Source organism: Rhamphochromis longiceps, linkage group LG16 (genome assembly GCF_057381845.1).
Source record: "Rhamphochromis longiceps isolate RC_006_pf linkage group LG16, R_longiceps_female_GT1.1, whole genome shotgun sequence".
In the NCBI taxonomy this organism is placed as follows: Eukaryota; Metazoa; Chordata; class Actinopteri; order Cichliformes; family Cichlidae; genus Rhamphochromis; species Rhamphochromis longiceps.
The window spans coordinates 35795312-35867400 of record NC_140572.1 but is presented as its reverse complement, the minus strand read 5'-3'; positions in this window follow the sequence as shown (position 1 = coordinate 35867400).

Genomic DNA, 72089 nt, shown 5'->3' with positions numbered 1-72089 from the left:
CTTTATCTTATTCTTCCCAGTTAAATTTACCCTTCATTCTAATTTGTGTTGTACAGTTATTTCATTTTTAACCTTAATTTATATTTTATTCCTTCCTAGTTAAATTTACCCTTTTTCATTTTGCATATTTATTTCCTATCTTATTCATAGCCTTTCCTTTTTTTGTTTTCTTTAGGTCACGAGCAGTTGTCCAAGCATTTCACTACATATCGTACTGTGTATGACTGTGTACGTGACAAATAAAATTTGAATTTGAATTTGAATTTGAGCGATTTACAGCTCAGTCAGTGTGGATTAAAAATAGAGTGGCTGCTTTGCTACTGGAGAAAACTGGTGATTGTAATGATTTCTTTTTGCATTTGGTAATCAGTTGGAAGTAATTTAGGTAATTTTTGAATGGATTCTGAATGTAATTAATTAACGTCAAATTCTCTTAAATTTCTGTAATTCTAATAAAATAATGTAAAAAACTTTATTTGCTTCTTTTTTTCTTCTTTTTTTTTTTTAACCAAATTTTGAAAATGTATTGTACATCACTATTTTTTAAGGAATTTCTGTTTCCACTTAAAGTCCTGGCTGTATTCCTAGTTTGTGTTGTTAATGTGAACTTCTGTGAAGATGGCAGTAGTAGATTTGTAGTTTTCTCTGATTTGCAAATTTAACATTATTATCAAATAAAGATTGCATGCACAGTGATGTGAAAAATGATTTGCCCTTTCCTGATGTAGACTTGCTACACTTATATTTTATTATTAGATAAACATAACCCAAGTAAATCCAGAATACAGATCTTAAATGATTATTTCATTTAATTTAAAGGTAAAAAGCTATAGAAACACGCCTGTTCTTATCTAAGGTTGGTCGTTTTTTTAGGTTATGATTGAACAATAAGAAAGACACTGGGAAAAAATGTCATTTCTGGGAGAATTCCAAAAAGATCACATTTGCCAAAAAACAATTCGATTATCCCCAAGACTTTTGGGAAAATATTCTGTGGACTGATGAGACAAAAGTTGTCTGTTACATCTGACATAAAGATAACACAGCATTGCTATGATGCTTCATGGACGACTTACTGTCAATGATGAAGCCATGAATTCCACTCTCCACCAGAAAATCCCAAAAGGGAATATCCAACCATCAAGTTGTATCCTGAAGCTCAAGTGTACTTAGGTTATGCAGCAGGACTATGATCCAAAACTAAATCCAGAAATAAAATGAGAAGCATTTTGTATTTATTTTTATTTACGTAATATATCCTTTATTTAAAACTGTTTGATGTGTGACAAATACTCAAACAAACTAAAAAAATCAAGAAAAGTACAAATATTTTTCTTTGAACTACCAGCTTGTCACCATTCAATTACAAACTTCAGTCTGGCTCAATTTTAGTTTTGTAGATGCCAAACGACCACAAGCAGTCACAGACATTGTGTCTGTCTTTGAAGAAACCCGTTTAAAGGCAATAAGATGACAACTTCATTACAGTGGCAAGATTTTGTTTGATATTTTCCCTACATGTAGTGTGACTTGAGCATTATTTGGTTTATTTTATAAGTGAAATTACTTTTCTTTGCCTGGATTTGTTTCTATACTACCAATTGTTTAAAATCACAAGTGTTAAATATAAAGTACAGTTGAACTAGAAGAACATTTTACCAGAATAACCCGGAAATACCCCCCCCACCAAATTTCAAATTATGAATAAAAAAAAATTAATTTATTCTGAATGGTGATGGCTTTATTAGGACATCCACCTTGAAATAAAAATGAGACCTTGGACCAACAATGGCAGAGAAAAGAGGACAGATTGCGGTAGGGATAGGTGGAGGGGGGTCGAAGCATGCTTCCGGAGAAGAGAGACTGAAACAGATGAGGAGAGACTTACATGAGTAGAATAACAAACAGCCTGCAGGGAGAAAAGATGTAGAATGTGAAGGGCACAGTGAATTAGTGTTAAGATAAAGACATCAGGGACCTGTTTTGCGACCCTGAAACTGTTTTCTCTTTGTCAGTGCAAGAGGACAGTGTAAAGAAGCCTATACAGTACATAAATAAAAACAGCACATTACCTGTCAGGCTTTTTGTGACAGCTGATGAGCGGATTAGCTCGTGTTACCTGTCTCTTTTTTGCTAAACCCTCTAAATTACCGTTTAGAATTGCTAAATAAAATGAAAAATTAGCTGCTCTGCACCAGCGTGCTGAATATTTAGTTTGATCACAGCATCTTCATGTGAGTTTAACAGCCCATGAATCATTTTGACAGTTTTTTTTCAGAGCTGTGATAGCGGCTCAGAAATGAGGGAGCCAAGTCATCAGATGTTGACATTTAAGGAGGGATTTTGGTCCTTTCCAATCAGCGATGCAGAAGCCATGACCCAAGAATGCAAATGAATATGTTGAAGCCAGTGACACAGCTTTGACATTCAGTCCTCTGAGGAATTTTATGAAGGCCACTGAAAAGTCACATATTACAGGGATTTACTCATAGTTGTAAATAGGAAATGGACGAATTAGCTTTTATTTTGAAGGTCTTCTGTTTTTACATTATTTTTTTTTGAGCACAACTTTATTTGCTGAAGTTTATACCATAAGTTATATAGGTATGGATGGTTGTCTGTTTTATGTGTTAGCTCTGTGATAAACTGGCGACCAGGTGTACTCTGCCTCTCGCCCTATGGTAGCTGCGATAGGCTCCAGGCCCCCTACGACCCTGAACTGAATAAACTAAAGAGAATGCATGGATGAGCTTTAAATTTCTCAAAGTAGCCCTGTTTGAGCTTGATGACAGATTTGCACACTGTTTGTATTATCTTAGCTTCAGGAAGTTGTCACTCAGGATACTTTTCAGTGAACATCTGAGTCTTGTGTAAAGTTAAGATCTATTGCTAAGCTCTCCGCTGTCATGTCTGGGTCCCTTGGCATTTCAGCTATTCTTGCTGTTCCTTTTATTTGTGTCGTCTTCACACTGTCAAAGTCAATTCTGTCTTCATCAGTTTGTTCCAGCATTATTCTGTGATTATGACTTACACCACCCACCTCCTCACAATCTCTACCCTATCCTCGTTATTCAGAGAACTTTAGCCTCCATCATCAAGTCCATGGATCTTACGTACTTCCAACCAGTGTTTCAGAAACCACTTTATGATGTTTCAATGTAGCCCAGTCACCACAAGCTCAGTACATAAACTAATAATACATTTGAATTGATCATTCCTTATTGAACTAAGGCATTGTTGTAGTGTTTTGGAAGAAAAGTGCATGAATCAGAAAGACATCACCAGTGCCACAAGCTTTGGCCAAGGAGCAATGAAACCACACACTTTGGTCTGATGAGTCCAATTTTGGTTCCAAATGGTGTGTTTTTCTGAGATGCAGGTAAGCTAAACTGGTCAAACCTACATGTGTGGTTGGTTCCCACCATGAAGCACAGAGAAGAGGTGCGATGTAGTGTGGGGGCTTTGATGGTGAAAGTGACGCTCATTTACGGAGTTCAGCCAGCATATGCCACACATAACACTGAAATTATAAGCCATACTGTCTGCTTAGCGGAATCTGATTTGTTATTTAACGGGGGGGACTTAGTGAAAGTGGACTCCGGCCATTAAGCAGAAACTGATGTCTAGATTAAAGGAAAAGTGGTGAACTAGTGCTGATTGTATGTAGGAACACTTTAGGCACTCCAGGCGAACGCCTTAATAAAGAGAAATGAACACAAAGGATCAGAAAACTTCAAGATGAAGCTAATAATGACACTAAATTACATTTAAATACATTCAAATTATAATTATGGCTCATGGCATTTTCTTCTGCATGCTGCTGCGTTTAGAACAGCAGCATGCAGAAGTCAAGTCAAATCAAGCCATACATGCTTTGCTAAAAAAGCCTTTCTCTTTGAAATTCTAACACTTACGTTAAATGAAGGAAAACTTTGAAAACTGCCAGTGCTTTTCGACAGTTGTTATTTTCACTTAAAAATGTTCCGGCAAGTGTCCAAATGCCTCCTGTTGGTTTCAGAAAGTAGTAAAATGTTTGATGTCACTTAAAAGTTGTAAAGAACTCTTCATCAGAAGGATGCATCAATCTTGCAAAGCCACTCAACAATAGCAGGACAGCTTGGAACATCAGGGATAAATGAGAAGCTGACAGACATAAAGTGTTACTCACTATATCTTATCCTAAAGAGTGTGTACGTTTTCTCCAAAATTGAAATGTCAATCATGTGATAGAAATTCAGAGACAGTCTTCCAAACTGATTGATCACACAGGTATGACAGGTATGACACAACGGGAACAAATCCTTTACTGTCAAACTGCAGTGACTCTTTTGGACGTGTTTTGGATCTGAACCAAAGCCCTTAACAGCTACTAACAAGTGAAGTGTTTCAAGGACCGCCTGTGGCTGCAACTTTCTTGAATTCATCACTGTGATTAAGGCTGCCAAGTGTTAGAGACACAGGGAAACTAATCTTATTTTGTCTCGCAAACTTAATAGCACCTTGTTGGCAAACTAATCAGGCATCTGTTGAATTTCATTGATCTCTGAAAACAATTGACTACTTCTTGGCTGGGAAAGAATACAGAGCGCTCTGATACCTCCATCTTCTCCATCATATCAGTCATCTGCCTGATAAAACTCAAATATATCAAGACATTTTTTTTAAATGCAGAGCATGAGCGCACAGACTAATTAAAGGCAAAAACAGAAACAGAAAACAATGAATCCATTGTAGTTAATCATATGGTAAAGTGCCATGTGATAAAAACAAATGTGTCAAATACCAAATCGCGTAATCAGTTAAAGTATGCTATTTTATAATGTAAAGAAAGACAAGGACTAATAGCACTGCACTGCATCAGGGTATTAGTTCTTTTAATTAGCGCACTTAACGATTAAACTTTAACAAACAACTAGAGGTCTTCATTACAAAAAGCTAATTTCTCTTCTTCACCATTCCATTATAAACAACTATTAAAGTCTTCCTAATCAATTAAAAGTATCAGTGGCAGTATATTGTGAGTGCTCAACCTTTCTTTGAATGGGGGTGAACTACAGTTGTCGCTTCTGCAATTCCCCTGGCACTATTTAACAGTGTGTGTTTTAACAGCACTCTGAATAAAAACTGCTCATGCTTATACGACAGCACTCCTTGTGTTGTTCTGGTCCCTTAAAGTGACCTTAAGAGTATGCGCTCCTTATTCTCGCCACTGAAAGGTTTTCATTATCTGAACTGTTACTTGAAACTGAAGGACGGCACTTTCTTCTGATTGTTTCTCTATTTCTGTCAGTGTGTGGACCTTGATAGTCTCTGTATGTGTCCAAAAAATATTTTGCTTTTGCTTTCCAAATAATAATTCTTGGATGCAATTTCCTCACCCACAGCAATGATAAATCGGGTGCACTACATATTTATTTTAAACGTCCATTTCCAGCTACCTTAAAATCAATTTTTATTTTTTTGTCTTTGCATACTGTATCTTTTCAACACACGAACATTTCCCATGACCTTTCTCAAATGCCCCCATGACGTGTAGCAAATGAAATGTGTCATATATATATATATATATATATATATATATATATATATATATATATATATATATATATATATATATATATATATATATATAAATTAAGGAATAATCTGGTAAAATTTTTTCAACGCTTGCCTGTAAGGCAAAACAAGACTCTCTTCTGCTGCCTTGGTTATGCTTACCAGGCTAGCCAGAAAGCCAGACGGCTGTGAAATTAGTTTCCCTAATGATGAGTCACTTAGTTTGCTTACCATTGCTAGCAAAGCATAGTGTGTGGCACTTTATGGAAACACACTTTTTAAATCCTGTCATATAAAGAGCAAATTGAACCAATCACAGCTCAGGTTTCCAATGATTGGTCATTTAATTTAGAACTGGAAATAAGTCCATATCAGATTTATGTCACACAAGGTTTTCAAAATATTACTGCCTTCATCAGCATTCTGGAGTATAGAGACAACAACCTTGTTGTTAAAGATGGATGGATAAAGATAGCTAATGTTAGCAAACTTTTTAAGTAATGCAACCTGGTTAAAATGAGCATTTGAATGTAAAAGTTTTGCTCGATTGCTGAAGCCAGCATGCTTCAAAAGGAATAACTCTGAAGGTTGAATGTTCCCCTTTTCATATTCTTCAAAGCTTTATGAAGAATACAAAATACGAAACAGCTAAGCAACGCTTTGCGAGTTGCTGATTTAAAGAAAAATCTGTGTATTCAGCACAAACTACAGGCAACAATGGCAATCTGTTAGTGACAAAAGCAATCACATGAAGGGTTTTGGTGCAGAGGTTATATATATTTAAGACCAATTTCACCTAATGAGAGCACACAACCTCCTGTAGTCAGTCACCGGTATCAGTTTTCCCTACTGACCGATGGTTACCAGGGAGTCATTGACTGGTCCCTGGGCTTGCATGACTGGGGTGTCAGCAGTCAATACACTGGTCACTGCCAGTAAAAACATGCGACTGACCGGGGAGGTCACCAAGCAGTTTCTAGGGATTTGTGACTGACACTTTTGTGAACCAATCTAATGGTGTTTTCCATGGTAGTCACGTGACTTAAAACTGTGATTTAGCTCACCGACTGATAAATAGAAGTATGCATCAGCACAGGCAATGACTTTTAGTCAAGGCTACAAATATTGCACTTGTTTAGTTGCTTGTGTGTCCATGTGTTGGAGGGATGACAACAGACAGGTTTTTCCCCCACGTCACACAGAGGCATGTTTTTCACATGAATGATTATGATTTCTTCTTAAGTCACGTTAAAGGCCCACACGTGATTTATTCTTCAAAATCTTACAAGTGCATTACTAGAAAAAAAACTTTAATTAAATTAACAAATTAATTTAAATTAACAGTGTTTTCGATCAGCATCTGTAAATTGGTCCTTCATTTACCTATAAACCTGCACATTTGGCACGTGTTGAACGTTAATTTAACAGACAAGGTAATGAATTCAATTAGCACACTTTATCAAAGATGGTACAATCTCTTTCTTGCCAGTCTGAGTCATAGTAAAGACATTAAGATAGATGGGGACTCAAGAGAAGCTGAAAGAAGATGAAAGATTCTGGTTACCAGTGTGGGATTAAATAAAAATCTAGCTCACATGCCTCAGTGTGCTCCTCTTAAGACACTAGTTATGAATGTTAATGTCTGTGTGAGAGAACAAAATATTGCTAGTCTGTGAGGATTACTGAAAGAGGTGAATTTTTTATGAAAACACTTTCAGATTGCTCTAGAGACAAAAGTGACGTGATCTGCAATCAATAAAACCACCACACTTACTTCTACAGTGCACCCTTTTTAGGCATTTTGGAGTGTCATTGAAACTTGACAACTATTGAAGTGTTATGAATAGGCCTAAGGGAAACTTTGGTTTAACATGGAAAAAAGACTCCCCTGTTCCCATCTACCATGAATTATAAGAAACAGATTTTATGCCCTTTAAATCATTAGTTTCAAAATTAATTCATTTTTTTTTTACATACTGGACAAAGGATGTTTAAGATGGACCTGCCAGGCTGGAGGAAATGAGGAAGACCATGGGAAAGATTCATGGATGTAGTAAAGAAGGACATATAGAGGATTGACGGGACAGAGGAGGATTCAATGGATAGTGAAAGGTTGAGGCAGATGATCTGCTGTGGTGGCTGTAGCTCAGGTGGCAGAGCAGGTCAGCCACTAGTCAGAAGGTCGGTGGTTCGATCCCAGGCTGCCTCCTGGCTGCATGCCAAATATCCTTGGGCAAGATACTAACCCCATGTTTGCCTACTGGTGGTGGTCAGAGGGCCCGGTGGCGCCTGTGTCCGGCAGCCTCGCCTCTGTCAGTGCGCCCCAGGGCAGCTGTGGCTACAATGTAGCTTGCCAGTGTGTGAATGTGTGCGTGAATGGGTGAATGACTGAATGTAGTGTAAAACGCTTTGGGGTCCTATGGACTAGAAAAGTGCTATACAAATGCAGGCCATTTAAAGGGAAAATTTCTCATAAATTTTTATTTATTTTGTTTTATTTATCTTCTGTTTGACCAGAGGCTTTCATTATGAAGCAGGATTTTGGCTTATCCAGGTATCCTTCAGGGATAACCCTGGGTTTTCTGTACTGCAAAGGGGGTTCAATTATTTTTGGGGTTTCTCGCCATGGTAACTTTAAGAAGTGAACTCTGGAACAGGTAAGGATCCAGATTAGAGATCACCAGGTATGAATTCACCATTTACAATTCTCCAAAAAATAGTGTCATCATTCTTGGAAGATCAGTCAGACCTCTGTGGGGAGTGCAGGCGTGTTTTTCATTAGCATCTAATGTCAGTGTTTTGACTGAGTGGACTCCTCTCATGGCCGAAATAACTTAAGGAGGCGACCAGGAAGCATTCTATTCAGAAGGTGAAACTCCTCAGCTGGCTCCTTTTGATGTTTATGAGTACTGAACAGTTCTCTCTTTAAGGCTGATTCCCTTTGAAGGAAGCTTATTTTCTCTGCTTGTTTCCAAGTTTTTATTCTTTTGGTCATTACCCAGAGCTCATGGTTGTAGGTGAGGGCAGGAACATAGATCAACCTGTAAATTGACAGCTTTGCTTTCATGCTTAGCTCTCTCTTCAATACAGTGGATTGGTACTGTATCCCAATCTCCCACTCCCAAGATATTAAACTCCTCCACTCCTCCACAACAACTTTTTCCCAACATGAGGTGGTGCTCCACCTTTTTCAGAAAGAGAGAAAACTGCCCTAATTTAAGCTGGGCCATTGTTTGCATTACCCAAAATAAGTCAGACTCATTCCCAGAGCTCTTACTGTGTTTCTACTGGGTCCATGCACAACTAAAATCAAACTACACGCAGTTTACAATTTGCCTCATGCTTTGTTTAGAGCATGCTCACTCATCACAGATGGAGCAGAAAGTTGCTCAACTTAGGGCAAAAGATTTTTGATTAGATTTTCCTGCTCGCTGTTGGAAACTAACATCAGCAGGTGAAACCGACCTCACTCTTAGTAGGGCAGTTGCAGCTTGCATTGGGCCTTGCAATTTCAGTATTAGTATTAGGGTCCCCTGGGACCTGAAAACATTTGTATTTTTAACTCTAAACAAAACAGATGGAAAATAATGATGTGAATTCATTCGGAAATAATTGATTGACAACGTCAGAAACAACTGTAATGATGAAAAAAAAACGTATACGATATGTCAAAATAACTTGGGTGTCTGTGTGGACTCCAGTCAGTAGGATAAGAGTTAAAGAAAAAACTGTAGCGCTTTAAGCACCCTTATGTTTCCCAGACGTTTCACCTGAAGCAGCTCCATCATTGTATGTGATGCTTTTTTAATACTGAAAGGGTACCACTTCTGACACACTCACCAAACGATCATAAATGCACTTCAGAGCACGTTGCCCACTACAAAACAATCACATGACTGAGGAAAGTAGAAAGTAGTCCTTGTAAGCTAATCACATGACCAATTCAAGATGACAAAGCAACAAGGTGATATGTACCAGTTTTTAAATTGTGTTGATAGGCCACGTAAAACCAGAGTCATGATAAACAATATACACGCGGCGTTTTTATCTCAATAGTTTTGTCATGTTTACTGTCTAAGGACAGCGCTAGCAAGCACTCGCTGCTTATGAGCAAAATGAAAAAAACAAAACAAAATAAAAAAAAACACCCCTTTTATGTTGGTGGAAAAATGTACCATGTCAACCAATCAAAAAATGATATGGCAAAATGACATTTGGTTGTTTAGGAAGAGGGGGATGTTTTAGGAGTGACCGAGAGAGAAAAAAAGAAAGACAGCAGAAAAAGAGAGAGAGCGAGTTTTGAGATGTGAGAGATTTGTGACGTTTAGCGTGTTTGGAGTGTGTAGTTAATGTGTTGTCTTGTGTAGTTAGTGTGTAGTGTTGTGGATAGTTTTGTGTTGTGTGTCAGAACAATGAGGCGACTGCTGTCTCCAGGTAGAAACAGGAGTGATACACCTGCTGCTGTCAGACCTGCAGGTATCAGGCTGTGATGTTCTCCTTTATAGTGGACAAAAATATTTGGAGTGGCACAAATAATTTGTAATAATTTTAAAAATGGCCAATTATACCCTATAACATTTTCTTTAAAGTAACACAATAGTTACTTTTTAAGGAATTAATTACTTTTAGAATCTTGTAACTCAGTTACTAACTCAGTTACTTTTTTGTAACTACTAACTATAATTAACTACTTTTTCAAAGTAACTTGCCCAACACTGCTGGTTGGCTAGCTGGTTGACGGTGAAAAGAAGGTAGTCTGGGAGGGCTGTTGTATTTTAAACTGCATGCCTTGTGACTGAACTCAATCAGCCCCCTGATGTTAGAGCAGACACCAAATATCAGCACATAATATGTTCTCACAACCTCAGGGTCCAAATAGAAGATATTTCTTCTTCTCATAAATGAACATTAAAAAATACATAACCACAACCTGTTTTAATTCAATTTTGTTTAATTCTGCTGTTATTTCTGTCAGTAAAACACATAAATATTACTTAAAACAGACAAACAGGTATGATTCAATGTCAAGAACTCTAATAAAAAAAAACATTACTAGTGAATTGGGAAAACTTTTTGCATACAACATAGTACATATTGGATAGTAGGGAAGCCTGTCCATTTCTATGCTGCTCTACTGGAAAGCTTTTTGCTCAACCATCAACAACACCTTCACCACATCTGGAGAAAGAGTGGAGAGGACCTTGACAGGCAGGAGTTTATAATGGCCATCACCTGTTCACTGATGACAAGTCACAGTGACCCTTTCTCTACTCTTGCAGGTCAGTAATAGACAGCCAGACTGGACCGACATGCATATGATTCAGCACACAGTTAATATTCTATTTTTGTTCTGAAAGGATTTGTTTGTAATCTCCTCAAAAGTTTACAGCTGAATTAATTTAAATTCTGTTGACCTAGTTACAGCATGGTACAGTAGTATACTTCCAACAAGCTTTGTGATACAGTTCTCAAATGGATTTGCTAACTGTTCTTGTTTAGACCATACATCAGCAAAATTCAGTTTATCTCACAGCGGGGATATATTACCATTATTTGAATATTAATTTAGTGTAACGCTTTCAAACCTGGCAAATCATTTGTTTATGTGTGGAAGGCAGCTATGCCTGACATGAAGACAAATAGGTTTATATATTTAAAAAAGGTAACTTTGTGTTCTCTGATGCTTGTTCTGTTATAGAACAAATGGATGTAAACCATGAAAACCGCCTGCTGTGATTCTGTTTTCTTTAGGAAATGCTGATAATGACATGCTACACGAATGACACAGCAGGAAGTGGGGAATAGCAACCTAACAGGGGAAGCATCTGACCTGAGTTCATTTTTCTAATCAAAAGGGTACATTTGATATAAGTTGAAGGGAAGATTATGCCATGAAAGTGGAGCAGTGGGCTTATGCTGATTGCCTAATGTAGCTTGCAGGCATGTGCTTGATGTATTTATTTATTTCATTCCCCCAGCCACTGTGTTTCCCTACAGTACCTGGCAACCCCTAACGTTTTTCTTTACAGCATATGCCTGCCTCTGGCTGTGCATTGCAATCTCATCAGTTGCTGCTACAGTGTTAATTGATTAGCGCTTTGCTGCTTGAACAATCTGGAGTGACATTAAAAGTAGGAATTAACAAAAATGATGGGAAACACAGAGCTCACATGGATCTTGTTTAGTACCAACAGCAATGTTTACAGGATTAATAGAGCCAGTCTTACAATTTCTTGAGAAAACTATTCAATTCAATTCAATTTCTTTATTGTCCCACAAGGGGAAATTAGTTTAGCAGCAGGATAAAAATAGACAGAACAATACTATAAAATAATAATGACATTAATAGTGATAGAAATAGTGCAGACAAGCCAAGCAGTTCAAAGTCCAGCTAAAGGCAAATATGCTGGTCAGCTATGGAAATCTAAATCACTCATTCAAATGACAAACCCAGTTTTCAGATTTCAAGTATAATATCCCAACCTGCTGTTTCCATTGCCATTTCAAACACAGTAGTTTTATTCCTTTACTAATGACACATTTTTCTCCCTCTAGTAAGATATTATAACAGTTTAAAAAATATATAAAACTATTCGAGCCTTTGCTGACTCTATGAACTCTCTCCTCATTTAGCTGAACTTTAACTCAACTCTGCATCATCTTGTGCAATGATAACATGACCATCCACTCTTGAATTCTTTATCCTACTAAAGACACTCGAGTTTATTGTAATTCTTTCCTAATAGAGTCAGCCCAGCTGGTACACGGTCCTTCATAGCTTCCATAACTCAGGCTCAAATACCAGCCAAATAGGAAGATCAAGCACTGTATTCTCCCAATCTTAAATCTCAATGCTCAGTCTCCAGATGCTTCAGGCAGGCCTGTGCTCTTCAAAGAGATTCTGAATCAGCAGTCATGTCTGATGACACAAGTAAGACGGAGCTCACTACTGGCAAACTGTATTTAGGAGTGCAGGAAATTGTCTTTAACCATTTAGCCTTAGAATTGTCTGACGTAATTCTAATTTCAAATGACCTTGCAGCATTTAATGAATTCATGCCCCCCTTTTTTCCCCTCACTAGTGTCACTGTTGTTATGCACTGCACAATGTGTATTTGGAGGTGAGCTTGTGCACAGACAATTTAAGCCCTTAATGGCTGAGTGAAGCATTGCAATTCCAGGCACATGGCTCAGCATGAAACAATGCTCAGATCAACTTAAAGACCTGTCACAGGCACTGTCAGATACACTCTGCACACAAATAGAAATCTAACTAAGAGAATTCAAATGGTAAGTTATTGTCTGCTTTTCACATTTCTTTTTAAAAGCCTATTGTAATACCTTTGTATAACCAGAAGTTCAAAGAACTCTGACCCGTGTTGCCTTTGTGAATTAATTTTGCTTTCAAGGCAGAGTATAAAATGCAAAGGATGAATATATTATATACTGGAAATGTAAATTTTTTGGCCATCTGCATCAATGCACTGTATGGGCACATATACTGCACAACTCTGTTGCTTGTGAAGCTCGCACACAAGAATTTCACTCACATGTGCTGTACCAATGTACCTGCACATGTGATGTGACAATAAAAGTGATTTGATTTGATTTGATATACTTGCTAAGTATTACTAACAGAAACCTGTAAAATCCAGTAGAATTTCTGTATGTGTAATTAAAACACACTAAAGAATAAGATACATGCAGTATTTATAATTGTAGCTTGATTTTTTGAAACTAAACTGTCCTTGAATAAAATCTTGACCAGAATATGATAACTTTCAAAGATTATATAATTAGGACATCACCTGAACCCTTGATGGTTTCTTATCTTATCTAACCCCATAAATTAACAAGAGGCACGACACTGAAAGTATCCAGAAATCTGTGGCAGATTGTGACAGAACAGCAAAGGTGGTTTAAGAAACATAGCTTTCAGACTCATCCACCTAAAGATGAAAACGCTTATTTTGGGGGAAATTTCACATTGACAAACATATTCCTGATTATTATCTTTAACAAAATACACACACCAGATACATCATTAGTTACACCTTTGTACATTTGCTTCTCATTTAGATCCCATTCCGTCACATCCCAAAGGAACCCTACTGAACTGAAATCAAGAGTCCAGTTTAAGGTGACTTTGAGCTTAGTGATGTGATGCATTATCCTATAGTAAGATGGGTACACTGTGGTTGTAAAGAGATGGTCAGCATGAATACTTATGTAGGGTCTAAACTATGCTCCTTTGATACTGAGGGCCCCAAAGTATGCCTAGAAAGAATTGCCCAAACCATTACAACGCCAGTAACATAAACCACTGATAAAAGGCAGGATGGTCTCTACCTTTTCATGGTGTTTACACAAAATTCTGACTTGGCCATCTGAATGGCAAAGGCAATGTTTTTTCCAATCTTCTATTGTCCAGTTTTGGTAAGACAGAGCAGACTCTTAAATTAGTTTATTGTTCTTAACAGGAGTGACAAAGATGGTAGAGATGGTTGTAGAAATCCTAGTAGATCAGTATTACCTGAAATACTCAGACCTGCCCATTTGGACCCAACAAAAATGCCAGGATCCAAGTCATCTAAATCACCTTTGTTCTAAATTGTGATGCGTAGTTTGATCTTCATCCAGACATCTTGACCATGTCTGCATGCCTGAATACACAGTGTTGGGGAGGTTACTTTTAAAATGTATTCCACTACAGATTACAGAATACATGCACCAAAATGTATTTTGTAACGTATTCCGTTACGTTACTCAATGAGAGCAGTTTGGATTACTTAATATATTATCAAGCTTTTTGCAACTACATGCATGTACTATTGCTGTGTGATTTATTACTATTACAGATAGTCGCCATACTAATACCAACTACATTTTAAAATCTTAATATAATGAGTAACAGTAGGTGGACATTAGGTAAGGCTGCACTTTTTGTGATCTTGTATAGAAAACTATTCTGCACGTATATAAAACAGGTCCGCGGCTCTGAACTGTAGTAAAGGGACCTCTGGCTAATACGTTGGGTTCCGTGTCGGCTCATAGCCGAAAACTAACTTTACTTTGTTGTCTGGGTTAACTTTGCTAGCGAGAGACAGAGAGAGGCATTGAAAGGCTGCTCCAACGGAACTTTTAGTAAATTCAGTGAACCTTAAATTCAGTCGCAAAATACTTTAAAATGAACAGGTTATCTAAAACAGCAGCTAAACTTATATGGCAGCCAAGCTTGTTATGAACAAGGACACAGTGTTCTTTTCAAATAAATACAATAGGTAGGCTACAATAAGCACATGGTCAAAAGTCAGATAGAATCTCTTTTCTTTTTTTGCCTTTTGCTTCTGAAGATTATAAACAAGAAATATTTTCTGCTTGAATCTGTCATGAGCTGTGCACGACAGCAAGGATTGGCGGACCCAGTATGCAGACTCATGGAGATAAAAACTGAAACTTAAAATCAGCTTTATTGCTGGATGGCAGAAAAAAAAACAAAACAGAAAACTAGCTAAACTGGGAATACCAATAACTAAACGGGCAGGCTGGCAGGCAAAACACACAGCAAAGAACGCAGACACTAAACACAAGACGGGAAAAGGGCAAAGAGAAAACGCCTGGAAAAACACAGCTGGAACAAATTACACAGACGAGATGGGGGAGAACAAAACAGAAATCATTAACATGAGATGCAGACCGTCAAAGTAAAACAGGAAACATAACACAGCAACCCGAGTCTGACACTGAGACAGAGACATGAAAAAGACTGCAAATCAGGAAGAACTAAGAAACTTAGAATGCAAGAAATACAGAAACTAAATAATAGAAACGCTAAGTCACAGATTATAAGCAAACAAAATCAAAACCACTGGGTCACTAGACCCAGGTACCCTAACAGAATCATCAATCCAACCATCATAGGGACCTCAAACTTCCACTAGACTGAAGAAAAGCCCTGGAAAGAAATCAGTGGAAATTTAGAGAAACACAGGGGGATCAAATCTAGATACACACACACACACACACACACACACACACACACACACACACACACACACACACACACACACACACACACACACACACACACACACACACACACACATTTCATTTTTTTTTTCTCCAATTTCAATTTCAAAAGCGTAACACAACCCCTTCAGTCAATAGCCTGTGTCTGCCTGTCTTACATAACTAATCAAGTTGTGTTGAACTGAGTCATTGGTTGCTAAAACCTCATTATCCCGGCTGATGACCTTGGCACATGAATTGAATGAGAAAGTAATGGCTCTTAAACACTGCCAGCACCACAAGACCGCCCTGTTTTAGATGTGGTTCACAGACTGCTAAAAATCCATGCTGTGTCTGCTTGTCTTTCATCTGATAGCAGTGAGAGTAAAAAGTGACAGTTTTTCAGTAAAAACTACCAGAATGTATCCCGTTGGAGACAGGCTGAGAGTGCTTTATGTTCACTTACAAAACAGCACTGGCGCCTTCAACAAACTTAGTCTTCAGCAGTCTGAATCTCCTGTTTCCAATTAATTATAACTATTATTTATTTTGATAATTTTACAAGGGGCTGGCATAAAAGGCAAATTTCTATTCTGATCAGATTCTCAAAAACAATTCTAATAAAACAAACATTTGTAAAGACTATTTTTAGCAAACTTTGAAGGAATAAATAAGTGTATGTGCCACTAGTAAGCCAGTCTTTGAGACTTTTCTGTTTTATTTACCATTCAGAGCTCTTACTGAATTTTACCTCTGGAGACTTACAGTACATGCTCGCCATCTCTGGTTTGAATGAAGGTATATGGACTGAAAATGACTTGAAGAGCGATATCTGGGCAGACATGAAACCTGGGCTGAAAAGTTACAGGTTAAAAGCACTTTTTGTTCAGCTCTGGGTGAAGAGCCTGGCAGCCGTGCACTCCATCAGTGCCAGGCTTCAATGCAAGGGGACATGGATTTGGCATGCTTCATAGGATTTTAGAGAGGGAGCACTATAGCCAGGGACCAAAGTAAGTGTGCGAATCATTCAGCCATCTGAGAATTGTATTCTATCAGATGACTGAGAAAAGACTATTTTAATATGAAATAATGTGCAGCTGTTTATTTTATTGACTTTTGTGATTTTTAAATGTATGTTATTTATTCTACCTTCAGTATTTTATGTATGGTTTTATAGAAAAGTGGGCACAACAACAATATTTTAGTGGCTATTTTAATTCAGGAAGTGAGCTGAATAAATACAGATTATATAGTCAGGAAGAAAAAAAGGAAATATGAAGCATTTTCACATTTTCCAAGTGAAACAATTGAATATGAAATAAAACTATAAATAAGAGGCTAACTTGAAATTTCCTTTTCCTACAAGTTTATCTGAGATATCTCAAACACATTCACATTTCAAAGGTCCAGCAAGTGTTTTTCATCACTGTGGCTGATTAAACCGCCTGCCTGTCTGGAGTTGGGTAGAGGTATTCTGGGAATTTTAATATTCAGATATCCCTTCAGACCTTTGTAAACCAATGAGAATGTTAAAGATATAAATTTGACAGAACTTTGGAAGTAAAGTCACAGTACAAAATAGAAAATAAGGTAGAATGGAGCCATTGTTAACTGGTCATGTTTATTTCACCTTGGACAGTGTTTGCCATGAATGTAGTTCTTGCTAATGCGCGCTTCATTTCCACTAAAAAGACGCTGAGAACAAGGTCATACAGAATGCTGCGTCTTCATGGTTCATAGCAGGTTTTCAAAAAAGCTTACAATAATTATTTAAAATGTTTGCTTGTTTCAAGGATGACCACGACTGCTTCATTGATCTCCTTGTCAGAATTTGAATAAATATGGTTTACAATGAGTCTGAAATGTGATAATCCTCATTGGTCTACATGTAATATCGATTTATTTTTTTACCTTTTGAGTTTGTTCAGAACACAGACCTCCTTTAAAATAAGCCTGATATATGTACAGCATACAAAAAAGTAATTTTTAAGTTTTAAACAGAGTAAACAGACACAGAACACTTTTTAACCATCCAAAGTAGAGAACACATAAATGAGACTGACTGCAACTAGAATTGCCATCTTGCAATTGTATGCTTTCCCCAGCGATTCAAGCATCAGTAAACATATTACATATGTTAAGATTTGGAAGGAAATTCATTAGAAGGTGCCAAAGATTTTGTAACCAGTTCAGTATCAGCCTTGTTTCTTCCTCCTTTATTTTTTATTTTCATGAATTCTTGAGTTATGGCCAAAAATGTTTCTTTTCGACTGTTCCTTTAGAGTTTCTGCCAAACTGGATGAATGGACAGACAAAGGCATAAAATAGGCATCTTTCATTTCAAGTGACGAGAGGCCTGTATTACAAAGCACAATTCTTTTCTATTCAGGTAACAGGCTTTGAACTACTGGACAGGACCCAAAAGCAGATAATCCAACAATGGACAAAAGGAAGACAGAGACTACATATACACTGAAAGCTGACGAGCGAAGTGGAAACACGTGGGAAAACAGCTGGGGCAAATAGACATAATGATACAGGGGAAGCACACTGAACACAGGATGAGAGACTGTCAAATTAAACAGGAAACACACTAAGACACATGGGCTTGACACAGGGGCCGGGAGGAAGAAACGGACATGGAAAACAGATGGACTGAGGAGGAAAAGGGAAGAAACACAAGGAGGGAACGTAGGAAAAGATAAGGGGAAAAAAAAAAACAGAGACACAACTAAGACACGGAAGGCGAGAGAACGAGGGATATGAAGGGACACAGAGGGTGACAGTAAAAGGAAAACAAACATGAGACATAGAGGGAATAAACAGAAACATGACTGGAGAAACACATGCAGAGGACATGACAGGGAAGAGACAGAGACAAGAAAACATGAACCAGAAATACAAATAAACTCAGAGGTGTAAAATAACTAAACTGAAGACTAAACTGTATAAAACTGAACTTGGAGAGAAATAATATTGAATCCAAAATAAATTCAAAATGCTGGGGCAAAAATCTAGTACCATGACTTCAGTGTTTCTGCACGATGAAGGTGATTCTCTTCTTAAATTATGTGCCAGAGTAGAGATCAACAGGTATAAAGTCTCAATAATAATTCCATAGATTCTTTTATGTCTGGATAGAGCTAAATGGTGGTAAATCTGTTCACTTACACAAGTGGCATTTTACTGGCTTTCCTTTCTGGCTTCAGGTCGGCAAAACCTTACTACTGTATTGTCCTTCCTGGTCTAACTAACCAAAATGCTTAAAGTACTCATGCCATCATTCAGCACTTAAATAACTGCACAGTGCTTTTCCTTTTCACAGATGTTCACACCACTGTTTTGAGTGAAAGCCAACAGCTTTTGTATAGTTTATCTCACCTCGTAAAAACATGCTAGTAAACAATCAATAGTGGTAACATAAGAACATTAAAAAAAAAAAAAAAAAAAACTTTATTCTGTATCACCATTAATGGCAATATTAAAACACACATTTGGCAATTACTAAAGAAACGTTTGTTAACGTTTTATGAGTTTTATTTTTATGATGCTAAATTTGAAATTGCACTTCAACGCTTTCATGTTTCAACTTATTAACCAACAGTTAATTAGCAGAGAGTAGCCCTCTCAGGCATTAATGCTAAGAGCACTTTCATTTGTTAAAGTCTAAAAAGAAAGAAAATGACTTTAGAAGGAGTACTTTCTAAGTTTTAAAAGCATTGATTAGCAACATTAAAAATAATAACTTGTCAAACTGTTAAATGCAATGTGTGAACAAAGTGCTGCTTGCTGCAGGCCTGATATTCCAACTCTCGGGATTTGGCTATCGTACACTACCCAGCTCCCCACTGAGCAGGCACCATTCAGTATGAGCTTGCATCTCTGGGGACTCAAAGTGTACAGACTGCCGGGCTACACAGCAACACAAACACTTAATACAGTGTGGATAGCCTTTTCTGTGGCAGGCACGGAGCTTTTGATTGTGAAAAGACAGAGAAGAACGATGAATTTAATTACACAATTAGACACAAAAATGTACTCTCTCCAGGGTCAGTGAATTATTAGCGGTTGCTCTTGGATCTGTGCAAATGGGGTCATTGCAGAGTGCCTTGGTTTATCCATAATATCTCTCAGTTCAAGACATTAATTTCTGGCAGAAGAAACAGCGTACCCCAATGCCCATGCTTTTTACTCTCACTTGTGCCAGGGCAGACAGCACTGAACCAGCAGGATTTGCATTCTGTGCTTCAACTTTCAATTCCTGCATGGATGTTTCTTATTGACCGGATCGGCACGGATGCTGTGCACAACATCGGCAAGCGCCTAAACAAATACACTTTAAATATTTCACATTTATCTTGGGTGTAGATTGCAATCTCACTGCTAAAGATTAAGTAACAGCCCTTCTACTATCATCTCATAGCAGGGATGATTAGAAATATCAGCTTAAAACTACAGAATGGATGGGAAAAAAGCACTCCCTTAAGGAAATTATAGTGATAAGAGGTCTGAAAAAAATTGCATGCAATATACCATGCTATCACCTAGAAGATAATGACTGAGAACCTCATCAGTTCTGCCACATCCATATCTCCCCTGCCAGACTGCAAGATAACTATATTTCTTAACGAATCCCCCATGCCATGAATTTCACCCTAAATCCTCCTTTACGGTTTTCAGTCTTCTCCTGCAATGGCTAAATTGAATTTTGACACAGGAGATATGGTCAGGGTGACTTTAGAAAGTGTCCAAAGTGCAAATAGCCTGTACCTTCACTTCCTACTTGCTCTATATAAGAGCTGTTGCTCATTTAGTATTATTTTGAAAGAAGGGACAAACAAAATTTCAAAGCAAATGAAAACAGCAAAGCTGGAAGACAAAGGGAAAAATTCAGCATCAAAGAAGGATTCCAATTTTTACAAAACAATGAAAAGGGAAACAAGCCTCCTGGATTATAATGTGCATCAAAGTATCTATCTATAAGAACTGGCTGCCCTGAAACTCTTCAAAAGTAAAATTTATTTTCAAACTCTCTGTTCTCAGATGATTATACAGCATGTGCATCCCTCATAGTACTCGAGTGTCTCAGTTGAAAGAGAATCCAAGCACAGAAACACAGACATCTCGCAGCCTTGTGCATTTCATCTTAGAATACTGCCCTTATATAGAACTGCCTTTTAGCACTAAAAGAAAGATTGTCACCTGATAGTCTGAGAGTGCAGTAAAATAAAAGAATACCCCGTTAAAGGTAGTCAAAGAAGGAAAAAAAAGTCGTGGAGATGTCAAAGGTAGAAATTGCAGTGATCAAAGGCATACAGGCGAGACGTACTGGAGGAGCTGTTTTGTAGTTATTTCAGTTTCGTGCTCACCTTCGTGCTCACCTTCCTTTGCAGAGGCTGAATCTCTTTGTTGCAGCTGACTCTGAGTTCGTCTCTGTAGAGCTGAATTTGTCTGCCAGTGACCGTCATCACCTGTTTGTACTGCTTTTAGTGCTTCGAACTCCTTGTCAGGTCAGCTGAGCCAGGAGCTCACACAGAACAAACTAATTGCTTTATCTGAGCCTTTTGTCTAAGGGGTCAGAAATTGAGTTTGATTGTAGGGCGAGAGAGGGAATTATAAATCGAAAGGGATAGGGAAAGAAAAATTCAATTTGTGCACAAGCCTTGTCAGAACTGCTTACTTGCGTGGCTGTTAGGTGTCCAGATTAGAGGAGAGAAAGAAAGGGAGATAACAGAATTAGAACACGAACAAACACACTCTTGTCTAAAGGTCTAGGCGAAGAGGCTAATCTAATACCTGACACGGGCATGTCCGGACAACACAGAGGCCCTTCTTTCAGAAAGCAATGTTAACAACAGTTACTTCACCCATCGCAAAGTCGCTGACATCAAATTTCAAGTCTGCACATTAATCAAAAATGACAAAAAACAACTTATATTAAACTGTCAATTCCTCCTTAGTGCACATTTTTGACTCCTAAAAATCCACCAAAAAACACGAATAGAAGTGGCATGAAATTCATATTTTTTCTGTTTACAGGATGTGTGCATAAAAAGGTGCCTGGGAGGCTAGGCTACAAATAATACGTACTGCAACATGTCACGCAGTTTGTAGTCATTTTTCACCTTCCAGCTGAAAACATCAGACAAGAAGTGGATCATTAATATACCCCAGAGATTGTTTTTGGATGATGAAACAGTGTAGCCACACCATACTCCTGCCTGAGTGTGACAACAAGAGCAATGATGTGCTTCCGACTGGAAGGAAGCTCAGCATTGCATGGAGAAAGCTCAAAATTCTTTGTCATTTCTTAAAAAATGGATCAAAATCACAGGAGACTGATTCCATTTACCCAGTTCACCCTAGAACATTAACAATGGTTTCCTGCAGACAGATAACCTGGTTGGATCTGAGCACGAAACTGACTTTTTCCTTTTGTTCGTGTTTTAGAGAAGATGATGTCATGAGGCCCCAGAGAGGACAGTCACCAAGTAGATCTGACCCATCAGCAAACCTGACTGTTCCCAAATGAGGTTCTCTGAAAGGGTTTTCCAGCACAGTCTGTGTGGAGGATTCTCAATGTTCTGGGAATAGCCAGATAGGCAGGAGGAGTCAAACCAAAAGCCACAAGAGGGCAGTGATTGGCTGTCACTGCAGACCCTCCCACTCGTCATGGTCATGGTCAGAGTTGAAGCATCCAATTGCTATTGTACAGTCTAAAAACACACTTGATGTACTATTGAAGCTCTGAAATTGTGGAGGAGACCCCATAAAGCTCAACATCATTATATTTTTAAATGTTTTGCCGTTTTGTAAGTATAAAAGCAAAAAAAAGAAGTTTACGTGTTAGCTGTGCACTCAGATGAATCTTTGCACACCCAGGTTACTTGTTTCTCACCGTCTAACTGCAGTTTTCTATTACAGGAGTGTTAATGTCTTCTCGTCATTGAAAACCAGTAAATATATTTCTTTAAATATTTAACAGGCCAAAATAGTGTCCTGAGAGTCTTATTCCAAGACTCTGCATAAAAAGTTGATGGAATCTATCTAAAATGTTACTTGCAATATTTCCTACGCTGTCATCATTCATTATGCCTCCATAACCTGCTTGTAACCAGCAACATAGATGGTATTAAATTCTGTTCTTTTGAATTCTTTTGGCAACAGAGAAAGACTGGACTCAGAGTGGTCAAGCTCTAGATACACATTTGAACCTGAGATTGAACCTAAAATAAAGCATTATCTCCACAGTAGCCTCTGGAAAAAATGGAATATTAGGACCACTATGATTCTGATTTAAAACCGTGTAAATGGATATTGGCCCATTCTTCAAAAACACAACCCCTCCAGTGTCTTCGTGGGAATAAAAGAAGTAGGGACGCACACACAGGTTTAACAAAGCAAAGGCAATGCACTGGTACAGTTTTCAAAAATAAACTATCAACAAAATGTGTTGTTTAAAAATTATTTTTATTAGCTATTTTAAATATTAAATTTAAAACAACTAATGCATTTTAATTGAATTTTACATTTAGTTATATATTAAAAAACACGTAGAACAGTGTTCAATCTGTTCTGCTACCATAAAACTAACATTTAGAAGAAAATATGAGTAAAACTGTAGCAAACACAGATACAACTCCCATGTTTTAAATCAAAAATACATCAAATGTTTAAACTGCTAAAATGTGGCATCCTGACACAACATTGGCACCCATAAAATAAATAAAAATACAGTATGTGTTAATAATGTTTGCAAACATTTAGAGTTAGGATTGGGAAGTTTCATCTACCATTGTAAAAAAACGCTTCATCGACTTACTGTGGAATTGTAAAGGGGGTTTGGAAAGGCTTTATTGTTTATTAAAAAATTCAAAAAGTATTTAGTAGTATTAAAAAATTGTGATTCCTCAAGACAATCATTAAAAGTGTAAAATTGTTAGCTTTGACACTACTTAGGCTTTTATTCATATATGAAAGGAATGGCCTAGAGTGCAATTACAGTCCATTAAACTGCGTTTTATGTTCTTTCTCTTATGTCTCTGCAGCACAGCAGTTCTACTGATTTATGGTAATATTGAAGGCCCCAGAAAAGTAGACTAAGTCATTAATCATGAATAAAAGGCTATACTCTTGCATGTCTGCATGCAGTCAGACTTTGCTCAGCTCCTTTTTTCACTAGTTTAGAGAAGTGTGAGACTCTTATACTCAAAGTGATATCAAATTAACCAATTTCTTCAAATATTTAAATTGCACTATGGCCACAGGTCAAGTACCAGATTTTCACAAAATTTCTTTATCCTTCTACTTCAACAGTGTGGCAAGAAAAGAAACTCAGCTAAGGCAAATAATGCATTTCCAAACGGCGAGGCTTTAATAATTTTATTAAGGGATTCTCTGTAAAAGAGACAAGGTTTTTAAAAAGTCAGTTTTAACATAGGCAGTCCTGTTTATCTAAGTTGTGATACTAAAGTTTGATGAGTGTGTACATAAACAGAAAAAAGGATGATTTAAATCTGACAGCCATCATGCCCAGTCACCTTCGGCACGCTTGTGCTCCCGGGGGTCCTGAAAAGCTACCTGCAAATCTTGTTCAGTAAAACCTGTCCAACGCCTCTGTGTCCAAAGTAAGCTATATTTTACAGTGGGCCTCAACAGACACTTATTCAAAAAATATGCACATGGATTGTTCTTCTTCTTATTTATTTATTGCACCTTTCAAAGTTCCCTTACAAAGAAAAAAATAGCTTAAAAGAAGTAATTTATAAATGTGGGTTATACTTGATATGCTGATGCAAATAAGTGAGTTCTGAACTGTGATTTAAACTTTAATAGAGTCTAGTTGGCTGGTGTGAGGCAGTAGTGAGTTCCAAAAATGGAGGAGGAGGAGATCTGAGAGATATGGTGTAGGCCAAGTCACGGAGGGCTTTAGAAATGAGCAGAATCTTGTATTGGACATACTGGAGAATGAGGAGCCAGTAAAGCGGGAGAAGGACAGGTGTAATATTTTTGTGGGACTTGTTGCTGATGATGATAGTTCCTGTAGAGTTCTGTACAATTTGGAGCTGATGTCTTCTGGGAAAAGGAGAGACAATCACATTATAGTAATCCAATCGAGAGATGACCGGAGCATAAACCAGAGCTTGTGTGAGTGCTGAGAAAAAAAGAACATTACATTCTGTATTTGTATCCAATGATTTTGGCAGGAATTTAGTTAAACGATGTTTTGATTTAACAGTGTTTCAATGATCGATCTATGACTATGTAAGTTTACTTTCACACTATGGGTTTACTTATTGTGGGAATACTCGTTTTATTTATTTTTCCCTGTTTTCCGTTGTTTTTCTATGTATAACCCACAGAGGGAAAGGAAAAACTATTTTCATTTTTCAAATAAAAATACTATTTTCTGTATTTTTTTAATTTGTTGCTTAAAGTGATTTTTCTCTTTGCCTAAATGAAAATCTAAAATCAAAGTTGCTCTGATGTGTCATGAACAATTAAAAAAAAACAATATGTTGACAGCAGTTTCGATTTAGGTGACTAGCGGTAAGTGGGCATGCTGGTGAATGTGAGCATGACTTACAAATAATTCCAGATGTTCAAAGATAGAAAACAAGACAGAAAAGTACATTTAAAGGGAAAAACGGCAGTGAAAAAAAAAAAAAACGAAGACAACGCTATTTACCACTAAAGAAGCTACAACAGTCCACCGATAAGTGGATGTAGAACCAATACTTTAGTAAGTGAAGGAGTGATGAGTTGTCGAGAGGCAGGTGCATCAGCCAAGGTTTCAGCACTTCTGGGAAGATCAAACAGAATATCACAATACAAAAAGGTTTGCATTAGCAGCAGAAGGGTTCTCTTAGACGGCCAGCAAATTCTCTGTCAGGCAAGGTTCAATTTAGGCTAAACTTCAGACAATAGCAGCACAATCACAGGACTGTTACCAAAAATTACCATCTGCATATGTCACATTATGATTTTCAGCATATATTGGACGATTAAAAAATATATATTTTATATTTACAATAGGAATTATGAGATTATGTGTGTGTATATCTGCATTAAAAAATACTACCCATGCCCAGCAGTATGCTGTATATTACTACAGTATTTATGAGCAGCTTTGGTACACTCCATAAAAAAGTGATTTTGTTAATTTTCTGTGGGTTGTCTGCTCCAAATCCCGCCATATCAAATATTTTTGCGGTAGCAGCAGCCATTACCCAATAACAGACAGAATGGGAGCGAATCCATCAGCCAGGCTCCAAGACTAGCAGCTGTTTATTTGTTTAGCTGCCCAATAAAACTTTTGATCGTACACTGTACATGTAATATATCTATTTATTTGGTGCATATACTGTACACAAATGGTACAGACTTGTGGAACCATCTTGGGATAACATGAAACTTATTAAGTGGCTTTGTAAATTTAATAGAAAAGTAGTCAAATGCTGAGATTAAACTTCCCTCAGTAGGAACATTGCCTGTGATGCCCAAGAGAGCTCTGGTTTCAGCTTGCAGGTAACTTTCCTTTGTTTGTTAATCTCTGTGTAGACCATCGCGTTGAGGTTTAAGGACACAGCTTTTATTACTTTGTAGATATACACAGCGGCTCTATTCGCTGTGCATGTGTGATATTTGAACTTACTTTCTTTTAATTCTTTTGATTACATTGTGTGTCTTTACCCAAGTTATGGCAACAAAAAAAGTTTGCTTATTCGGGTGAAAATGAATAAAGGATACCCATCTATCCATCACCCCATCCATCCAGTGGAGCAGCTGAAAGTTCCCCTGACATTTCCTCCAGTAATTTTCTGCAGTCTACTCTAATGTGCTGAACATTGAGGCCTGGGCTGTACCGTTTGGTCTGGATTGTGCCTAAGAGCTAAATACCCTACTGCGCAACTATTTCTGCTATTTCCAACTTGAGAATCCCAAGGCAGAGACCATTTTTTGTGATTGTTCCAGGGAGCTGTGCCTGTCAAACCCGGTACTTTCCTTGCCTCCCTGCTTTCAAGTCAGCAGAAGTAATGTCAGGCTTTCAGTGTATGAAATTTCTGCCCTGCTGGCTAAAAGGCTTCATCCTTACTTCTTCACCTCATTAAGTTTCTCTTATTGCTAAGGAGCAGGAGCTTTCTCTCAAATTGCTGAGCACCTAATTTTATGGCTATCACCTGACCTCTATTACATTTAGGGAGGCAAGACAACAACGGACGACTTGGTGTTAAAACACCCAACCCTCCATTTTCTTCTGCTTATCCAATTCAGGGTTGTGCTTGGCTGGAGCCTATCCCAGGTGCCACAGAACAAGAGGAAAGGTATGCCCCAGACATGCTGTTAGACTTTCACAGGGCTAACACAGAGAGACAGACAATTCACACCTATGGACAATTCAGGATGTTTTTCTTTTGAAGGAAAAGCACACAGCATGCACCTGACAATTTTTCATTGGTTCATTAAAGTTAGCAGAACAACCACCAAAGATATATGTGAACAACCAGGACTTCTGCAGGGATGATTGTTATACAGCACCTGTCTGAGCTTCACCTATGTTTTATATCGTTTTTACATCTTTTTAAAAAATCTATCCCGTTACACATTTATCAGGATATAAGGATAAAAATGTATTTAATCTGGAGTGGTCAATAATTCTACCATTTATAAAGTATGGAAAAATAATTCACCTGTGTGCTAATTAGTTGATGTAAGTTAGCTTTGATCCATCACCTCAATGGTTTCAGGGTCACTGTAATCAGTATTCAGTGATAGCAGTAAACAGGCATTCATATTTTTGTGAGGTTAACAAAATATTTAATTAAAAGTTTAATTTAGTCATAATTTATTTCCACTGTCACTTTAAATAATGTATTTATATTTTATCATTGTCATCTGAGACAGCTGTAGAAAAAGGGATCTTACTTTTTAAACTCTTATGGATGATTTATTTTAAAAGAAAGAAAGAAGAAAGAAAGAAAACCCTGGAACAGTATAATATGATGCACTGCTGAAGATTAAACAACCCCAAAATATGTTGTTGTAAAAATGAGCCTTAAACCCCTACTGCTTGAAAAACAAATACAAATATATATATAACCCTATATATATATATATATATATATATATATATATATATATATATATATATATATATATATACCCCTTTCTCGCACAGTGAAAGGGTTGATATATAAACCCTGGTGACTACAGTGGACAGCTATTCAAAGGCTGTTTTCTTTTATTTGTGTCAGTGTTGATGGTATACTTGAACATTGGACACTGATGTGTCACTCCATACCCTGCCACCCACTGGTCATGTAAAAAAAAACTCTTTGAAAAGTATATCTTTAAAAAAACAAAGTTCAAAAAAATGTTTTCATGTCTAAAGAGGAATAAAAAAAAATCCAGATTGAGGTTGTCATAATTCATGCATGAAAGGGTTAATTAGTTAAAAAATATCAGTGATCAAGGATAAGAATGCCAGTTCTAATATTTAACCCTGTAATGTACAAAGCTGCATCATCACAGTTCATTATGCTCTCTGATCACATTGCTGCAAACCGCTTACATTTTGTAAGACTTTATCACTGGATCTGTTGCTGGTTCTTCTGAGCAGCTGACCTGAATAGAGTCCAGAGTGTGGAGAACTAATCTGAGCAAATAAACAATGACATCCAGATGGGTTTCAGGCCTGAACAGGACAGCTGAGGAGATGAAGCAGTGTGGACGCTGGATGAGAGGCTGTGGGTTTGATGACTGGAGGCAGAGGTGGAACAATTGATCAACTGTGATTGTAGCCAATCAGCTCTTCAATCTGTTTCAGAGTGAGCACTAACTTCACTGGCATGTGGACAGAGAAGGCAACTCTTCCAGCTCAGGTTTAAATTAGTGCTATAGACACTAGATGACAAGTATCCTGCTGTGAGCCTAGTGGTTTGAGTAAATGGATTTTGTGCTACTTACTGTGTGCCACATAAGCCCAGTAAAATCTAATGAAATTGATATTAATGCCAACACTTTGGCAACATTAAACATGTAATGTATGTAAAATGGAATTTCACTGCCTGCACCTGCAGTGGTGTGACATCAGGCTGCATGAATCATAAGCAAAAGAAGATAACTTTCTTCCTGGGTTTGTGTTATATCTTTAGTTTTGTTTTTTTTTCATAATTTCTGTATTGTATGAAGGTTGATATTAAATAATTATAACAAATGGCATCTGGTAATAGCAAAATAAATGCAGATGCTTAAGTGATTGAAGTTGCATTCAGTAATACAAACTTGAACCCACACACAGCCACACACACCTTGCATTAAAATCAAAATAGTAAAATGACCTATTTTTATATTTGGAGAGTGGATATTACTGGTGGATTCATTATACTTGAAGTGTAATTTTGCAGCGGGCATCGCTCTGTGAATAGTTCAGTATTGCCACAGGACTCATACAGTGCATTTCACCAAGTGTGCATGTGGTGGCATGAAAGGCATACGTCATGGGAAAAGTAAAGTGACTGATTCAATTGATAGTCCAGCTGAACAAACTGTTGAGAACAATCAGTCTGCAGAAAAGATTCAAAAATTGCTTAAATTATATTAAATTGTACTGAAATTTCATGCACTGTGTACCAATCATCTGGTTCCAACCCAGCTCCCACCCAGCAAGGTCCACATCCATGTGTCCAATGGACTTTTTTTAAACGATTGATTGATCACGTGTAGCTCACTAAACACTCTGTATGTAACTACAAATGGTGTTCTGTGGTGCTTTAAGTTTTTCAAAGAAAATCTCAGCAGCCATTTATGTGGCTCTGTAACACTCTAAGTGTCACTTTGTAGACGAGAGCCAAAATTATTTTCTCATACAGTATATTAAAATAAAATGCCTATACACCACATTTATCTTCATCATGACAGAGTGTGCAATTTAAAAGGTGATGTTTTTTTTTTCACATTCCTCTACTCCACAACTTTTAATAAAGTCAAGCTGAACAACAGGCAGTGATATTTTAACCTAAGCTGTAAACACATCACTAAATCTCAAGTCATCGCTAAACTGATCAAAAACAGACCAGAGCTGTCCTTTAAACAAAAGCAGAAAGTCATTTTCTTTGACTTCATAGTACAAAGCACCAGGATGTATACGTGTATCTTCAAATCAGCAGAGAGATGCTCTCCACGGTTTACACATGCAGCAAAAAAACAGAGGTAAGTTGATTAATTGTTGACATATCCAGACCGATTGATGCGGCCAAAAGTTTATTAGCTTAAATGCTTCCAGCATTGAAAAAGGTGATTTTTCTAAGGTAATGTCCTTGGTAGCACCATCAGAGCAGACAAATACCCAAATATTATCTCCTGTGAATAATCATAGTAATTTTTCTGCTGTGATAAGTAGATTATGTGGGGAGATCCATTCTGGTTTGCTGTTGAAATCTGATATTATTTGCAGTAGAGGCATTCTGCAAACTCATAACTTGTGTAACTATGAAATAGAGTAAAGGTATAATACACACACACACACACACACACACACACACACACACTATAAGATTATGCTGTATTTTGAGTTCGACTTTATGATGTTGAATTACTGTTGTTCTTTGTATTTCTGTAAGGTCGTGACTCTGATTTTTTTCCTTTGAAATTCAGTACATAATTAGAATAAAGTTAAACTGACAATGTTCTTACCTACCCTTAACTTCACGTGATTCTGTCTTAATAGTTCACAAAGCTATGAAAATGAACAAATTTAACCTTCATAACCAAAACTAATACACCTTTTTTTTTTCTAGATGTCATACTCTGTTCAGGGGCTAGATTTGTAATTATTTACATTGTTAAAAATTTCAGTGGAGTTTTGTGTGATCTTTTCTTGAAACTACTCAAACACAGAAGTGGAATTTTTAGAGAAAACACTCCCAATCAAAAGCCTAAGACCACTTGAAAATGTTGAAAACAACGCTTAAGCTGAAACAGACCAAATCTGTGCAAAAATGTGGCTCCGCTGTCATTTTCTGTGAGGTAGTCACACTGTAATGACTTTCTGATGGCAAAGGCATCAGAAAGTTGGGTTGTTGAACTGCATAAACAGGGTCTCTCACAGCGAACCATCGCTGCTGGGACGCAGGGGCGCAGGTTTTTGAACAGGACAACGTTACAGTACACAATGCCCGCAGGACAAGGGACTTATTCCAGGAGAATAACATCACTCTTTTGGACCATCCTACATGTTCTCCTGATCTAAATCCAGTTGAGAACCTTTGGGGACAGATGGCAAGGGAAGTTTACAAAAATGGACAACAGTTCCAGACAGTAAATACCACTTGGAGAATTATTCCCACTCACTTCATGGAGATGCTTGCATCAGGCATGCTGCAATGAATCTTTGAAGTGATCAACAATAACGGTGGAGCTACTCATTACTGAGTTCATGTTTGGAACTTTGATTTCTGTTTTAGGGAGGTTTATGGGTTTTTTTTGGAGGTGTGGTCCCAAACTTTTGATCAGCTGTAAAACAGCCTGTTTCAGTTTAAGTGTTGTTTTCAATAAATTGCATGCTCAAAAAATGTTTTGTCTCAATCCCATTTCTTCTTGTTACTTTTGATCAGGACTATACCTGCAATGCATTTATGGCACAAGAAGACATAAAAGCCAGCACTCATTCAGTAGCTTCATTCTGTATAGAACCTTCAAACGAATCCTGATCTGTAGAAACCCCCACGGCTATAGACTACAAGTACTTTGCTCCATAATCAAGGTTGAGTTGTCCTTGATTGATTGATTGATTGATTGATTGATTGGTAATTTATTTCAACATGTGAACAATATACAAGTACAATCCTTGAAGCTAGTGTGCAATGCATTGTGGTTAAACCATTCACAGTCAATAAATGTACCACAGATTCACCTGAGTGGCTTTATAAGAGGATTTATTGGCAGGCACATTTCACATCTTTAAATTTACACAGTTTAACTATGGACATAACAGGATCAGTTTACCACACTTTCAGGATAAGCTGTAAAAGAGCAGAGCAACTGTAACTGTCCTTTGATAGCTCTTTTTCTTGCACTCTCTCGTTCCCTTTGTCTCTCAGTGGCTGCACTTTAACCTGTCCTGAATCAATTAATCTGGCTCAGGACAGGTATTGGAACCTACATGGCAGGAGGGAACCATTCCTCTCTCTTCCTCCAGCTGGCACTTTAAGCACATCCCCCATTTCTCACAGTTTCTGTTTACTTGCTGTCCAAGCCTTTCGATTTGCCTTGATGCAATTGCACTTCCTTTACAGCATGGTGAAAAACATTTTGTGTTGTTTAACCACACTGACTAGGTGTACATCCACTGGGAAGCCTTTGATGACCTCTCAGTTTTTCAGTGGCTGCTACCATGAGGCTGAATTGTATGCTTTAGAAGAGTATTTCAGCAAATATCAACTGATTATTTCAAATTTTGATGATGCTCTGACTTTTTTGCCACCATTATGAATACAACAGAGAGTAAGCGTGCTAAGATGTCAATGTTAACATTTAACAGTTATACTACAGGCTAATCTGGTGACTTACACTTCCATTTTTTTCCAGGTTTGTGTGTGACCTCAAACTTTCCTTGGAATATTTGGAATACACAAATTAGTAAGTTTTGTGTGTTGTCTAATTTCACACAAGTTGCCAGATTGTCTGAGATAAGCTGATTGAAACACGGTTAGTCTATCCTAGCTGTCAAGGGGTGAAAGATAAGGTACAGCCTGGACAGGTCACCAGTCTATCACAAGCAGTGAAGACCAGCAGACCCACTTAACAAGCAAGTGAAGGAGAGCAGGCAGGAGCGTAAGTGTTCAGGAAAGAGGGTTTTACATAGAAGGCTGTTCACAACTGACGAATTACAGAGAGCTGAGAGCCTCCAGCTAACCAAGAGCAAAGAAGGAGGACAAGATTGACTGGTACACACATGTGGAGTAACACATCATGAAGCAAGAACAGCATAATGCTACCACACATGAAGCTGGACAATCTGGAAAAGGTAGAGTGGATCACTCTGTCCTTAAGTATGCTGGCATTTGAAGAGGTGATATGCAGCAGGTGCCCCAACAGCACAGACTGGAGGCCATGCCTCCAGGCGGGAGAGAAAACGAGATGGAGAGCGTGAGGAGACGAGAGAAATACAGGGCAAGGAAAAGAAAAAGGAACACTGGTGGTATGAGGCCATGAGACCAAAATAGGACCATGACAGCTGTAGCCAAGTGCCCAATCTAGTTTCAAAAATATTAATAAAGTCACAATTATTAGCATTAAGCAATTCAATGTGCAGTGTTTTCTATTTACAGCTCATAAAGAAAGTTGCACACTAACAAAAAAGAAAACCTCTTAAAAGTTATAGCAACTGAAATCTGCCCTAAAAGGACTGAGGTATTGGTTATATGTAGGTGAAAGTACCTGCAATCAATAATCAATGGATCCTTTCCTAAATAACTCATGAGTCTTCAACACTTAGTTGAGGGTCCATTTTTCACTCAGAATAAATGATTCCCTGATAGCTGAGTGAGAGACAAAGATTTTCTGTCCCAGGAGGTTGTAATCCTTTTTACATTCATGACACGTGGAAGGTGCATTTTCTCAAAAGAAAAAAAAAAGATCTCACTGAAAGGCTTCTGTGACAGTTTAAACACGTGCATGGTTTTTAATGTGTTTTGACCTTTGCCACTTCGGTAATTCTAATGGTGGCAAAAATATCGAGGAGAACATCTTAAGAAAGGTGCTCAATATTTGATGCTCAAATTCACTTTGTGTGGAAAGAGTGTAGACTGGGAAAATGGGGGTTTGAAGCAGCTTGTCCTTCTTTTTCCTGCTTTTTTCATGTTGGTATCAGCATTTCTTTCAAAATGTCTGAGAATCCTTTCTTTGTATTCAAACATTTTGTTTTTACCAGTCGAGTGCAAATTAAGTACTATGATACTATTTTATTTAATGTTGGAAGTGCCAATGAATTAAGACATTTTTGCAGTAAATTGAATTGACAATGCATCCTTACTTAGAGCAGCAACAAACTCGAAGCAAATTTATTTAAACTGCTAACTTCGTCCAGGAAACATGCAGCACCAGTAGCGTGAGTACAGGACAGAGGCTACAGCTAATATTTATCTACTTTCACACACATGATATCAGCGCCATCAGGACCTGTCGACTTTATTGTCCCAGTACAGAGTGCCAATCCACTAATATAATTAGGACATAAAGATGCATAACATTAAATTGCTTTCAATCTACAAATGCAATACAGTTAGGTTTCAGACAACATATTGTACATAAAATAAATAAAAAATAAATAGATAACTACTAATGGGCGGGATACACAGGGAAAATTTACAAAAATATATGTTATTATATATATTTAGATACACTGACCAACAATATTCTAATCAAATCAGTTGTGGTCATAAGTAATGCAGCCACTATCAGATTATATTGTTGTTAACGACTTTTGGAGTCCATTCAAGTGTTATTGTCAATTACACTGCCATGTGTTTCTGGAGCAAAGACTCAAGTGTGTGAGACAAGACAAGAAGCAGACAGGACTATATATACACACTGGGGAGTGTTTGGAGATAAGACAAGTGAGGAACAAGACACAGTTGAATGTAATCAACAGCAGAATGCAGTAGAATCCAAAACAAGAGGAGAGAAAATCAAAATATCAAAGAAAAAAAATAAAACATCCAAAAGACGCATACTAAAGACACCAGTCAACTACATTAGAACAACAAACTGAAAACAAAACAAGAAACAAAACCCAATAATATGAATGACATACACTGTAGCTTTTAACTCAATAACTGTTCTGACACAACAAAAAATTTAATTTTTTGGTTTTAAAAATCACTTGAGGGATTTCTTATGTATCCTTTATAGAAAGAGTACATTTTTTCTCACCATTTTACATTTAAGATCAGTAGACTGCCAAAAGGAAGTCATAATGAAGAGTTAATTAAAGATTTAAGATGGTGCTTTCAAATCCAAAACCTCAGCATAGCTCTCACATTACTTTTGATGTTATTATTATTTAGGCATGAGCCTCAATAAGCCTGAATATTTATTTTAGGGGGATTCCAAAAATCCCCCTAAAAGGCAAAAATCATTAATGATTTCCCCCTAAAAACAAGGTCAGTATAGTTCAAGCTTATAGTGTTCTCCAGAGTGCCATGTTTAAACACATCAGTGAACCGGAAGGGAAAAAAGTTATGGACAGCAATGGAGAGTTATGGACAGCTAATTTTAAATTAGCCCAACACCCTATCCTTCCAGTCTGGTGATGGTCACCTTAACTGTATTAATTCAATTCAATTCAACTTTATTATACAGCATCAAATTACAACAACAGTTGCCTCAAGGTGCTTTATATTGTAAGTTAGACCCTACAATTATACATACAGAGAAAAACCCAACAATCACATGATGTCAGGTTTCAGTTAACGGACTCAGGCGCAGACCGGGACTCCTTACAGGATTTACAGATTTTATTTACACAACGACACCAGGTGATGCTATTTACAAAGTGCTGAAGGGAGGGGAGGGGGGTCCAGGGTTCCGGGGTATGTGAGGGAAAAGACGGGAATCTGACGTCCTCCAAAGGCTCTCTCTCTTCACTCCCCACACTGGGGAAACACCATCCACTCACTCGTCCACGGGATGACAGGCAGGCAGGGAAAGGTCCGGGATAGATCTGTACACAGAGATTATAGTTAGAGGCAAACAGACGGAACGAACTCACAGATCCTTATTTACAATCTACTGAGCGACTGACGCTGATAACTCAACGATCCAGCGACGAGTGACACAGTGCTGCTGTCTTAAATCGGCCTTGTGATTATCCCGATCGGCAGCAGGTGCGTGGGCCAGGGGCGGGAGCCCATAATGAGCATCGCCCCGGCAGGAGAGAGAGAGAGAGAGAGAGAGGAAACATGTTGCCTAATACAGAATCAGCTGGTGAGGCACAGGGACCATGACACATGACCCCCTATGAGCAAGCATTTGGCGACAGTGGGAAGGAAAAACTCCCTTTTAACAGGAAGAAACCTCAGACAGAACCAGGCTCAGGGAGGGGCGGGGCCATCTGCCAGGACTGATTGGGGTGAGAGAGGAAAGACATAATGCATATCTTTAAGGCTTACATGCTATAGGATGAAAATGGTAATAACTAAATACAAACAGGTGGTGGAGTTTTTCTTTTGCATGTGTGCCATTCAAAGCTTTTCATTATTGAACTAATGCATTTTAATTTTTCATTTATTCATTAAGAATAATCTAGCAAAGTTTTTTTTCTGGTTCTTATAATTCTTTGATATGCTTTTAAAAGTTAACACTTTTTAAAAGTTTCTCAAATTATACAAAGAATTCATGGAGTAAATGTGGTGATACAGGATAGACTTCACTCATCACCTCTGCCAAAACCAGCTAACACAGAAACTAAACAGGTTTTTTCACTCCATTTCTGCCTGTCTCATATCAGATAAAAACAATACCATTTCCATCACTTTTTCCTTCACTTAACCCAAATACGCTATGGCTTTTCATTTAAACACACTAACCAAGTCTTGGCTGTACTTTGGTGCACCTTCAGTTTCATATGCCTTGTGCCTGTGTCTTGCTGGAACCTTGCACCTAGTGAGTAATGAGAACAAGGTGAGGGGGCTCTGGAGTGTAATTATTTTCATTTGGGAGACAGTGGGGGGCTGCTCTACATTTGTCTAAGCCATACGTGACAGCTCACTATCTACCAGTGACGGTAATGAGCACCAGGCCCTCATTATGTGTTGGGAATGGCACCTCTGAAAGAAAAGGCTAAAAATAAATGTTACCTTTCACTGTCCACACATGACAAGAGGAAGAGAAAAAAAAAGTCTAGCCACACATGTCATAAGCTGACTTGAGAGAGTGCCCTGTGGAAATATTGTCTTTTGGAAAAGTGTTGGTGCGCTAAAAGAAAGGACAGGACAAAGGAAGGTGAAACTGTGACTGGTGTTGGGAAGAATTTAATGATATGTACTCCAGCATGCTGCCAGCACACAAGAAGTGTGTGGTTTTATTTAGATCAACATTATACATGCACACACCTTTACTCACAAACACACACAACAACCACTAGATGGGACAGAAGCACAAAGCAGCCTTTAGGAAATTTTGTCCCCTGTCGCTTTACATATTTCTAGAGCACCAAGCTTCATTGCCTCGCCCTCGACTGCAGCCTGTTATTCTCAAAGTAGAAGAGAAATTGTACGGAGCAGTGACCTGGTGAGAAGAACTTTATTATCTGTCAGTAGACCGACCTTGCTTACATTAAAATGATTCTGGCTGGTAACTTTTGTCTCAGAAGCTAAAAGAAAACTTTTCTTTTCCTCCTCAACATTCAGTGTTAAACTGACTCCAAAGTGCACTCGTCTGTGAACAACTCCTGCCTAATTTTTGTTTTTTTACATGTCAATGCAAGCATGTGCTTATGTGTTTGGCTGTTTGATTCACCCCTGCCACTGTTTTTCCCCAGTGTGATTGCAGCTGTAAGCATTAAGTGTATTTGAACTGCAATGAAAAGACATCACAACTGGAAACGTTATAAATGATGAAAGCAGAATTCAAAATCAGCATCTGATTTATGCCCGGTGTTTTTGCTCATAGTGAACTGTCTGATTATTGGGGTTTTCTTACAAACACCGTAGGGCCTTTTTAATTTGCAATGGGATGACCATTATGAATTGGCGCTGTATAAGTTAAACTGAATTGAACTGATTTATTGAAAAAGAAATGTGACTTTTTCGGATCCTATACAGGGAACAAACAGTTGGGCAGATGCAGTGAAATACTGGAGCAAACTCAGCTGCACTGATGACAAAAGTAGTAGTATGATTTCTAAATCTGATCAGTGTCATAATTATATTTTAACTATGAAAAACATTTTAGTCAACATTTGCAATAAGAGTAGTCACGGCAGCCATTGTACAAAACTGTGGTGACTGCTCTCTTTAAAAGTCGGCAAATTAAATCACCTTCGCTATTCTTTGCATTTTGACAAGATGTTTTACTGATTCTCTTACTGTGGCTTAACAGTTTATGGAGATTTTCTATTACAGTTCACATTTCTGTAGTTAACAGTAGTTCCAAGGAATGAAAATAAGTTGTCTGTTATATTTGCTTAGGTAAAATGTACCACCCTAGTTTTGTTGTACACCAATCATCCATCCATTTTCTTCTGCTTATCCAATACAGGGTCACAGTGAGGCTGGAGCCTGTCCCAGCTGTCGTCGGGCAAGAGGCGAGGTACGGTTCGGACAGGTTGCCAATCTGTTGCTGTTTTTTTTTTACACTGCAAGTTTAAAAAAAATTTTTTTGTTTAACTGTATTTCCTTTTCTTCCATCTTTTGAAGCTTTTGCAGTGGTTCAAAATGCCCTTAAAATTTGCATAATTAAAAAGCCACTGGTTCAAGTAATTTTCTGCCTAAAGGCTCATGAAGAATTGATGTGTGTTATGTTCAGGATTTAAGGACAATTTTCTTTCTCTTGCTGTGATGTTGTTTCTTTTCCTGTCCTTTTTTTTTCAAATTGAAAAACTCACTCTCAGCATGAAAAATTGATGACCCCCTTTGTGTGCCACCCCCTCTGCTGCACTGTGTTTTGAATTGAAAGGTAAGTGTTGGCTCACAGCCAGTTAACCACTAATGGCCCTGGACAGCAAGCTTCCACAGGGCCTCGTGGCAGGTAAGGCACTGTGTTAAAAAGCCCATTATGCTAATGCTCATTCTGCTGGGGGAGGGTGGGGAAGATCGCTATGACACTTCTCATCTCTATCATTAGTGGCAGCACATAGAGAAGTAATGGAGAAGCTCTTTACTGAAACCTGAGCCTTTTCAGAAGATTTCAAATGGGATCTGAGGGAGGTGTGGGCTCTTCTCTGCTAATGGGCAGAGCCTTGAGGGCTCATTTCCCCTGTTGAATGTAACAGACAGCGTATGATGAAATTCTATGCTTATTCTGGAAAATCCATCAGTTTAGCATTAAAGGAACAATCAGAGTAGCTGTTTGGAGAATGGACTTTTGCCTTTTTAAGAAGTGATTGCTGTTTCACATATATTTTTTTTACTGCACTGAAGAAAAAAAAAGAATAAACACAGGAAATGTATAATGGAAGACAGGAATGTATCATCCTTAATTCAATTTTTCAGGTTTTGTAGATCTAAATTGTATGTTACTGTCATGAAATTAAAACGATACAATATTTTTAAAGTGTTTTAGGTGCATAAATACCAGAGGTGTGGACTCGAGTCACATGACTTGGACTCGAGTCAGACTCGAGTCATTAATTTTATGACTTTAGACTTGACTTGAAAAAATGTTCTAAGACTTGTGACTTGACTTGGACTTTTACACCAATGACTTGGGACTTGAATTGGACTTGAACCGGTTTACTTGAAAAGACTTGATATTTTACCCCAAATATAAAATTTAACATGGATATTATATAGAGATTGAAAATGTGACGTCATTTACGGGTAGAACCGCAAAGGATTCTGGGAACTCGTGGCAAGCGGTACTAGCGCACGCAGGCTTTCAATTGAAATCAGTTATACAGCGATAAAAAGAAACACAAAAATGTCAAGAAGCCGTTGTATGATTAACTGCAATAGCCGGTCGCATGACAGCCACGAGAAGCTGACGGGTAAAGAGATCGGTTGTTATCGGATTACGTCGTTGAAGAGAAATTGTTCGAGCCATGTTTCCGAAGTAACAAAGACGCGACGGATGGCCTGGATCGCAGCCATTCAAAGATCAAATATAACGTCCCAGAACCCTCCAGCTCACAGGTTAGTCTGCTCCAAGCATTTACACGAAGGTCAGTGTTTTTTAGTAGTTAATACGTCATTTTCATAACATAATTAGTGATATAGGTTACAAGCAAGTCTGGCGCTGAACAGAAATTGTCGCGCTATGCTCCTTTATTTATTGTGCATAAATAGTGAATTGTCCTGACACAATATTGCGTTTCGCTTCTGTTATTATGGTACATTGACAAAAACATATACTTTTATTCACAGGATAAAACAGGTTTTTTGTATCACTAATTGCCCAGTGCGATTACAGCATACAATATTATTGTCACTGCTACATTTCTGTGATGCTACCAGAAATTATTTCCACTACTAATTAATTACCGTTGAGCTCAAAGGTCCTATTAATAAACGGTTAAGGAATGTGTATTTATGACGACGATTTGTGAGACTGGTAAACTTATGATACGTACGATGGTCTTTACTTTCTACACGGTGCATTTCAAGGTCCTGTACCCATCCGTCGGTAAACTGTACCTGGGCTTGTTGCAGTGACCTGAAGTTACTAAACTTCATGAGTGTATGCACTCACTCCAAGAACCGTATGATTATAAATATGCATATAAATATGCTAAGATGAGATAGCTGACTTCATCTAACTAGCAAATGTTGTCCAGGCTACGTTGGTGATACAGTTTTTTTAATGTGTATGATATTTTTGTCATGCGATTTTAAAGCTGGTCCTACAACCGCATCCAAGAATAACATGCAGCGTATCTCAGAACTGTCGGTGAAAATTATTCTAGGAGCTAGGTTTAATTGAGCTGCATTTTAAAGAGGTGCAATTTCACAATTTGTGTATATTTTCTAAGTTCACTATTTTGTCATGTGTTGAGAAAAACACAGATTTTAAAATTACATGGTCTAATATTTACATTTAGCATATAACTGCAACATTATTTTTTCTTCTTTTTTTTTTAAAGACTCGAAAGGACTTGAAATTCAAAGTTTCAGACTTGTGACTTGACTCGGACTTTTACACCAGTGACTTGAGACTCGACTCTGACTTGCCTGACATTACTTGAGACTTGACTTGAGACTTGAGGATAAAGACTTGAGACTTACTTGAGACTTGCAAAACAATGACTTGGTCCCACCTCTGATAAATACTACAAATGGGTGATTTAGTAGGTGGTTTCTAGACAACATGTTTAAACCTGCCTTATGGGCAGTTTTTCTTGGACTTGGTTTCACTCATGTATGGCACAGTGATGTATGGTTAAATTGTCTTGTTATTCCTAATATCTTTATTATACCACCGTACATAGTCAGATGACAAGAATATACCGACAAAGAAATACATATGCTTTGATCCTTTTTGTAAGATAAGAGCCTTTACTGTGGTGAACTCTTCCATCCATAGTCCTGCAGTGGGTTTGACTGGTGAGTTGACAGTAGATCTGAATGTGAGCATGAATGGTTCTTTGTCTTTATGTGTTAGCCCTGCAACAGATTGGCAACCTTTCCAGAGCATATTCTCCTCTTACACTTTGCAGCTGGAACCTCCAACTCCTACACGATAAGCGGAAGAAAATGGATGGTTGGATGGTGAATCAATAAAATAAAAAGTATTTAAGGAAAGGAAAATGATTTCCTGGGGCATGCCAGAGTCAGGGATATATTAGTTACCTAGTGAATAATAAGTTCTTGTAGTCAAAATATTAAAAGAAAGAGAAAAACAGATGGTTTTAAGAAATGCTAAATGACCAAGGTCTGTGTGGGAGTTTCTCTAAAACAGCAAAGCTTGTTGTGTCTCTCTAATGAGAAATGGAGAGTCCTTACCAACCATAATCCTAGGTTTAAGAAGCCAACAACAGTGTCTTGATACATCGTCAAACATCCTGGTATGGAAATCCCCAAAAGTTGATTCTGTTCATCTGGACAAAGCGTTTTCAGTTTACGTCCAGATGGACAGAATCAACTTTTGGGAGCAACAACAAAGTGTTTTGGGTTTATATGTATGTCTGATTCAGAATGGCAAAATCCAGTGAACAAGACTTTCACCATCTGCAGCTACTCTTAGTACAAGATGACACAGGCCACTGTCAGATAAATTTTTTGGTTTCCTTACTATGTAAAAATTGTAATGATGTTACATCCATCAAAACACACCGGCTGCTTTAATTTTTTGTGCAACATAAATGCACTTTAAAGATTAGACTACAATGACCCAGGTAACCTGCTTTCCACTGCAAACTCATAAAGAGACGATAGTTCCACATACACTCGAGCGGCAGGACTTAAATATTTTATTGACACAGAAGCACAAGAAACCAAAGGTGAGGCAGAGGGCAGTATGAGTGAGTGAAAAGTTACACAGAGACAGAAAGCTGTCTCTAAAACATACGCTCAGAAACATTCACTTAGAGATAGATTTTGAATGAGCCTAGATGTCCAGAGTGTTATTCTCTAATGAAAAACATTTTAAGCTACCTCTGTGAATGCATTATATTCAAAAGATCTGCTCTGGTAGGATTGTTAAACTATTTTCTGAAGGACGTTTGGGTCTATGCCACTTTTGTGGAGTTTTTGGATCCTTCACCTCTACGATAAAAGGTATCATCCTCCTATGGTAATGTGTTATTAGTATAGGAGAGCACTGTCTATATGAAGTGTTTATACTTTCAAACATTATCCTCACAATGTGACACTTTGTCTCCAGTTTTGTCAGAAAGAAAATAAAAATTCTTTATCACATCCAGTGGTCTTAAGGTGCCGTTTCAGTACTTTATACTAGTGCTGCAACTATTCATTGAGTATTTTGAATAATTCGATTATAAAAAATTCTCAGCATAAATTCTTTATCACATTGACTGCATCACACAGTGAATCGCACAGTGACTGCAAGAATTTAACTAAAAATTGTGACATGCCTTGACATGTGACATGCCTACATCTTTTGAAATATTGAAGACCTCCTTGGTGTACTTTTCAAATGATATGCATCTCTGAATGTGACAGTTCAAATCTGTTTACTTCTGGATGAGGTCCCAATACAACAATGCAAAACATCAACTGTAATTTGTATCAGATGGCTGCTGTATCATTCCAAGTTGTGAGCAGACCAGCATCACAGCAGGTGTGTGAGAGCACTGGTTGCATAGCTAATGTGCGTTGTCACGTCCCATTCTTTACTTTGTCTGTGCACATAGGGTGGAGCTGAACCCGAATACGGTATTTGGAAAGGCACAAATCATGTGTTTTTTACGAATACTTTTTTCGAACAAGTACTTTAAAAAATATTTGTATTTGGGAACAAGAAAAACTTTATATCAAAAAGCTGAGTTTCCTTATGAGACTGCAGTGCATGCCCGGATGAGTGAGTGAGGTGTAAAAGGTGACTGACACCGGCTGCTCCACACAACAACAGAGAGGCCTCAGCTGAGCCATAAAAGACTGAACTGTATCACTATTTTTGTTGAATAGATTGTTTTGTACCTTAACTGGGTTCCGGAGGCAGTTTATAACTTTCACGAAGATCGGGAGATTAATCAATTACGCTGCATTATTGACGTCTGCAGTCAGGTGCTCTCATGTTCGCTCTGTTTAGGTAGCTCTGTTAGCTCGGTAATTTACAAATAGGATGTTGACAGAGTAAAGTTAATGTTTGGTTTAAAAGGTTAAAACAATGCTTGTGTAGTTATGTCGAATTGAATGCACTTGTAGGAGTTACATGGTACATTTAAGTTACTCTGTCTTTTGCAGACAGCAAGATATAGGCTATAGGCTAGTTAACTTTAGCAGAGCTTCCTGTTGTCCAGTCATTCATTAACTTCGCTGAAACTCCCCATATGGATTTGGGCAACCAAATAGAAAAGAGTGTTGCTGCTGCTGAGCCATTTCTTGGTCCTCCACCAGCCAAAAAAACTTGATCAAGTTCTGTTTGGAAGCATTTTACATTCAGTGCAGCAGATGAAACCAAACTGATATGTGTGCAAAAGTCAAATCATCAGAGGCAGAGATATCAAACATCTGTCAACATCTGTTGTGCATAATCACATGCACTTAAAGCATCTTATTCCTGGTACTGTCTGCCAACCCCCCCTTACAAGCACCAACCCCCCACCAGCACCAATTCATCATCATAGCCATGTTCTGCCCCTGCAAGTCAGTTTGACTGTTCAGCGTCCCCGACAAGGACGGGTGGTGGTGGGGTTCATAATGTTCACAATGGTATTTTGTTAGTTGTTGGTTTTAACCATGGATGAGGCAATGGCTGCTATGGTATTTTCTTTTCGATGACGTTCCTTGTTACATGTTCATTGCTGGATTTGTGGACAAAACATCAACTAATATTGCCATCCATAATTATTATAATGGATATAATTAAAGAATACTTACAGTATAACATTAATTTACGCCTATTTTGAATTTTACTTGAATACAAATACTTTTCCCCCCTCAATAAATACAAATACAGATTAAAAATACTGCTTTGCACATGTCATATATACATATATATATGTTTACTTGGCAGTGGTCCACTTGTCTAATTCATGCAGTGTAGCTGGGCACTGGTCCCACCATGAGTCCCAGAGAGGTATAACATGAGCTATACAGCCACCTGCTTGATTGCACACAGAGTATAGTCATTTTCTATGTCTAGCCAGGGGGATTTGCATCAGCTTCAGAAAAGCAGATTGCTTTTTTTGCCTTCTAAATTTTACACCTGGTTAAGGTTGTGTAACGGTTGACCACATGATAAATATTTCAGACTGGAGGATTTTCTTTTCTTTCTGTCTTTCGGAAGACCAAACTAATGCATTTTACAAAAGGATGCCACATTATTGATTCGCTCACATGGACAAGTCACGCAAATCTTTTTTTTAGCTAATTTTGAAGTTTTCTGAATCCCTATCTCTCTTAATAAACAATCTGTAGCAGGATGAGTGAGGAATCATCTATTTTTGTAAATGAAGCATCTGCCTTGAGGGCCCCAAGAGGCAGAGGGAAGATGATCTGTTTTCGGTTCCTTTGATTTCTTTACCTCATGCACATCATTCCAGCTAAGCTTTAGCTGAGGTAAATATTCTATTAACTTCAAATATTGTCTTAAAAAACATTTTATACAAATATTAGATGCAAATCACTAATACCACAGCAGCACATAAAATATAATGTGAAAAGTATAGAAATTAGATATTTTCACAATAATGTTGAATATCTTACTCTACAGCAAAGGTCCAAGTCGACCGCCAGAAGTGTAGAATGCATGAAATAAAAGATCTGTAGGTGATTTCACACGTTTACTCCTAAATCTGCTATAAATATAACTTGGAACTAATTGAATAACCATTGCAGTTTAAGCTGTGCAGGCTGGATACTGGCCAACAGCACAGCAGGAAAAAATATTAAAATTAAGTTGGATTTGTCAGGTTCTGCCTGGTACTAAAATTTTCAGTATTTCACACAAAAAAAATGTTTCTTGTATTATCATTTATAGATGTGTGTATAAAGTGTTTTCATAAGTCAATGGGATTTAAATTTTTAATTTTTTAATTTCAGGCTTGTTTCTTCTGATCGTGCTTCTGTGATAATTGGATTATTTCATGCTGCCCTTTAGGTATATATCTGACACTGCATAATACTGGGTTGTCTGTACATGTTACACAATGTGATCACATCTTGTGCAACATTTGATGTTTCTGATAAAGATATGTCCTTCCATGTGCGCACTGAACAAAAATGAATGACTCTATTTTTTCCTCTGTAAAATTAAAGACATCCTGTCTCAGAAAACTAGTTCATGTATTTGGTACTTCTAGGCTGGACGACCGTAATTTCTTATAATCGGGCTGTTCTTAATGCTCCTTGAAAAGCCTTCAGTTTATCCAATATATTGTAGCGAGTGAGAGCATATTTCTCCCATATTGGCTTTTCTTCATTGGCTTCCTGTGAAATCCACAATTTAATTTAAAATCCTTTCCTCGCATAAAAATTCATAAGACCTCATATTATTATATAATCCTATCCAGTATTATTCAAACAGACTCATAGCAGATGGTTTCCCCTCCCTGAGATTCCCTGATCCTGAGAAGGTCTCCTTCCACATGGAGATAACATTCCACTTGTTATCCTTAAAGAGATGGTCTCGGTGATCCACCCAGTTCATCAGGAGTTGATAGTAATGTAATACAGCACAGAAAATAGGAAGAAATACTGTCTTGGGACTGATTCTTTATGCCATTCTGTAATTGCAGCTTGCTGTTTGCATCACGTTGCCTTGTCTTGTTTTGGCAGAGCACAGGAAGCTTCTCTCATGATTTGAATTTCACTGTAAGCATCACAAATACAAGTAGTGTTCATGTCGAAATTATTGTGGTAAATGTAGCAATACGAAAGTTTCCTTTGAATAAAAAAGCATATTACATGCACTCTCATGCAACAGAAGAGTTGTTGATAATGGGAGTCTCTGAGCATAAATTAATAAGAAATCCACTTAACTTAATGTTGCATAATTAATACCTAAACAATTAACTTAATGGTGTTTTGAATCTCATGATTATTTGTTATTATTCATTGGGCAAGATGTTAGGAGTTGAAAAATTAATGTTTCACCCTCATGAACACAACATAATTCGAGAGAGATCATTTGATTAAAAAAACCCACAGTACAGTCATGTTTTATTTTTAACAAGAAGAACCCGTCAGGTCACATGCACCCTTATTTACTTTTTATCTTCTTCACAGTTGGTGTTGAGATTTCAGTAGAGCTACAATTCAAATAACCTGGAGATGATCACATTTGCATATACAGTACAGTTAAGCTCATAAGCTAAAAAGTGCACTCAAAGCTTCGCCTGTGAATCGTTGTATGCTGTGTTTTTCCATTTAAATGCATATCACTCTGAGCAGACTGCACTAAACATTAGAAGATTTAAAATTTCACGGGAACTGGCTGGGTGACAGTTGAAGGAACTGCAATCAATAGAAGTCCATCTTGGTGTTGCAGCAAATGAAAATTTCCGATCTGATTATCATCAAAAACACAATTAAGAGATAAGCAGCAAAGAAACCAGCCATAATGGGAATGCAAAACACCAAAGCAATAACAATTAAGTACCTCCACTCCTAGGGTAATGGAATCATGGGACTAAATTACATGTAATTACCATTTTATTTTGTAAATTTGCATTCTTCTGCAGGTTGAAAGGTGAAGGACACTGTCTTTGAACACTGCTTCATTTGTCCTCGCATTCTGCATGAATTTATCAAAATGTAGGGGTCCCTTTGAAGGCTGAGGACACAAAGAACAAAACCAGCTCACTTTTTGGATTCCCTTTTGTTGGTTTCATTGTTGTCAAAAAAGCATAATGAGATAGCATCTGGGCTGAATTTTTAATAAGAACAAAACTACATACACAGCCACATTGGATACTTGGTTAACAACAGAGGATCTGAAACACAAAGTTATTCTAATTCATCCTGAGGTTGACATGAAAGTACATAGCACATTTTCTGGCAGTATGTCCAGTAGTTGAAATGCCTCAGTCAAGAAAAGCCTTCCCATTTGTATTTCTACATTTGAGAGGTACTCCTCAGTTAAATTACAACTGCAGCCTGTTGGGGATCATCATCAGTATTATTCCTCCTCAAGAGACAATCAATGTATCAATATGTTCTAAATGACACATTTTTCCAGTAGCTGCATGGATTATTCACTTCAGAACCAACGGTGGTCTTACTGACAACTTGTGAAAATTGCAGTCTCTAGAGCCACAACTGCATTTTGTTTCAGTGCCATACGTTTACTTATTATACAACCCCATAGAGTATCTACACTAACTATATTATCCAAACACTAAAAATTTGCGATTTTTCAAATACAGCTCAGTGAACTTTAAATTACCTCAAGTGGCAAGCACGAAGGTTAGCTAGTTCTACAGCTCATAGACTATATGTGGCACATGTGGTGAACATTAGTAAAAATTATATGTTAAAACACAGAAAAAAAAATCTGCACAGGCTTTCTAGTTCCTTATACGTAGTTTGTCAGTAAGTTATTTAAGGTTGTGCACATTAGTGCTTTGAGTTCTGTGGTAAAGTTTTAGTGGGAGCTTGTGTATCAAGATAAACTTGTACACAGTAAAATAATTGCAAGTTATTTTCACATTCTATTCTTAGTTGTAAATCACAGAAAAAATGTGATTGAGTTCTTTTTCTTGTTATATAAATTTGTGAGACTGCTTTTTCTCATGCAGAAATAACCTTCAATTTATTATAGAAATACTTATCAAGAGATTAATGCATGTACATCCATATCTTTTCTGAAGTTTATCCTTCCACAGAGAGATTTCTTTAAACCTCCTTCTACATCTACTCTACCCTTCAGAGAAGCAAACATGGAACACTCTCCCACATTATAGAACAATTCCTTGAGGCCTCTGCAACAGCAATATAAAGGCTCCACTGGGCCTGACCCTCTTACATGCATACAGTCTCTTTTATTTCAGACTTTTCCTCTGGAAAGCATTGAGATCACTTGTGCAAGAGATGACAGGTAGAACAGAGAAGGAAGCGTGCACAGTCTGCTGACCACAGTGGCAAATGCGTTGGAATAAACTGTGACTTTCCTGGTTACAGTGTCTTTCTTCTACTACATGACACAACATAGATTTAGACCCACTACATACACGTACCTTCCTCAGTGGAATAAGGAAATGTCATCCCGAGGAGTAAAATAGCACAGAAATCTTCAAAGAGCAGCCATAGCTTTGAAGGTGTCGCCGATAGCTTCAAAGAGCAACACACATCTCCCAATGGGCTGGAACCTCATAAGCGTATAATGAGAGGTGCTGTGGGGGTTTCTTAAGACAGACCATCTAACTCTCACCTATATCATTTTACCAAAGCTTTCTGTGTAGTGAACTGATCAGAGACTCCAGATAAGCCATATTCATACATCAATGGTGTGTTTTGCGATCGTATCAGCCTTCATGAAAAATGACTTCACTGTTGGTAAGCCAAGGTGTATGGTAAAGACCAAGGCACAGTAAAGAGATACCCTATGAGATTTGCAACTTCAAAGTTCCCTCAGCAGAGAGGCAGAGCAAATACTCTGAGAGCTTTGAATAATAGCCAGTGGCTGACACGTGAAATATTCTCCTTAATTCATAAAGAGGACACCAGCCATAGCAGATGCAATAAAAAGTGCACCTAGTCATTCCATGCCCAGTATTTAATGTTGGTCTGCACTAGACATTTTTATCCTTTTGTGCAGAAAAGTATAAAGACCAGAACTTCTGAGAAATTCTCTTGCCAAAATATTTTCTGATACATTGTGAACTCTTAAATTCCTGGTAGCCACAGAGACAAATTGGAGGCTGCAGCAGGTGGCACAGCCATTCTAGACATCTTAGAAGTACGTTTTGCTTAATCAAGAGTAAAGTAGAGGGAAGATGCTGTTTATTTTACTCTTTTTGTAAAGCTGAGAGCTGTATTTCACAAAGCCACAACATTATTTATTTTTAGGCAGCAAGCCGACGGATAGATTTAACACAATGTGGAAATAATCCTTTGATGGTTACATCAGTTGCACATGGGGTCTGTAAACAATTCATTTATGTATTTTCTCCACTTTGTAGTTGTCAAGAAAGAGACATTCAAAGGTTTTTTGCAGGAAAAAAAACACAAAAAAGGTGTTAAAGAACTATTCTTAAATCAGACTTGGAAGGCATTGTTAAGGAAGCTTTGAAAAAATGCCGTTCGTGCTTTGAATAAAGTTCAGCCTGTGTACATGCTAAGATTATGCTAATAACAACCCTTACTTTTTTAATCCCTTTTTCTTTCATATTTACTTTGCCTCTCTCCATAATTTATGAATATACATGAGACTTCTTCACGCAGGTAAATGTGTTTAACAAGCTCTTGCGTCGAATGACATTTTGAGTTTTGTAACATGATCCTAACGCGAGAATGTGAAAATGTGATTGAACATATTGAGAAACGAGTCATGTGCTTAATTGCTGAGCAGAGCAAGTGTTGGTGACATCTCATCCAATCAGTGTGCTTATGATTAGCAGGTTGTTAGAGCGGTGAAAATGAGGTGATGAAATTGAGATGATTTATTCTGATGCTGATAAGTAAACACGTTAGTGAGAAAAAGCTCACAAAACTCTAAAATTTACTTGGAGAGAAAGACGAAATATACAACTGATGATGTCATGTTTGTAATCTTTCACCTCTAATCGCATTTTGTGAGATGCTGACAGAACATGAAACAAATATTATATATTAGTAGTCGTCAGTTCCGTTACCTGCAAGTTTTAAAAAATAATAGAACCTTAACGAAAACACAGGGAAAAGAAACAGCTAATATTTTATGTATATGTTATATAAAGAGTGGGGATAGGTTAATTGGTTAATCCAAATTGCCCATAGGTGTGAATGTGCGAGTGAATGTGAGTGCGAATGGTTGTCTGTCTCTGTGTGTTGGCCCTGCGACAGACTGGCGACCTGTCCAGGGTGTACCCCGCCTCTCGCCCTATGACAGCTGGGATAGGCTCCAGCGCCCCCCACGACCCTGAAAAGGATGAGCAGACGCGAATGGATGGATGGATGTTATATAAAGATAAAGGTTGTAAAAATTAAGTCAAGACACATCCATCTGAACTTATTTCAAATCTTCTTCCTTCTTACCATCCAGATCCCTCTACAAACTCCTGAACATCAAACAAGAACAAAGATATTTAATATGGAACTCGCAGATGCAATATCGCAGATTACACAGAACAGTCATTACTATCCTCATCTCACCTCACATCAGTTCAACTCTGAGATTGATAGAGAACCCTAAGGCAGAGTTAGATTACAAGGGCACCATCCCGTCAAATCCCCAAACCAATATCACATTTTAATTCAACATGTTTGGCAATGTGAGATCCACGTTAGTCCAAGGAAGACAAATGCTGTTCACAGAAGTCAGTCCAATACCTTTTTCGTGTGGATAATTAATATCCAAGCTGCTGTTAAAGACTAGTGAGGGTGGCTGTACTCGAGTTACAAAATTAGAAAATGAAATTTAACAAGCTCCATGTGAAGGTGGGGATGATGTAATACTGGGTATGAAATATGCAATACTTCACCTAAAATACATTTTGAATCATTATATATTCAACTTAAGAAGCAGACGCACAGTGCAGCAAAAAGTCATACACAATAACTTGTAATAAACAGCAGCTAAACTAGCAAAATAGGATTCTGTGTCACTTATGATTGTTGTCACAGGACAGTACAATGCAGAACTAGCTACTTTCTTTTTGATCAGTTCAGTCTGTGATTAAACTCTTTTGGAGAGCTATTTTGTAAGGATATACAGTGTGAGAGAGGAATGAAGGAAGGAAATAGATTTCCATCAGTTTCTCACTTGACCTTCCTGCTCTTCACATCTCTGAGAGACACTCACATATTGACTGACATGCTGTCAACTCTGGCAGTGGGTCAGTGATTTAAAAATATCATCCCCACCTTTGGAAACAAACGTCAGTCAAGTTAAAACCAGGGTGCCCTGACATTTACCTTGTCACGATGACATAATCTATAAAAAACATAAAATAAAGCAACAGAAACACCTAACTTGTGTAAATTTTACATCTTGGAAAATTAAAAGTCATATACTGAGATAAAATGTAACATTTACAGAACTTTGGCAGTTGAACTCATATGAATTAATTTTCATATATTTTAGATGGGTTTATGCTAGAAAATTAGGAACTGAATGGCAAATCATGGGATATTTTTGGATTGCTTGTACACTGCAATATTTGATAATGAAACTCTCGTAAGACACCAATTTCATTTACTTTTGAACAAGGTATAGTGCCATTATTTAAATTTTGCTTTTACAAGATATAAAACCTGATCTGAGAAACCAGAGATTTACAAATTTTATCATCACATGCCCATAGTAGTCAGTTATAGCTCATTTATATCTCTCAAAGTTAAGAATGAACTGGAAAAGTGTCAAATATATCACAGTGATCTTTAGCTTATTTCATCATATTGTGTTTGGATTGACAGCTGAGAAATGTGCCCATCTACCTTCATCTGCTTCAGATAATTATTTTGAGAGAGTGAAACACTGATAGGATGCTCTGAAGGTTTCAGTTAAAAGGATGATTAAATTAAATTAGATCCATACAAAATTTTTCTTGCACATTCACACTTATGTTGCCCTGGCTAGTTAGTAGCATTTTCATATTACTTCACTTAAAGTGCTCAAATGCTTTGATTTGTTTGAAGCGGTTTTGTGTGTATTATTTTTAATATAACTATTACAGTGTCTGTGAAGAGGCTGTGTAGATGGATAAATACAAGCGCTGAGGAGGAATGGATTATTAAAGTAAGCGGAGTTACTTAACTAACTGGGTTTTTCTCTCGGCATGTAACCATAAATCATTTTAATGCTCAGAGAGAGAATGTGATGCCACTACATCTCCAATAAGTCAATGCCATATAGATAGATTTTTTTTTTTAAATATACTGATACATCACACTGATTAAGCTATCTGTCCTTTTTTTCTGATTGCCTCAGCCAGGAGAACAAAACGTAGAATGGTGATGTGTGCTAGTTTGCTTTTCAGAAGTTTAGGAAGTTTGAATGTTAATAAATTAATAGGTAAATCATTAAGAGTCTGTACCATAGGTCTCTGGGACCATTTATCTACATAACACTGATCCTGCTATGTAAATGTTTGTGAGTGCAAGTGCAAGTACTTAAGTACTTTTTTCCCCCATACACAATGGTCTCACTTGGATGCACACTTTGGCTTGTGAAACAGTGCTTTGGATGGTCTCACTACTACAAAGTGTCAGAAACACATTTTTCAGCTCACACAAGTTGGAAACAATGGAAAGGACACACAGAGACCACAAGACTGGTGGTTGTTTAGCATGTTTTTTAGTGAAGAGAACATGAACCAAGTTGAAAAACCCTCATCTGTTGTGACTTCATTAGATGTGTTTCAGTATTACACAACTAGTAAAACATATTCAATGCAAAGTAAAATGCTAGACTGCCAAAAAGAAAGCAAACACATCAATTATGTATCTTGAGTATAAACTTTAAAAAACATTACAGCATCGTTAAATATGATGTCCGTATAGAGCTGCACTACTGCTTTGCACACTCCTGCCTGCAGAGATTTATTTTTTAATTCCAGTGCTCTTATTTTAAAATTCATGACTTGGCAATTTACATGCAGAGGGGAAATAAAAGATACTTTGAGGTCTTTATTTTTAACAATAAAAAAATCTGGACCATCCACTGACACCAATAAAAGCACACAATTATGTTTGCCACATGGATCCAGCATGCATCTCCCACAACTGCAGTGCAACTTAAGCATGGATTAAGAGACGAGATGAGGGTATATTCAGTAAATGTTGCAGATGGTGCACATATATACACAACAACTATTTTTCCAGGGATCATGCTGTGGAACTTAAAGATTCATTATTATTATTATTATTATTATTATTATTATTATTATTATTATTATTGTTGTTGTTGTTGTTGTTGTTGTTGTTGTTGTTGTTGTTGTTGTTGTTGTTGTTGTTACAGAGGTTAGAGTTTTATTTTAATTGCCCCTGGATCATATGGAGACCACTGGGATCACTATGTGGAGAGGTTGTAAGTTCAATGTTCTTAGACTGTACTTAAAGAAGCAAAGCTCAAGGTTTGCCATGATCACATTCAAAACTATCATGCAAATAAACGTTGTTCCTTGTATTGAACTTTGCTCTGCGCCTGAGTCCTATTACAGACCATGACAAAAGATCGAATCTACTGAGCCTTTTTCCTGATTCGCTATTTGGGTAGTAGATGTAGACCAGCTTTTGTGATGTTCGCCATAAAGTTTGTGTTGCAGGATATGAATAACAAATACAAGTATTTAGAAACCGTATCCACCATTTAAATGTTTAATGACAGAAACATTGCATGGCAGAGACAAGTTAAATAATTGGCACACATGTCCCAATCATTAAGCAGAGACATGCACTTAATCTTTAAGAATGCTAATTTGTGTGTAATGTGCAGATGTGTAATGGGATTTTTTGTTCTCCTCACATATGTGCAGTGGTGATTGGCTTACTTAATGATTTCTGCAGTGGTGTAACACCATTATACAGCTGAGTTGAGAAGAAGTCTGTCACATAAATTGAGTGATAATATCACCCGTGATTACAATAATTCTTGAGCCAGTTACAATCGATGTATTGCAGTAGGTAAGTGACAAAGGTAGCAATGATTCTACAATGTATGCTACTTTAAGTTAATATGTGAATAACTTTATTTTTGTTTATCTTTAGTGTTGCAAATCAGTGCTTAAAAAAGAGAAAGACATTTCCTTTTTCTATATATTTTCCACTTTTGGATTGGGCAAAAGGGCCAACACCTGTCTGACATCCAATGAGGAGAAGTAAAAAGAGAGACATCCTGTGTGTAAACCTGGTAGAACCTGGTGGGGAAGGTGATAAGGCTGTTTACCAATGTTCAGCCCAACGAGAGTATTTACATAAGCCCAGAGGCACATGAAAGCTGGCCAGCTGTGCCTGTGCTGTGGTTCTTGCTGTGTCTTTCTGGCTTGGGAAAGACAGTAATATGGTATGACTCTCCAGTATAATCTCACCTGCTGAATGGTACACAGTACAAACAACCCCCTGTGACCAATGGGTCTCGTTCATGGGGTTTCTAAAGAGATGAATTAGGAAACATTTTGTGCCACATGAAAAGTGCCCAGATTGCTTTATGTGTGAAAAAATGTAGCCAACACACATGCACAAAAAGAGACTTGTTATTCCAGGAGTGTTTAATTTTGTCAAAAAGATGATCCAAATTATGCATCCTAAATAGGCAGATCTTTTCATAAAAATTCTTTAAAGACAACAACATCTTCAAAGCATGACCTCAATAAGCACATGTTCTGATCAAATCTATGCAATTTCTGTCACTATTTCCATCACGTTCACATTACTTGTTGAGCTCTGACTATTTGCTCAAGTATCCTGAAATAAATGTTCAATAGCTATGTTTGATAAAAGTGTTCAAATCAATTGCTCTAATTGTAACTACAGGGAGTGCAGAATTATTAGGCAAGTTGTATTTTTGAGGAATAATGTCATTATTGAACAACAACCATGTTCCCAATGAACCCAAAAAACTCATTAATATCAAAGCTGAATGTTTTTGGAAGTAGTTTTTAGTTTGTTTTTAGTTTTAGCTATTTTAGGGGGATATCTGTGTGTGCAGGTGACTATTACTGTGCATAATTATTAGGCAACTTAACAAAAAACAAATAACAAAAAAACTCCATCCTCAACCCAAAAAGGCCCCACAAGCTCATCTTTGATGATACCAGCCCAAACCAGTACTCCACCTCCACCTTGCTGGCGTCTGAGTCAGACTGGAGCTCTCTGCCCTTTACCAATCCAGCCACGGGCCCATCCATCTGGCCCATCAAGACTCACTCTCATTTCATCAGTCCATAAAAACTTAGAAAAACCAGTCTTGAGATATTTCTTGGCCCAGTCTTGACGTTTCAGCTTGTGTGTCTTGTTCAGTGGTGGTCGTCTTTCAGCCTTTCTTACCTTGGCCATGTCTCTGAGTATTGCACACCTTGTGCTTTTGGGCACTCCAGTGATGTTGCAGCTCTGAAATATGGCCAAACTGGTGGCAAGTGGCATCTTGGCAGCTGCACGCTTTACTTTTCTCAGTTCATAGGCAGTTATTTGGTGCCTTGGTTTTTCCACACGCTTCTTGCGACCCTGTTGACTATTTTGAATGAAACGCTTGATTGTTCGATGATCACGCTTCAGAAGCTTTGCAATTTTGAGACTGCTGCATCCCTCTGCAAGATATCTCACTATTTTTGACTTTTCTGAGCCTGTCAAGTCCTTCTTTTGACCCATTTTGCCAAAGGAAAGGACGTTGCCTAATAATTATGCACACCTGATATAGGGTGTTGATGTCATTAGACCACACCCCTTCTCATTACAGAGATGCACATCACCTAATATGCTTAATTGGTAGTAGGCTTTCGAGCCTATGCAGCTTGGAGTAGGACAACATGCATGAAGAGGATGATGTGGACAAAATACTCATTTGCCTAATAATTCTGCACTCCCTGTATGTGATATTTTCTATATACAGCCCTGCCTAACTAGAAAATTGAGACTAAGCAATGGTGGAAATATAAGCAATGGAGGTAACTTCTTGCAGGAGAAATGTGTTTAGAACTTTCTACTAGAAAAGCTTCGTAGCATGTAGTAATGTTGTGAAAAGGGTGTAAATCTAATCAAGTAATTTTTTTAACCAATTATATTTAGTGTTTAAATCTAGGCAGGACATTCATCTGTTTTGCCAACTGTTTTTCCAACTCTGGGTCATGGGAGGATTGGGACCCATCACAGATGTCAAAGGACAGGCTGTCGCTCTATTACAGGGCACACACAGTATGACAGATAACAATTCATGCTCACATTCAAACCTGTCGCCAGTTAACCTAAATTCCACACCAGCCTGTGGATTTGAACCAGAGACCTGCTGATGTGAGGCAACAGTGCAAATCACTGCTCCATTCTCCCATTCTTTCTATTCTTTAACTCAAACTGGCATTAAACTTTTGCTTTAACTACCAGTATAAAATAAAATGTAAGCGCTGGCTATAGGATGATAAATCCATTAGCATTTAAATTGGTTTTTCTATAAGCCTCACGTTTACTATGCAACTCCATCTGTGAAAAAAACAATAATAAAAAAACAAAAAACAGATCTTCTGTTAATATGAAATACTTCTTGTGTAACTAAAACAGGATTACTGATAGCATGTTTGTTTGTTTGTTTTTTATCTGCTAGCTGCTGGTCTTTCCCCTGTAGCTAAAATAGTAGATGGTGGAACAGCTGGAGTAACTCTGGAAAGTGTAACTGGAAAATAAAAAAATCAATGAAGGCAAAGGGGGAGACTGGTCAAGAGTAAAAACCTAGAACGCGGAAGACTATTTCCATTGGATCAACAGATCCTGGTTACTTGTTGGCCTAATACAAGCATGGGTTTGAGAATGGAAAACAATTTGAGGAAGTTGTTTAAAATAGTTATTAACCTAAAACAAGTGGGTATTTTATACTAGAAAACAAGAATGGCCTATTGCCATCGCCATCTGTGAAAGTGGACTGATCTGCTTCTGAGATTTGCAGTTACTGGAAGCAACTAAATTAAATGTGAGGAAGTGTTGTTTGTAACAAGTGTCTGGTAGCTATTCAAGAAAATGACATCTCAGAGTGTAAACCTTTAGGGTCTGTCTATGTGATATTCATTCCAAATAAATAAATAAATATTATTGCAGATTGGGATAGAGTATTCTTTTAATATGACCAAAGAGAACTAAGGTGATTCTCAAGTAGTGCAAAAAGCTCACCTGTCTGTATCACGAAAAGCAGAAAGATTACATCTCCTTGGAAAGCACTGGGTATCAGAGCATCAACATAAAGTTATTTCAGCTTCTTTAGTGCATTAATGAGAGTGAAACCTTAACCAACACCCTGGTTGTGGCTTGTGTTGGCAACCCACTCAGCCATAACGTGACAATTATTCCATCAGCAATTAACACGTTGACTAACCTATTTCTATCACTGCATTGATCTTTGGCAACACAATTATAAGTATTTTTAGTTCCCCTATAAAGGGAAATGGTTTTTCAGTGTAATTTATCTATTTGACACTGTAAATACAACTTAATACTAGATGTCTCATGTGGTCTTATTAACTCAGAAATCAATACGCTAGAAATTACTAAGTTAATTTGTTAAACCAATTACCCAGAAGGCACTTGATGTATACTGTTTGCTCCCTGTTTTCTGTAGCTGCAGCAATTCTAATTTTAGTTTAAACCATGCTACAGTGTTTACAAGGCACATATTTTTTTCCCATTGCAGTTATTATCAGCAAAATATTATATTTTCCATCTATAATTCTTTACTATTTAGATGGCATTCAGTTATGGTAGCAAATAAACAATGAAAAACATATTTCTCTGTTAGATCACAAGAACTTTTTTATTTTAATCCTTCAGTGACATGGAAGGCAGTAAAGGACAAGGCTGCGTTTTTTTATTTTTCTTATTGTCAGCAAATCCATGAAAGTACAAAAAACCACTCAGAATAGAGCAGGGCGATATGACCAAAAATATTTATCCTGATATACATTTGAAAATTTGCAATATAACTGCAGCTGTTTTTTATGTGCAGTTATATAAACATTTTACAGTGCAAATGCAAATTCCTTGCTGACAGTGTAACCAAAAGGCATTTCCAGTGGAAATTGGCCGACATATCCTCAGCATAACCATGTATAATATCCACAAACGTAAAAAGAGGTTATACACACACAATATGGTAATATTATGTTGAAGCACAGTATGTAGCCCTCACCTCAGTAGTGATGAAGTGCTTTGAACGCCTGGTCAGAGACTTCATCATTTCTTCACTACCAGACACACTGGACCCACTACAGTTCGCTTACCATCCAAATCGTTCCACAGACGATGCCATCTCTCATCTCCTCCACACATCACTCACTCACTTGGACACTAGAAGGGGGAATTATGTTAAAATGCTCTTCATAGACTACAGCTCTGCATTTAACACCATAATTCCCTCCACACTCACCCCCAAGCTGGAGCATCTGGGACTCAGCTCATCTATGTGTCAGTGGATCTCCAACTTCCTAACTGGCAGACCACAGGCAGTAAGGATGGGCGGACATGTCTCAGCCTCCACCACTCTCAGCACTGGAGCCCCCCAGGGGTGTGTTCTGAGCCCCCTGCTGTACTCTTTGTACACATATGACTGTGTGGCCACTACCAGCTCCACCACCATCATCAAGTTTGCTGACGACACCGTCGTGGTGGGCCTGATCTCTGATAACAACGAGACGGCCTACCTGAAGGAGATTAGGAATCTGGAGAACTGGTGCCAGAGGAACAACCTCCTTCTAAACGTCAGTAAGACAAAGGAGCTGATAGTGGACTTCAGCACTAAGCAGGAGAGGAACTACCAGACCCCCGTCATCAACGAGTGCCCAGTGGAGAGAGTGGACAGCTTCAAATACCTCGGAGTTCACATCACGCAGGACCTGTCATGGTCCTGTCACATCAACACCGTGGTGAAAAAGGCCCGACAGCGTCTCTACCACCTCAGACGCTTGAGAGACTTCCAACTGCCCTCCAAGGTGCTCAGGAACTTTTACTCGTGCACCATAGAGAGCATCCTGGCGGGAAACATCTTAACCTGGTTCGGGAACAGCACCATGCAGGACAGACGAGCTCTACAGAGGGTTGTGCGGTCAGCTGAGCGCACCATCCGCTCCGAGCTCCCTGACCTGCACTCAATCTACAGCAGGCGGTGCTGGACCAAGGCCAGGAAGATCGTGAAGGACCTCAGCCATCCCAACAACAGACTGTTCTCTCTGTTGAGGTCAGGAAAGCGATTCCGCTCCCTGAAGACCAACACAGAGAGACTGAGGAGGAGCTTCTTCCCGCAGGCGATACGGTCTCTCAATCACACCACCACACAGTACTGACCCACACATATGGTTCTTACACACACACTGGACTTTCTGGACTTTGGTTTTGCACAACACTGGTCACTATATTCTTCATTTCCGGTTAATACTTGTACAGCTGCTGTTATTGTGTATATATTTATTTATATTTAGATTTCTTCATACATTCTTATATAGTTCTATATTGTGTATTGTGTATTTTGTTGTACAGTTATTTTATTTTCAACTTTAATTTATATATTTATCTTTATCTTATTCTTCCCAGTTAAATTTACCCTTCATTCTAATTTGTGTTGTACAGTTATTTCATTTTTAACCTTAATTTATATTTTATTCCTTCCTAGTTAAATTTACCCTTTTTAATTTTTCATATTTATTTCCTATCTTATTCATAGCCTTTTCCTTTTTTGTTCTCTTTAGGTCACGAGCAGTTGTCCAAGCATTTCACTACATATCGTACTGTGTATGACTGTGTACGTGACAAATAAAATTTGAATTTGATTTGATTTGATGTATTACTCCATGAGGCTCCTGCCTCCAGTAGCCGTAATGCTCCCACAATCCATCAAGCGGTGCGGCTTCGTAGCTTAGCAAAGTCGTACTAAAACATTTGACAGATTTTCGAGCGCCGTGTACATAAAATCGTTTCGAGGTCAGTAAACACAACCAGAGTTCATACATAAGACACACGGGATTATAAGGGGCACTGTCGATTTTCAGAAAAATCAAAGGATTGATTTTAAGTGTGCTGTATTTTCCAAAAAACACGGTAATAATGACGGCCCACTAGCATGCTCTACCTAAAATAGTGCTTTGTTGTGTATCTGACGGACAAAAGCTAAACCAGTTCCACACCACTGAAGTTGCAGCATTTTTACAAACCAATTCTGGTTCATCCGTTTCATTCAACAATCCGCTTTCGCCCTTCTCATTCTCCGTTGCCGCCATGCTTTTTCCGCCATGTGCGTATGAAAACAAAGGCACTGTGCATGCGCGTTTTACTCATATTCTATTGCGATATTTCATTTTCTTATCGTTGCCCAACATTATACTGGTATTACCGTAAATGGTATGATATGGCCCAGCACTAACTCAGAAACACAGAAACACTCTTCCATAACAGAACACATTCATCAGTTGACTAATTTATTTTGCTAAAAAATAAATCCTTTCCTGTTTTGTTAGGTTTAGACAAAACTACTTGGTTAATTGCTTTCAGTTAAAAGACACCTTTCTCTTTTCCTAACATCATGTTAGAAGGTAAACATACCTGCAACAAATTCCAACTCTTTATTTTTGGTTATCATGACAATAAGTCAAGCCCTTGCCACAGAAGGTGATGCTAATTACAGCAGATGTTGGGCTATAGGCTGTATAAAAATGATGGACAATGGTCTCTGAAAAGGGAAGCCAATGTGTTTAAGTCCCTGCATTCTATCTAATGACCAGCAGGGGGCAACTCATGAAAAATGAATGACATGCATTTACTCTATTAATGCACATGTACCTAATGAGCAATTTGGCATCATATGCTCATATGTTACATTTGCTGGCATAATTTATTTTCCAGGGATCAAAATGAAAGGATTTAGTGCTACTGTAAGGTATCAAAACACCAGTGGCTTATAGAGAAGCCTATGAACAAATCTGAAAATATTCATTTTTTGTGACTTGTTTTCCTGGTTGTCTGTCTCTCCGTGTTAGCCCTGCGTTGGATTGGCAAACTGTCCAGGTTGTAATCAGGATGTAAGTGAAAAAGAATGGATAGATGGATGGATAGTTTCAACAATTCTAATATTGACAATATGATATAGTACTGTACAAACGTCTTGAGTTACCCTTCATTTCCTTATATTGTACTTCCAAGGAGCCGGACTTTGGTGCAAATTTGAAAATGGTCTTGACCTTAACAATTAGAGATGCATCTGGACCTTCAGTAAATGCATCTTAGCTTCAAATCATTGTCAGTGTTACGGCCGAGAGGGCCAGGCTGTGGGTGTGGACTCAAATGCAGACACAGAGGGAGGCAAAACGGGCGTGAACACAGTGCTTTATTTACAGTGCCTAGTTAACTTACAAAGCAGGAAACTATGAATGCTATGAACGGAGAATGCTATGAACTGTGGAAGCTATGAACTGAGAACTATGAGGTCAAACTATGAACATGAAACTCTGAGTGCTATGACTAGGTGCTAGATTTCATGGATGGATCCTGGGAATGGAAAAAGGGGCAGCGGCTTGGATGGAGGTACGCAGTCACTATAATGAGAGGAGACAAGTAGTCAGTGGCAGTCTAGTGAATCACAGCTGAAGGATTAGACTATGGTGGTTAGGGCTTACGTGTTGCAGGTTAAAGTGTCATGCGAGGAGGGGGTGTCCAAGGGGTTCCGGGTGAGGAGTGTCCAGAGAGGGTCCAGAATATACTTGGAGTGAGGGACTTGGCAGGGAGGCAGGCAGGTGTAGTCCAATGATGGAAAGGAAGCAACCAGATGACAGAACCAGCGTCCAGGCGGAGATGTGAGTAGTTTAGCTTGGGAAGTGCGACTGCCAGGTGGGTCCTATGACAAAGAAAACACAGTGAGGAGAAAAGCAGTAGTTAAGGGCTCTCACAAGGGCTTGGCGGCCTAGCACTAACGTGAGTTAGCAGAAGATCTGGCAGAGGTCTGTTGTGAATGCTGGTCGTATATGCTGGTGACTTGATTGGAACCAGGTGTGGAAGCTGATTGGAGTCTCTGCCTGAAGGTGGAGCCCAGTGGAGTGGAAAAACCCCATACTCACCCGGACCATGACAGTCAGTATTTTCAGAGGAGGTCAGTGAACAAGTACAACAATGAGAGTCTACAGTCACTGTCTGTCTTGGTTTGGGGCTGCATGTCACCCAGAGGTGTTGGGGATTGTTAAGGTTCAAATATTGAGGAAGGAGAGTACAAACCACCAGGTCCAGAAGATCTTGGTCAAACAATTGATTTTAATGAATACACGCGATCCTCTCAATAGGATCCTGTCAAAACTGATGGGCTAATGAATGCAGAAAAGTACTGTCATATTTTGGTTCACAGTGTGATACTATATGAAAAGCACTGCCTTTGTAGTGTGGATAAAAATGAAAAAGGAGAAATTGCTTCTTTTTTACATGAAAAATGTGAAGAAATGAGTTGTGGGTCAAGACTTTTGCACAGTTCTATATTTCATGCTACATGTTTACCACATTAATATAGTGCACACATTTTAGTGGCGCACTTGTGGGTACAGGTTATGTTCAGCTGAGGTTTGTGTTTTCCCTTTCCCAATAAGCTGTAGTCTGCTGTTATGATAGTCACAGGCCCCCTGTCGCTGCCTGCTGGGTGGGTCAGCGAAATAGTCAGCGATGTTACGGATGTCTCTGTCGGCGGTTGAACTTTCCCACTGACAGGACACCACTGGTTTCTTCTAACTGAATAGGCGAGAGCTGCATTCCATTACTAAATAATTCCACTCATTATCTCCCTTGCTATCAGAGACAGGGCTCTGTATTTAAAGCATATAGGCTAAAGACTAATCCTAGTTTAATTCAACAGTACAGTTTTATTTTCATTTTTTTCTAAGAAAATAAATATTGTTTGAAATATGATTATGAAATATGAAAATATTTCCTTTTGTCAATTACTATTTTTATCACAATTTCTCACTAAATGAGGAATACAAATAGGGAACATGAAGCTGGCGAAAGACTGAAGTAAAGCAATGCATTTTACTTTGGGTCAGCATTCATGTTACTTTAGTTAATGTCTAACAGCCTTGGGGCCACAAACAAGTCGTGTTATGGAAGCACTCTGCCATAGAGAGAGCTGCTTTATCACACGGTAAGCAGCAAGGAGCGACGACTGTGCATTTATATTCTGCACATTGTTATCAGGGAGGCGAGGGTCCTTCCCACTTGTAGATGAAGACAGAGTAGGAATGCCTGTTCTGTCTCGTATGATATTGGAATGGATGTCTTGTATTGCCTTGTCACCTTTCACATTTGTATTTCTCCTTTCTCATTTTTCTCTTCATGTACCAGTTGTTTATTTGTTCCCTCTGTGTATCCCTGATTTATTGCTTACTTTAGGACTTCATTTGTGTTCTGCTTTGAATGTATCGTCATCTGAGACAGTTATATAACTACAGAGTTGCTCTTGAGATCAATAGACTATATCTCAGCACATCTCTTTCCATTCAACAAGCACTGACAACCTTTCTATTTCATTTACAAGTACTAAAAAACAGCACTTACTGGATCTTATGTAAATAAATATGTAATTTAGGAGGGATACAAAAGTACTGCCAAATAAAATAAATACGAAGTAAAAAGTATACTTAAATTATGGAGCACCGAAAATCAAAACAATGAAAACATGAGGCAAATGTGAGTGAGAGAGAGCATTTAGACAGGAGAGAGCCAATGTAACCCTGCACACTTCGTGGCACAGGTGTCACTGTCTCATTCTTGACCCCATCAGACAAATCACACACCTTGGCAGTTCTGTCATCTGTAATCTTTCCTAAGGCAAATAAACAACCTTTTGGGGCATAAATATTGGATAAAGTCCAGGTTATTGACACTGTTGGCAGCTCATCAAGTTTTGTTTGTCTCTATTATCCTTGATATACACCGGCAGATCTTTTTACTTGTTTTACTCGCTATTGACTCTCTTTGCTTGATGTATTCCTAACATGTGCTAAAAATGCAGGAATAAGGCATTTTAAATGTCACAGTACATGCAACAGAATTTCTTCCAACTCCATCTCGAGATGCTGATACTGTTAATGTACTAAGGTAAACTGTGTACTGCATTGAATACTGCATTACAAAAAAGTCAATTTCAAATCTATTCGCTCCTTTGACATTACAGCCCATGTCCCACAGACATAGAGACCAACCAGTGATCCTATTTTAATAACCAGTCGCTAAGGAAAAATGTATTTTTGCATTTGCTTCATCTTAACTTTAAAATCCTATGATTAACATATAAAGCTCTACATAGACAGATCCTTGTATAAGTCAGAGCTACTGAGACCTGATCACTTGCAGTCGAATTCTCAGATCATCTGATCAAGGTTGTCTAATGGTTTGATGCTCTTACTTACACTCTACCAGAGGTGATCACGCTTTTCACGTTGTCAGCTGAATCTGTGAATCTAGTTTTTATAGATTAGTTTGTATTAGTTGTATGGAAGTGTGATTGTTGGAATAAATGTGTGACCCTAATATGTGTTTGTATAGAGCATTATCATTCCTGACGCGTAACATACAGACAATTTGTCACAGCCCTAGGTGTCTCTTAGTGATGCAAAAGGTACCCTTCTGCATCCTTATAAAACACTCTGGCTTCTCAATATACTCCAATATAAAGCTGCTCATGGTGGTAAGAGACTGTTAAGGGTTCAAATATTGAGGAGGGATACAGGAGGGATTCAAAATCACAACACTGGTCCAGGAGAGTCGGTCAAACGATGATTTTAATGAACACACGTGTGGGAGATGAACACTGTTCGCAGACAGCATTGATCTCACTCGTACAATACACAATCAGTTGTTTTATACCATCAGGGAATGTTTATGACGCCCCCTCATGCGTCAAGCAGATACAATACATGCATAAGTTTCAAAACCACAAATGTTCTGGTGACGACTTTTGACACAATAAAAAGAACATTGCCTCCATCTCCATGCCAGGTGCCTTTCCGTCTTAAAGCTATCTGTTACATTGTTAAGGCAATGATTATACTGCAGATTATATTGTACCAATAAAATAATTTGTTCAATCCCACAAGACGCTTAGAGCATAGGCTCAAGACATCCATTCCAAAACAAACTATCAAAATATCACTGATAAATAAATAATAAAATAGCTTCATGTTGTGGCCATCACAGTGTATTCCAAACCAATTCAGGATCTAAAAGTGAACAGGTTTAAGGTTCATAATGCTCTGTGTAATGCAAAGTGTAAAATACAGACGAATTTGCACTCCCAACACGTAAAATAGCGACGATTTGTCACAATCGCCGGTATGCTACGTGTTGGGATCAGAACCTGTTGGTTTGTGTGGATCTTATCTTTATGTCTAATTTTTATTCTAACTGTGAAACACTTGGTTACTTTTGAAAACTGCTATACAAATTAAATTATTTTCCCATATTTTACTTTAAAATCAAATACACACTAGTACTATTTCAGGAATGTTTTGTAATTAGGATGGAAATAGTGTTATATTTTTCCACAATAACTGTAGCGTGAACATTTGATACATCACATTCCTAGCTAAACAATAAAGATGCTCCTTCCAGCATTCACGTCAGTGGAGAGAATGTGAAGAGAACATGAAATACTGATGCAGTATTGTTGCAGCTCCATCGTTTAACCCAGTCATTATAGTATAGTTACTTCAGGGTTAACTTTCTAAAAGGTAATAAAGAGCTAATTCTGATTTAGTACCATTCCAGCTCTTACTGTATTAATGTTTCAATTTTAAGCTTGCTTTTTTTTAACACCTGCAACCAGATGAGAAACCAGAAACAAACAAGTTAGATAATGATTTGCTCCTGGGCCCTGAAAGTACTGAAGGTAAGCTAGTTACAGACTTCAGCCAAAAGCATTGTTTAATCCCTTAGTTACGCTTTTGTTCTTCTTGTCTTCTGCTCTCTGTGATAGAATGGATCTTCACCCCAATAGTGTGCAACATACTTTGACTCTAGAACTGCAAAGAATCCAAATTCCACAGAACCGCCAGGATGAGTCGTGTCAACTCCTGTAATGGAAGTTGTGATGGCAAAGAAATCATTTCTTGAAAAAGTTAAGTTCTTAATTTTCATCTAACTTTTTATATTTTAGAAGAACTGACAAAGCACATATTTAAGATTTTTAGGGGTTTTATAATTTCATTAAAAACTGTAAAGTTAAAATACACATTAGATCTAATAAATTATGGCTATAACAAACAACACAATAACTAATACATGTAAATAATTTAATTATTACTGAATAGTATGAAAAGTTAAAAGGGAATTCTGGGTAATGTGTGGGAGTGACTGCACTAAAATAAATAGAGTAAAAACAGAGCAAACACTCTCCTATATTTATTTATTTATTTATTTATTGTAGCTAGCTCTGGTTCATGTTATAACAACCTTCACCTGAAAATGTGTGTAAACAGTGAAGTTGCTAGGCAACCCGGCATGCCTAGTGACTTTACATTAATTTCTGTTATGTCAAAAGAACTTCGTTGGAGGTTCTAGGTGTAAGAGGTCATAATTTTGTTTTCCTTTGAGCCTTCAAACATCAAATTTCAGCATTTGATGAATAAGCCCATTTTTTGCAAAAGTCATGAAATATGAGATGATGGGGTTTTAAATTAACAGTTACACAATTTTAAAAATTTTATGGGGTAAGAATGACTCTGTTGGTGGTTCTAGTGTTAAAATCAGTTTTCTTTTGTTTGCTGGGTGCAGTGCTTGTATAATATAGCTTCAAAACATGCAAAACTTTGTTGCATCACTGTAAGCAGCTCTACTCTTTCATATTGCATTTTTTAGACACTCACTGTTGTCATATCAATTATGATTAGAGGAATGTTGTTCAGCGAGGAAAACTGGGTATTCCTTACCTTCCTTGGGGAGTGGTTGCAGATGTTGCAACATATAGTGCTGCACAATCTCTAATAGCTTGTATGGAAGATGATGACTTGTCTGCAAACATTAAACAACTACACACTAAGCAGCAGGGAAATTTTGCTTTATTTTGTTGTCGCACTGCTCTGAGCTCCAGTGTTGGGGAGTAACGGAATACATGTACCGCCGTTACGTATTTAAAATACAAAATATGAGTAACTGTATTCCGTTACAGTTACCGTTTAAAAAGGTGGTATTTAGAATACAGTTACTTTGTTGAAATAAATGGATTACACGGCGGTACTTTCCTGTTTCATATTGTCACAGGTCAGGACTGTTTGGGTTTTGTTTGACAGCTACGTTCTGTTATTCCAGGTGGCAGCGTTACGGTTGCCATGGTTACAGGGTGACGCTCTCTCTTTGCGTGTTTCCTGGGTGAGAGAGCGCCTTTTTGTTGTTGTTGTTGTGCTAAGCTAATAGGCAGAATGCTACAGGCATAGCTCTAAAGAATGTAGCATCATGGGCGGTGTAGTCCGTGCTGCTGGGAGAATGGACTGCCATACCCATTATGTGTCTGTGAGCGCGAGGAGGGAGAAAAAGGCGAGTGGACAACTATTAGCTGTCATCGAGCAAAAATGGGAGCTGGAAGCATGTAAATATAATAATAACCACTGCAGCCAAGAAGAGTGCCCGATGAGCCCAGTTGTAAGTACGCTATTAAGACTCGACTTTACACTGTGTTAGTGTTTTCCTCCGAAAACAATAAGTTCCTTTGGAGCAGCCTTTCAACGCCTCTCTCTGTCTCTCGCAAGCAAAGTTGACCCACACAACAAAGTAAAGCTATTTTTCGGCTACGAGCCCGACACGGAACTCAGCGTATTAGTCAGAGGTCCCTTTACTACGGTTCGGAGCCGCGAACCTTCAGTAACAGTAATAAATCACAGCAATAGTACATTCACGTAGTTGTAAAAAGCATGATAATATATTAAGTAATCCAAAATATTCAGAATACGTTACTCTCATTGAGTAACGTAACGGAATACGTTACAGAATACATTTTGGGGCATGTATTCTGTATTCTGTAATGGAATACATTTTAAAAGTAACCTTCCCAACACTGCTGAGCTCTACTGCACATCTCTTTTCTTTCTCATTGCATTTCATAAACACACTGTTGTCATATTATTTATCATTGTAGCATTGCTGTTCAGGGTTTTGATCTAGCATGGTTAAATAACAAAATGTGAATGAAAGCTATGCGATTTTCCAAAAATCATCCAAATGCAGGGTCAGGAGATGATTCACGATTTTCAATGAGGCACTTAATGCATGTTATATTATAGGCTCAGTATAAGGGACACTCTCTAATCAGCACTGCTTTGCTCCCCAAAAGCAATCCATAATTACTCTTGTTCTGTGATGACAGTCACAGTCTGTTTGTATTAGGATTGATACTGTGCCTGCAGCTTCATATGAGTGACTGAGCTGCTCATGACTGACTGAACAATTGCATAACTTTTTTTTTTTACTGTGAATAAGAACAATAGTGAAGTGAATGAAAGCTCGGTGAGAGGCCTACTCCTGTGATCACAGAGCTGTTATCACAATGCCAGGTATTGATTCTGTCAGTCATAGTTAACTATGCTTAATCAACATAAAATAGCACATGGAAGTAAAGATTTTGTTTTATTTCTTACTCCACGCCTTTTCTCCACATATTAAGACACATTTCTTTTGGTGTAGGTGGATTGGATTGGTGCCTGTCTGAGAGGTGTAGACAGTCATGCACCTCTATTTTCTTCTCTCTGTTTTGCCATGTGGCACAGAGACTGCCTCTTTCTTTTTGTTGATGGATACTTTTTGCTGGAAGTTAGGCAGAATTTTTTTTAAGCCTATGTAACCCACTCCTGCGTAAGTACACCTCACTCTAGGTTTGAGGAGGAGCTGGATATGAGTGTGAATAATCATAACACACAGAAATTTCAGTTAACTGTGACTTTAGTTTCAACAGATAACAGTTTCACAACAAAACAACAAATAAGGCCCTTTACAAAATAAAAGGAAATGAAATGCATTGTCCTTAATTATTTTGAAAGTACTTTGAAAGTATTTGTTAGGTTGCAACCTTTTAGTTCAGTTTGTTCCTCAGAGTTTATAGAGTAGAGGGTCAGTCAAGTCAAAGCACAGATCGGATGAGGGACTGATCTGTAATGATCTGTCAGTCAGCAACAAGTCTAGTGAAGTTTCAGGCTTGGTGTTTTTATAGTCTAGAGTGCTCTCTTTTTGTCTGTTCACTGTTGCCAGTTGAGATGACTGGTGGAATCCTACCAGAACTCAAATAAACCATTGGCCGTCTGACTGGTTGTGCAGATCTGGATCCTGGAAATCACACTGGGTGGCTCGCCATCATTTGGAATCACTGGTCTTTCTTCATTTAGCTCATAGCTCACTAAAAGACCTGACCTGTATTTAGAAACAGGTTTACAGTCTCTGATCTATCACTTCTTTCAGCATTCAAATTTATCATAAATTCAACAATAATAACTGTGATTTGCAATTACTTACATCCCGAAAAGTGTGGTACTCTTCAGTTAACAGATTAAATTAAAGTCCTGTTAGAACTTCTGTCTAACCAACATAGTTGCAATACACACATAACACAATTATTAGACAAATAAAATACAAATGTTAAAGCTTAAAATTTCTTCAGAACATATGTTACACAAAATTCGGGACTAAAACTGCATTGCATTTGCTCACTCATAACACAAACGCTCATCATTTATATGTCACATCCAGTAGAAAAACATGCATCAACTACTATGATTAGCATCATCGTTACGATCACTGAACATAGAAGTCAGTTAGCCTACCGAGACACGTGAAACACCATTAACTTAGCCGATAACTTCTGAAAACTTTTTAACAGCTTTTATTAAGCTTTGCTTCCATAACCGAGGCAGTTTCTGCTGCTAATCAAGATAGCGTTGGATTTTTTATTTTTCCTCAAATGGCTGGTAACAATATGCCATGTTAACACACAACTTCCAGTGAACATTCAAAATAAAATGTCCTGCTAGGCACAGCAGGAAGTGTAGAAATAAACACACATTTTATCACTTCTTGTGACAATAAAATAAAATGAATAAAATAACAACTGTCTAACTAAACAAATACCTTATGAAGCTTATCTTATTTTAACCCGTTTCTTCAACTGGGTTACACCTATATTAGATGTGACACAATTGTAAAGCCTCTTTTCACAAGCTTTTTGTTAGCCCCAATGACTTTTCTACAGTCATTGGTTAGCCCACAACCAACATCTTATAACCATTACTAAAAAAAAAAAAAAGTCCAGCCTTGCTTCATTGTGATCTGCATTTGTGTTTTTAGTCTCTCTTTTTTCCCCTGCATCCATTTATTTCCTAATTATTCTGTCTGTCCTCCCTCCCCTGCCATTCAGTACTGTTCACTATGAAACATAACATGTGGCACTCCTGTATTCCACTGGGAGCAAGGTAAAGCAACAAAGCAAAGTGTGGAGGACTCTGTGTTTCTCTCTGTGCACTCATTCGTTCACATTTAATCAGCCACAATGTCAGTGACCATCATTCCCAACTTCCTCAGTCATTGAGCTGACAGCACAGGGATAGTGAAGCTGAAGCTCCATGCATGCTGATAAAAATATTACAAGCGAACAATGTATTGCACTCTGTCATGTCATACTTCTGTAGTTGTGGTGATATTGCACTGCAATAAAAAAACAGAAAATAAAATCTTCTTGTGTGTGTGTGTTTGGAATTTATGGAAAAACACTCTAAAGCAGCACTTAGGCATTTCAGAAGTGGATTTTGTAGTGTTACACAAGCGACAATGTCTGCAGACTGAGTCTACTAATCTGTGTTGGGAAGGTTACTTTTAAAAAGTATTCCACTACAGATTAAAGAATACATGCCCCAAAATATAGTTTGTAATGTATTCTGCTATGTTACTCAATGTGAGTAACGTATTCTGAATACTTTAGATTACTTGATATATTGTCGTGCTTTTTACAACTACATGAATGTGCTATTACTGTGTGATTTATTACTATTACTGAAGGCTACTCTCCACCAAGCTAACATTGTTAGCTGGCATTACCTGAGATTAGCTCATAGACTGCAGACTGTTGATGTACATTTGCATAATGACTGAAAGATTAAGATTAAGGAACTGACCTCCCAGCCCATTGTTCCTTCAGTGGGCTGGTTTCTGTCATTATGCAAATGTACTGTTTATAAGATTGGGGAAACCTGCGGTCAGCTGAGACTGAAGAAGTCACTTGGATGAGTGACGAAACGTTTCTCCCACAAAACGGTATGTCCAGATGAACAGAATCAACTTTTTGGAGATTTACTTTCCTGGATGATTGAGAATGCATCAAGACCCTGAGTCAATACTTTGTAGAACCACCTTTTGCTGCAATTACAGCTGCCAGTCTTTTAGGGTATGTCTCTACCAGCTTTGCACATCTAGAGACTGAAATTCTTGCCCATTCTTCTTTGCAAAACAGCTCCAGCTCAGTCAGATTACATGGGCAGCGTTTGTGAACAGCAGTTTTCAGATCTTGCCACAGATTCTCGATTGGATTTAGATCTGGACTTTGACTGGGCCATTCTAACACATGGATATGTTTTGTTTTAAGCCATTCCATTGTTGCCCTGGCTTTATGTTTAGGGTCGTCGTCCTGCTGGAAGGTGAACCTCCGCTCCAGTCTCAAGTCTTTTGCAGACTCCAAGTGGGTTTCTCTCCAGATTGCCCTGTATTTGGCTCCATCCATCTTCCCATCAACTCTGACCAGCTTCCCTGTCCCTGCTGAAGAGAAGCACCCCCAAAGCATGATGCTGCCACCACCATATTTGACAGTGGGGATGGTGTGTTCAGAGTGATGTGCAGTGTTAGTTTTCCGCCACACAAAGAGTTTTGCATTTTGGCCAAAAAGTTCCATTTTGGTCTCATCTGACCAGAGCACCTTCTTCCACATGTTTTCTGTGTCCCCCACAGGGCTTGTGGCAAAATGCAAATGGGACTTCTTATGGTTTTTGGTTAACAACAGCTTTCTTCTTGCCACTCTTCCATAGAGGCCAACTTTGTGCAGTGCACAACTAATAGTTGTCCTATGGACAGACTCCCCCACCTGAGCCTTAGATCTCTGCAGCTCGTCCAGAGTCACCATGGGCCTTTTGGCTGCTTTTCTGATCAGCGCTCTCCTTGTTCGGCCTGTGAGTTTAGGTGGACGACCTTGTCTTGGTAGGTTTACAGTTGTGCCATACTCTGTTTCTGAATGATCGCTTGAACAGTGCTCCGTGGGATGTTCAAGGCTTGGGAAATCTTTTTGTAGCCTAAGCCTGCTTTAAATTTCTCAGTAAATTTATCCCTGACCTGTCTGGTGGTCACCATGGTTTGGACTTCATGGTGTTG